Below are 72,089 nucleotides of genomic sequence, written 5' to 3' on the forward strand. Positions count from 1 at the left end.
TGAAGATCCAAGAGAGAGAAGAAGCCATCTCGTTACTAGCTATGGACCCGTAGGTCTATGGTGAACTACTCACGCATCATCGGAGAGGTCATGGTGTTGATGAAGAAGCCCTCCGTGTCCGAATCTCCCCTCCGGCAGGGCACCTAGACGTGCCCCAGATGGGATCTTGCGGAGATAGAAGCTTGCGGCGGTGAAAAAGTGATTGCGATGATCTCTTGATTTTTTCTGGAATTTATGGGAATATATAGGCGAAAGACCTAGGGCAAAGGGCGTCCAGGGGGCCCACAAGCCTGGATGGCGCGGCCCCCATGGCCACGGGGTGGAGGCTTGTGGGGCCCCTGGGGCTCCCCTGCCTTGGCTCCCAAGCTCCCCGATCTTCTTCCTTTCCAAAAAAAATCTTTTCGGGGATTTTCTTCCGTTTGGACTCCGTTTCAAAATCTCCTTTGAAAGGGGTCAAAAACATGAAAAAAACAGGAACTGGCACTTGACACTGAGTTAATAAGTTAGTCCCAAACAAATATAAAAGGCATGCAAAACATCCAAAGTTTGACAAGATAATAGCATGAAACCATAAAAAATTATAGATACGTTGGAGACGTATCAGGACCCCGCTGCCACGGGAGGGATGGACAATAGATGTCATGCAAGTTCTTTTCCCTAAGCACATGTGACTACATACGGAATAAATGCCTACATTAGATTGACGAATGGGAGCTAGTTACTTATCTCTCCGTGTTATAGCTGTTACATGATGAATCACATCCGTCATACTCATCCATCACTGATCCACTGCCTACGAGTGTTTTACTACTGGTCCTTGCTACGTTACTTTGTCGCTGCTACTGTTGCTACAACCGTTGCTACTGTTGTCACTACTGCTGTTATTTTGCTGCTACTTGTTGCAAGACTTCTCCGACACCGTTGTCGGGGAAGAATAGTTCCCCGTCCACGTGCTATTTACTGGCGCCATTGATACAACAGTTAAGAATAGTCTGCCGTCAACAGATCTTTTTCTGACACTGTTGCTATCATACCACTTTGCTACTGATACTTTGCTTGCAGACACTAATCTTTCAGGTGTGGTTGAATCTGACAAACTCAGCTGCTAATACTTGAGAATATTCTTTCGCTTCCCCTTGTGTCGAATCAATAAATTTGGGTTGAATACTCTACCCTCGAAAACTGTTGCGATCCCCTACACCTGTGGGGTATCAAAGGGATGAATCCCTTCGTGAGTTGCTCATCTAACTGCTTTTTTAACTCTACTAGCTCTTCGGATCCCATCCTATAGGGCTTCTTATAGATAGGCCTTGATCCGGGCATGAGCTCAATGATGAACTCGATGTCTCGGTCAGGAGGCATCCCAGGCAGCTCATCAGGAAAGACGTCTGGGTATTCACATACTACTGGTACTTGGTCCAACTCTTCTTCCGAAAGGCAATTAACCCGAGGGACTTGGGTGGAGGTAGGTTCAGGGACATACTTGACTTTGACCCCTTGGTCACTTGTCATGGTAATAGCCCTCTTGGCGTAGTCCAGTATGCTTTGGTCCCTGGCCAACCAATCCATACCAAGGATCACTTCCAAGCCTTGCGACTTAAGGACGATAAGATCTCCTATGAAGCTTATCCCATTGATGCTGATCCCAACTCCTCTACATCCCAGGTTGGTCCTTAGCACTGCTCCCGGTGTATGTACTGCCATTTGCCCATTAAGGAGGGTAGGCTTCAAACCACATTTTTTAGCAAACTTTTGGCTGACAAAAGAATGCAAAGCACCACAATCAAATAATACTGTTGTTGGGGTGGAGTTGACGTGGAACCTACCCGGAATGCAGTCCGGGTCCTCCTGGGCTTCTTATGCGGAGATGTGATTCACACGTCCCCTGTTGTGGTACTGCTGGTTGCGGGGAGCCTGGTTCCTGCTTGGGGCTCCATGACCTTGTCCTTGATTAGGCGCATTGGGGCGTGGTGCATCGGGCTTCTTGTTGGGGCATTGCCTAGAGTAGTGCCCAGTCTGTCCACATCCAAGGCAAGTAACCTGTCCTGGAATGTTGGGCTTGACCCCACTTCTGTAGGGCGGATTGATCGTTGGCTTGGGGTTGGCATGCTGCTGGGGCTGATAGTTCTGACGGAACGTAGGTGCCTTGTATTGCTGTTACTGATAGCTAGGTCTTGCCGGGGCGGATTTCCACACACGTGCCTTCTCGTTACTGGAACTTCCATTACCCATCAGACTTACGCTTGCGGGTGTTATCCATCGCACGATGCTTATCATCCAGCATGAGGGCCTTGTTTACCAGATCGCAGAAGGTCCGGCATTCATAGACAACAAGCTAGTACTGAAGCGACTCCTGAAGTCCTTCCATGAAGTGTTCCACCTTTGCGTCTTCAGTGTTGATGTCTTATGGTGCATATCTTGACAAAAGGTTAAACTTCTGCAGGTACTCCTTGACTGTTCCGCTGCCTTGCGTGAGAGCTCGGAATTCCCTCTTCTTAGTGGTCATCATTCTAGGGGGAATATGTGCGGCGTGGAATTCTTCCTTGAAGACAGTCCAAGTGATAGCCTGGCCGTCCCACATAATTTGGAACCCGTCCCACCAAGCCCTGGTCGTGCCTCCGAGACAGTGAGAAGCATAAAGTACTTTCCCCCGGTCGCCAGTGCACTTAACCAGCGCGAGGAGGTATTCAATGGTGCGGATCCAGTCATCGGCATACAAGAGTTCAGTTGTCTCTGTGAATATGGGAGGCGTAGTCCTCATAAACTCAAACAGAGTGGAGCGATCGTTGCCATTTCCATTTTGCGGCGGGTTGTTCACTAAGACTTGAGCCAACTGTTGGATGGCGGCATTGTTGGCTTGATGTTCGTCTTGGAGAGCCTGGAGGAACTGAGCCACGGTCATGCTCTCCAAAGGAGGCAGTGGCGGGGGAATGTCACCCTGTTGCTGCTCGGGGTGATCTCCAACTTGGGCAGACCCACCATTTCCCGGCTGCTGGCTAGAAGTGCCAGTGGTGGGCTTGTCGAAGGTACTCGTGTGAGTAGATATCACCATCCTATTTGGAGCAGACAGGTCAATATTCCGAAGTGGTCGAGGGGAAATCATAAAGGGATGACGCGCCTAGATAAGAGTGTTTTGGTGTAGTGCAAGTGTGTGCGACAAACAAAAAGGTTTGAAGAAGCTCATGCTAATACTAAATTAAAATAGGTGATGCAGTCGCTTACATGCTGCCTAAGGCAGAAATGTGGCTTGCATCGAAACATGAACAAGAAGCACACAACACTCGTGGTTCTCATGAACCGATACATAGACTCGACTTCGCAGGGGAATCTCCTAACTTCCCTAAGACGTCCCTCTAAGCGGCGGACTACTCGGTCTCGTATGTGGGTTCTACAGGGTCTTCTTCTTCGTCCTCGTCGGTGGCTTCTTCCTCCAGAGGTGTGGGGAAAGGAAAAGGTCCATCATGATGACGCTTGGTCGGTGAAGCGGTGAGGAGCTCAGTGTATTCTTCCGCGGTCAGACGACGACTCTGTATAGGAGTGGCCTGGAGTGGTGGTATTCGTCCTCGGATAGCAATGGTAGATTGCCCCCGGGTCCTCCTTCCTTCTTGACCTTGCGTGTCTTCATCTTCTCCAAGCGAAGTAGGTCCTTGACTTGGTGTAGTTCTTGGCGAAGTGTCACTAATTCCTGGATGAGAAGGTGAGTAAGGGTGTCGATCGAGAGGTCGTAGTACGTCTGAAACCTGAGTGGTGTCCCGTCCTCCAGGGATGGGTTGCGTGTCCAGCTCCCGTCAAGCCCGTCCTTAACAAAAGGCAAGTGACGTAGCTGGCTCGTTGGCCATCCCGGGAAGGATGTGACGGAGATGCATGAGCGCCTCCCGTGCTGCTCTCTCCACTGCCAAGACCAGATTTTCCATCTGTGGTCCTTCAAAGAACCAGCTGGCTGGGGAATTGTTTGCCTTCACTATCTTGTCTACATGATAATCCTTTGTGTCGGCGTTGGCCCAGTGCTCGTGGTATAGGAAAATGGGCGTGCGGCGTAATTGACACTTCTCCATGATGTCTCCCAAAAGTAGGGGAAGCCGGTCTCCACAAGCGTCTTAGGTACGACGGCCATCTACAAGGTTTTAGGAGAGGGCTAGAAATTTGTGGATGGTACGAAATGGTAGTAGGGTGTAGAAAATCTCAAGTGTAAGGGCTGAGTGTGCTATTCGTCTCGGCTATTGTCCATGCTACCTTAGGCTTCCTACAGTCAGGATGGCTCTCATACCAGCTCTATGGGGACCCCGACTTACGAGTCGAGATCGCCGAATGATCGTGCTCAGTGATCCCGAAGATCAATGCTCACCGAACACACATATATTGATTATTAAGAGTCTTACATCCAAACATACTATTTGATACAACAAATGACCATCATGGTCAAGTCTCACATAGGTAGGGCCTATAAGGTCAATCACACCATTACATCTACTAGCGGAAATCTTGGTAATAAACGGGAACCCATGTCATCAGCCTTCAGCAATAGGCATTCTGACTTGGAAGCGTCCTAGTTCGTGTGTCTGTCTCCCACGACGAATTCTTGTCCGAACTCCGGTTCCTCCATGTCTGGTCAATAACATAACCAGTGGCAAGCCAATGAGTACTTTGAATGTACTTGCAAACATCCCATGATGTGGATAATGCAGTTGGTATGATAATAAGTAGTATGCAGCCTTTGGGGAAAGTAAGATTCTACTTAAGAGTATGCATGATCAATCACTTCCAAGGATATGCATCATAATCTAGATGATAATCTTAAGAACATGTTACATATATCAACATATCTGCTGAGGGCTAAACACTTCGGGTTCATCTGATATGCCAAGTCATCAAACTTTTCATATCCTCATACTCAGATAACACACACCCTCACACTTGGTTTATGCGAAAATGACAGAACGTAGTTTAAGCAGGATTACCCAACTGTCCATGACCATGGACACGACTATTCGAATAGTTCTACACTCCCAGAGATTGTACGTTGTACCCATGGGATCCAGGAAAATTCCGTGTCATCCACGACTCGGGGCATATAACATACCCGAGGTAAGTACCCGATCATTGTCTTTCCCATGACGATACTAGACAAAGAGTTCATTCGATTGGTACCCAACCCACATGATGTACGTCTTATGAGCACCGACTCTAGACCGTATCATCCATGCGGGGACCAATTGTGTGCCCGGAACATGTAAAAACGGCATAGTCGACCTACCTGGTACGACCCCGTCACGAGAGTGACCGCATATCACTGTCGCCACTAGTAATGTAGCTCTTGCTAGCACCGACCAAACTAATCAACAAAGCCCCGTCCCATAAAGGGGTATCGTGGTTGTACATGTAAGGTTGGGACAGTCGACACATCATAAATCTAATCCCATTTCCGAAACCGCTCACACAAAACATTTCACGGTGCACCACTTCTTCACAAGTGGTCACCCAACTCAACGTTATCATCCTTGGGCATTAGTGGCACCCGACGAGATTTTCGTAAAACCTTTGATATCAACTTTGTGTTACCATCATCATGCACTTGCTCTTTCTATGCGTAGCACTACTGTCTACTTGTCAATACATTATGAGCGTGACCCTCATAGATGATAGGGTCATGCTCAATGCAAGTGCTACAGAGGAGGTGTCGGAAACACCATGCTGGGGGTGCACCGATCATCCTTAACTATATGCATCGGAGTATAGTAACCAATTTGTCATCAATAGAACTATTTCTTAGACATGATTAAAGGGCTGCTTGCCTTGATGAGCTTGGTATCCGGGGTCTTCGGGTCCAAGTCTTTCGCCGAACGTAGAATCTATCATTGTAATAATAGTAATAATAATAAGAAGCACATTCAAAACAGAGCACAAACTCACTTTAAAAATGTTAACCTATTTTGATAAATCTTATCTATAGTTTCAAAAATGTTTGTCTCTGGTTTTGATGCAAAAAGGTATTTTTAAACCTAATTAACATGGGCTAAAATATTTAAACTTGGCATTTTAATCAAAGCTATGTGTAAAAGTTTTTACACAAGTTAGTGTGGCAGCACTAACACTACTAGAATTCAGTTATTTGCCGTCAGCCCCTTCTTTGCCGTCAGCCAGCGGACGGCAAAGACCCTATTTGCTGTCAGTCACCAGAAAACTGACGGCAAAGAGCAAACGGATGGCAAAGATACTCTTTGCCATAAGTCTTGTCTTTGCCGTCTGCTGGCGGACGGCAAAGAGCAGGAGGGCAGACGGTAAAGAGCCCACCGCACACCCCCTGCCACCCCATAAATTCTACACATTTTTAGAAGAATTGTGGTGGAAAAATATTTAAATTTGATTTAATATTTAACTTTACAAAAATAATTTAGAATCAGAATTAAAAGAAAAAGGAAAAAGGGGCTCAACCCTGGCCTGGCTCGGCCAGTGGCTGTGTCGGCCTAACTGGCCAACCGGCCAGCTAGCCAGCCAGCAGCCCAGGTGCGCGCGCCGTAAGGTTTAAACATAACGCGCGGGCCCCTGTGATCAGCAGCAGAGAGAGGAGAGAGGGGGAGAGACTGGCCACTGACAGGTGGGGCATGCCTGTCGGGGTCTGATGACCCACAAGTGTAGGGGATCTGTCATAGTCCTTTCGATAAGTAAGAGTGTCGAACCCAACGAGGAGCAGAAGGATCTGACAAGTGGTTTTTAGCAAGGTATTCTCTGCAAGCACTGAAATTATCGGTAACAGATAGTTGAGTGATAAGATGATTCGCAACAAGTAGCAAGTAACAATAGTAACAACGGTGCAGCAAAGTGGCCCAATCCCTTTTGTAGCAAGGGACAAGCCTCGACAAACTCTTATAGGAGGTAAAGCGCTCCCGAGGACACATGGGAATTTCTGTCAAGCTAGTTTTCATCATGTTCATATGATTCGCGTTCGCTACTTTGATAGTTTGATATGTGGGTGGACCAGTGCTTGGGTGCTGCCCTTAGTTGGACAAACATCCCACTTATGATTAACCCCTCTCGCAAGCATCCGCAACTACGAAAGAAGAATTAAGACAAAGTCTAACCATAGCATTAAACTAGTGGATCCAAATCAGCCCCTTACGAAGCAACGCATAAACTAGGGTTTAAGCTTCTTTCACTCTAGCAACCCATCATCTACTTACTACTTCCTAATGCCTTCCTCTAGGCTCAAATAATCGTGAAGTGTTATGTAGTCTACGTTCACATAACACCACTAGAGGAAAAACAACATACAACGCATCAAAATATTGAACGAATACCAACTTCACATGACTACTTATAGCAAGACTTATCCCATGTCCTCAAGAACAAAAGTAACTACTCACAAAGCATAATCATATTCATGACCAGATAGGTATTGAATAGCATCAAGGATAGGAACATATAATCTTCCACTGAGTAATCCAACTAGCATCAACTACAAAGAGTAATTAACACTACTAGCAACCTTACAAGTACCAATCGGAGTCGCGAGACGGAGATCGGTTACAAGAGATGAACTAGGGTTCGGAGATGAGATGGTGTTGATCAAGATGTTGATGGTGATGAGTCCCCTCCGATGAGAGGAGTGTTGGTGATGACGATGGCGACGATTTCCCCCTCCGGGAGGGAAGTTTCCCCGGCAGGACGGCCCTCCTCGAGCTCTAGATTTGTTCTGCTCAAGTTCCGTCTCGTGGCAGCGGCGATTCCTCACGAAAGCCTCCTTTTAATTTTTTTTGGAACGAAACCCTCCTCATAGAAAAAGAGGGGAGCCAGAGGGCCAACAGGGAGCCCGCAAGCCCCCTAGGCGCGGCTACGGGGTAGGCCGCGCCTAGCAGGCTTGTGGCTTCCTGCTAGCCCCCCTCTGGTACTTCTTCCGCCCACTATTTTTTATAAATTCCAAAATAAATCCTCGTTCATTTTCACGGCTTTTGGAGTTGCGCAGAATAGGTATCTCAAACTTGCTCCTTTTTCAGGCCAGAATTCCAGCTGCCGGCATTCTCCCTCTTCATGTAAACCTTGTAAAATAAGAGAGAAAAGGCATAAGTATTTTACCGTGAAGTGTAATAACAACCCATAAAGCGCTAAATATCAACATGAAAGCATGATGCAAAATGGACGTATCAGGGTCATCTTCCTCCTCTGGACAGAGAGGAGGGGAGGCACGCCGGCGGCGATTCTGACTCCCTCGTGGCCAGGTGATGGCAGGAACGGCACCGTGGCATCGTCGCCTACCTGCTCGTGGTCGAATGAACGACGGGAGGTCCTGGGTCACTGGCGACGACGTGGCCGCGGCAGAGCTGATGCGGGTAGTTATGGAGATGGATGCTACGGGTAGGGAAACGCTCGGGGAAGAGGTGGAGAGGCTTGCTGATCTCACTACGGTCACGAAGGAGGTGAGAGGATTCTTCATCAACTCCTTCTCGAGAAAATCTCCGTTTTTAGCAACAAACACTTTGCCCTCGGATTTGAGATAGAAGGTGTACCCAACTGTCTCTTTTGGGTAACCTATGAAGACGCACTTTTCCGCTTTGGGTTCCAGCTTTTCAGGCTGAAGCTTTTTGACATAAGCATCACATCCCCAAACTTTAAGAAACGACAACTTTGGCCTTTTGCCATACCACAATTCGTATGGTGTCGTCTCAACGGATTTTGATGGTGCCCTATTTAAAGTGAATGCAGCTGTTTCTAATGCATAACCCCAAAACGACAGCGTCAAATCAGTAAGAGATATCATAGATCGCACCATCTCTAATAAAGTACGATTACAACATTCGGACACACCATTACGCTGTGGTGTTCCAGGCGGTGTCAACTGTGAAACAATTCCACATTGTCTTAAGCGAGCACCAAACTCGAAACTCAGATATTCACCCCCACGATCAGACCGTAGGAACTTGATCTTCTTGTTACGATGGTTTTCAACTTCACTCTGAAAGTGCTTGAACTTTTCAAATGTTTCAGACTTGTGCTTCATTAAGTAGACATAACCATATCTACTCAAATCGTCAGTGAAGGTGAGAAAATAACGATATCCGCCGCGTGCTTCTACGCTCATCGGACCACACACATCGGTATGTATGATTTCCAACAAGTCACTTGCACGCTCCATTGTTCCGGAGAACGGAGTTTTAGTCATCTTGCCCATGAGGCATGGTTCGCACGTGTCAAGTGAATCAAAGTCAAGTGACTCCAAAAGTCCATCGGCATGGAGTTTCTTCATGCGCTTTACACCAATATGAACTAAGCGGCAGTGCCACAAAAATATGGCGCTATCATTGTTAACTCTAACTCTTTTGGTCTCAATGTTATGTATGTGTGTATCACTATCAAGATTCAATATGAACAATCCTCTCACATTGGGTGCATGACCATAAAAGATGTTACTCATAGAAATAGAACAACCATTATTCTCTGACTTAAAAGAGTAACCGTCTCGCAATAAACAAGATCCAGATATAATGTTCATGCTCAACGCAGGCACTAAATAACAATGATTTAAGTTCATAACTAATCCTGATGGTAACTGAAGTGAGACTGTGCCAACGGCGATTGCATCAACCTTGGAACCATTTCCCACGCGCATCGTCACTTCATCTTTTGCCAGCCTTCGTCTATTCCGCAGTTCCTGTTTCGAGTTGCAAATATGAGCAACAGAACCGGTATCGAATACCCAGGCACTACTACGAGAGCCGGTTAAGTACACATGAATAACATGTATATCAAATATACCTGATTTTTCTTTGGCCGCCTTCTTATCAGCCAGATACTTGGGGCAATTGCGCTTCAAGTGACCCATACCCTTGCAATAGTAACACTCTGTTTCAGGCTTAGGTCCAACTTTGGGTTTCTTCGTCGGATTGGCAACAGGCTTGCCGCTCTTCTTTGATTTACCCTTCTTGCCTTTGCCGTTTCTCTTGAAACTAGTGGTCTTATTTACCATCAACACTTGATGTTCTTTACGGAGTTCAGACTCTGCGACTTTCAGCATCGCAAACAACTCGCCGGGTGACTTGTTCATCCCTTGCATGTTGTAGTTCAACACAAAGCCTTTATAGCTTGGCGGCAGTGATTGAAGGATTCTGTTAGTGATAGCTTCTTGCGGGAGTTCAATCCCCAGCTCAGCTAGACGGTTTGAGTACCCAGACATTTTGAGCACATGTTCACTGACAGACGAGTTCTCCTCCATCTTGCAAGCATAGAATTTATCAGAGGTCTCATACCTCTCGATCCGGGCGTTCTTCTGAAAGATAAACTTCAATTCCTAGAACATCTCAAATGCTCCATGACGCTCAAAGCGACGTTGAAGTCCCGGTTCTAAGCCATACAAGACTGCACATTGAACTATTGAGTAGTCCTCCTTACGTGCTAACCAAGCGTTCTTAACATCCTGATCAGCCGTAGCGGGTGGTTCATCTCCTAGCGCAGCATTAAGGACATAATCCTTCTTCCCAGCTTGTAAGATTAGCTTAAGATTACGAGCCCAGTCTACAAAGTTGCTTCCATCATCTTTCAACTTAGCTTTCTCTAGGAACGTATTAAAATTCAGGATGACTGTCGCGTGAGCCATGATCTACAGCACAAATATATTCAAAGTGGACTTAGACTATGTTCAAGATAATTAGAGTTTAACTTAATCAAATTATTCGCTAAACTCCCACTCAAAAAGTACATCTCTCTAGTCATTTGAGTGTTTCATGAACCACTTACACTAGCTCAAGTCCGATCATCACGTGAGTTGAGTATAGTTTCAGTGGTAAGCATCCCTATGCTAATCATATCATCTATATGATTCATGATCGACCTTCCGGTCTCATGTGTTCCGAGGCCATGTCTCCACATGCTAGGCTCGTCAAGCTTAACCCGAGTGTTCCGCGTGCGCAACTGTTTTGCGCCCGTTGTATGTGAACTTTGAGTCTATCACACCCGATCATCACGTGGTGTCTCGAAACGACGAACTGTAGCAACGGTGCACAGTCGGGGAGAACACAATTTCGTATTGAAATTTTAGTGAGAGATCACCTCATAATGCTACCGTCGTTCTAAGCAAAATAAGGTGCATAAAAGGATTAACATCACATGCAATTCATAAGTGACATGATATGGCCATCATCACGTGCTTCTTGATCTCCATCACCAAAGCACCGGTACGATCTTCTTGTCACCGGCGCCACACCATGATCTCCATCAACGTGTCGCCATCGGGGTTGTCGTGCTACTCATGCTATTACTACTAAAGCTACATCCTAGGAAAATAGTAAAGGCATCTGCAAGCACAAACGTTAGTTATAAAGACAACCCTATGGCTCCTGCCGGTTGCCGTACCATCGACGTGCAAGTCGATATTATCCATTACAACATGATCATCTCATACATCCAATATATCACATCACATCGTTTGGCCATATCACATCACAAGCATACCCTGCAAAAACAAGTTAGACGTCCTCTAATTTTGTTGTTGCATATTTTACGTGGTGACCATGGGTATCTAGTAGGATCGCATCTTACTTACGCAAACACCACAACGGAGATATATGAGTTGCTATTTAACCTCATCCAAGGACCTCTTCGGTCAAATCCGATTCAACTAAAGTTGGAGAAACTGACACCCGCCAGTCATCTTTGAGCAACGGAGTTACTCGTAGCGATGAAACCAGTCTCTCGTAAGCGTACGAGTAATGTCGGTCCGAGCCGCTTCGATCCAACAATACCGCGGAATCAAGAAAAGACTAAGGAGGGCAGCAAAACGCACATCACCGCCCACAAAAACTTTTGTGTTCTACTCGAGAAGACATCTACGCATGAACCTAGCTCATGATGCCACTGTTGGGGAACGTCGCATGGGAAACAAAATTTTTCCTACGCGCACGAAGACCTATCATGGTGATGTCCATCTACGAGAGGGGATGTGTGATCTACGTACCCTTGTAGACCGTACAGCAGAAGCGTTAATGAACACGGTTGATGTAGTGGAACGTCCTCACGTCCCTCGATCCGCCCTGCGAACTATCCCATGATCAGTCCCACGATCTAGTGCCGAACGGACGGCACTTCCGCGTTCAGCACACGTACAGCTCGACGATGATCTCGGCCTTCTTGATCCAGCAAGAGAGACGGAGAGGTAGAATAGTTCTCCGGCAGCGTGCCGGCGCTCCGGAGGTTGGTGATGATCTCGTCTCAGCAGGGCTGCGCCCAAGCTCCGCATGAACGCGATCTAGAGGTAAAACCGTGGAGATATGTGGTCGGGCTGCCGTGGCAAAGTTGTCTCAAATCAGCCCTAAAACCCCACTATATATAGGAGAGGGAGGGAGAAGCCTTGCCTTGGGGTCCAAGAACCCCCAAGGGGTCGGCCGAGCCAAGGGGGGAAGGATTCCCCTCCCAAACCGAGTCCTACTTGGTTTGGAAGGTGGAGTCCTTCTTCCCTTTCCCACCTCCTCCTTTTTTTTTCCTTTCCTCTTTGATTTTCTTCCCAATGCGCATATGCCTCTCTTGGGCTGTCCCACCAGCCCACTAAGGGCTGGTGCGGCACCCCAAACACCTATGGGCTTCCCCGGGGTGGGTGCCCCCCCCCCCCCGGTGAACTCCCGGAACCCATTCGTCATTCCCGGTTCATTCCCGGTAACTCCGAAAACCTTTCGGTAATCAAATGAGGTCATCCTATATATCAATCTTCGTTTCCGGACCATTTCGGAAACCCTCGTGACGTCCGTGATCTCATCCGGGACTCTGAACAACATTCGGTAAACAACCATATAACTCAAATACGCATAAAACAACGTCGAACCTTAAGTGTGCAGACCCTGCGGGTTCGAGAACTATGCAGACATGACCCAAGAGACTCCTCGGTCAATATCCAATAGCGGGACCTGGATGCCCATATTGGATCCTACATATTCTACGAAGATCTTATCGTTTGAACCTCAGTGCCAAGGATTCATATAATCCTGTATGTCATTCCCTTTGTCCTTCGGTATGTTACTTGCCCGAGATTCGATCGTCGGTATCCGCATACCTATTTCAATCTCGTTTACCGTCAAGTCTCTTTACTCGTTCCGTAATACAAGATCCCGTAACTTACAGTAAGTCACATTGCTTGCAAGGCTTGTGTGTGATGTTGCATTACCGAGTGGGCCCCGAGATACCTGTCTTGATCCATACTAACTCAACTAACACCTTCAGAGATACCTGTAGAGCATCTTTATAGTCACCCGATTACGTTGCGACGTTTGATACACACAAAGCATTCCTCCGGTGTCAGTGAGTTATATGATCTCATGGTCAAAGGAACAAATACTTGACACGCAGAAAATAGTAGCAACAAAATGACACGATCAACATGCTACGTCTATTAGTTTGGGTCTAGTCCATCACGTGATTCTCCTAATGACCTGATCCAGTTATCAAGCAACAACACCTTGTTCATAATCAGAAGACACTGACTATCGTTGATCAACGGGCTAGCCAACTAGAGGCTTGCTAGGGACAGTGTTTTGTCTATGTATCAACACATGTAAATGAGTCTTCATTCAATACAATTATAGCATGGATAATAAACGATTATCTTGATACAAGAATTATAATAATAACTATATTTATTATTGCCTCTAGGGCATAATTCCAACAGTACGGTAATCCTGTCTTGGAGGTCATGTTGTTGGACAACAATGAACCTACGAGCTATGAAGAAGAGATGGTGAGCCCGGATTCCAAAAATGGCTAAAGGCCATGAAATATGAGATAGGATCCATGTATGAAAACAAAGTATGGACTTTGGAAGAATTACCTGATGGTCATAAGGCTATTAAGTACAAATGGATCTTCAAGAGGAAGAGAGACGATGATGGTAAACAACATCATTTGTAAAGCTCGACTTGTCACGAAGAGTTTTTCCACAAGTTCGAGGAGTTGACTACAAGGAGACTTTGTCACCCGTAGCGATGCTAAAGTTGGTTGGAATTATGTTAGCACTTGCTGCATTTTTCAATTATGAATTCTTGCAAATGGATGTCAAAATATCATTTCCTTAACGATTTTCTCGATGAAAGGTTGTATGTGATACAACTAGAAGGTTTTGTCGATCATAAGGATGCTAAAAGGCATGCTAGCTCCAGCGATCCATTTATGGACTGGTGCAAGCATCTCAAAGTCAAAATAAGAGCTTTGATCAGGTGATCCAAGCTTTTGGGTTTATACAAAGTTTATGAAGAAACTTGTATTTAGAAGAAAGTGAGTGGGAGCACTATAGAATTTATGATAAGTATATGTGGATGACATATTATTGACCAGAAATGATGTAGAATTTCTAAAAGATATAAAGGGTTGTTTGAAAGGAGTTTTTCAAAGAAAACCCGGATAATGCTACTTAAATATTGGGCATCCAGATCTATAGAGATAGATCAAGACGCTTGATAAAACTTTCAATGAATACATACCTTGACAAGATTTTGAAGGAGTTCAAAATAGATCAGACAAAGAAGGAGTTCTTGCTTGTATTGTAAGGTGTGAATTTGAGTAAGACTCAAAGCTCGACCACGACAGAAGAAAGAGAAAGGACGAAGGTCGTTCCCTTTGCCTTAGTCGTGGGCTCTATAGCATGCCATGCTGTGTACCGCACGTGATGTGTGGGTTGCCATGAGTGTGTTAAGGGATACAAGAGTGATCCAGGAGTGCATCACTGGACATCGGTCAAAATTATCCTTAGTAACTAGAGGACTAAGGAAACGTTCATCGATTATGGAGGTGATAAAAGAGTTTGTTGTAAAGGGTTACGTCAATGCAAGATTTGACACCAATCCGGATGACTCTAAGTAGGAAACCGGATTTGTATAGTGGAGTAGTCATTTGGAATATTTCCCAGTGGAGCGTAGTAGAAGCATCTACAATATGACTTAGAGATTTGTAAAGCACACACAGATTTGAATGTTGTCGACCCGTTGACTCAAACCTTTCTCACAAGCAAAACATGATCAAACCCAGAACTTATTGGGTGTTAATCACATGGTGATGTGAACTAGATTATTGACTCTAGTGCAAGTGGGAGACTGTTGGAAATATGCCCTAGAGGCAATAATAATTAGTTATTATCATATTTACTTGTTCATGATAATTGTTTATTATCCATGTTGTAATTGTATTGATTGGAAACTCAGCTACATGTGTGGATACATAGACAACACAGAGTCCCTAGTAAGCCTCTACTAGACTAGCTCGTTGATCAAAGTTGGTTAAGGTTTCCTAACCATAGACATGAGTTGTGATTTGATAATGGGATCAAATCATTAGGAGAATGACGTGATAGATAATACCCAACTCTAAGCATAGCATTTGATCGTATGACTAAGTTTATTGCTATTACTTTTTGCGTGTCAAGTATCTGTTCATAAGGCCATGAGATCATGCAACTCCCTGACGCTGGAGGAATGCCTTTTGTGTATCGAACGTCACAACGTAACTAGATGATTATAAAGATGCTCGATAGGTATCTACGAGGGTGTGTGTTCGGTTGGCATGGATTGAGACTAGGATTTGTCACTCTATATGACGAAGTGGTATCTCTGGGCCCACTTGGTAATATAGAATCACAAGAATATTGCAAGCAATGTGACTAAGGAGTTAGTCACGGGATTCGGTATTATGGAACAGGTAAAGAGACTTGCCGATAACGATATTGAACTAGGTATGGAGATACCGACGATCGAATCTTGGGCAAGTAACATACCGTTGGACAAAGGAAACTGCATACGGGATTGATTGAATCTTTGGCATCGTGGTTTGACCGATAAAGATCTTCGTGGAATACATGGGAACCAATATGGGCATCCTGGTCTTTCTATTGGTTATTGACCAAAGAGGTGTCTCGGTCATGTCCACATGATTCTCGAACCCGTAGGATCCGCACGCTTAACGTTCGATGACGCTAGAGTAGTTTTGGGATATGTACGTTGGTGACCGATTGTTGCTCGGAGTCCCGTATGAGATCCCGGACATCACGAGGAGCTCTGGAATGGTCTGGGGGTAAAGATTTATATATGGGAAGTCATATGTTGGTTACCGAATTTTTTCGGCTTTTGTCGGTATTGTACCGCGAAGCTTCCGAAAGGTTCTAGAGGACTAGAGGATTCCGGAAGGTTCCCTCTAGCACCTAGGGCATGCATGGGATGTAGGGGGCCACATAGCCTTATTGGTCCACGCGCACCAGCCCCCTAAGGCCCATGCACCTAAGGGAAGGGAAACCCTAAGGGGAAGGGCCCTTCACTTGGCTTGGAGGGTACTCCTCCCTCTTTGGATGCCACCCCTCCTTGGAGGAGGGTCTAGGGCCACGCCCCAGCTCTCCAACACCCCTATATATAGTGGGGAGGAGGCGCAAGGGCTGGACACAACAATTCCTACGCCATGCGGCCTCCCCTCTCTCACGTTTTTCCTCGTCCGTACTTTCGGAGGTGCTTGGCGAAGCCCTGCTGGGATTGCTCCATCACGCTTTCATGCTAGTTGAGATCCAATCTACTTCTCCTTCCTCTCTTGCTGGATCAAGAAGAAGGATACGTCATCGAGACGCACGTGTGCTGAATGCGGAGGTGTCGTCCGTTTGGTGCTAGATCGATTCAGATCACGACTGGATCATGAAGAGTACGACTACATTAACCGCGTTATATATGCTTCCGTTTAGCGAACTACAAGAGTATGTAGATGTACTCCCCGTCTCGTAGTTATACATCTCCATGGATAGATCTCGCGTGTGCGCACAATTTTTTTTGTTTCCCATGAAATGTTCCTCAACAAAAAGATAGTAGAGTGTTTATAAACACACGTACATTTGAGATCACAAGCTTCAACTCACATCACGTAGCCAGAGAACATTTTGCTAAAGCATTCAACTATAAGTAAAACTGTGCAAACTTATAGTACTCCACTAAAGTAGTCTCAATTAATATGGACCAGAGGGAGTCCCGTGTGACTGTGGTTCTTTCTTGAGTGATGACTTGGGAGGGTTCGAGTCATCCTACTCGATAGCTACACTTAATTCCATACTAGTTAATGCCAGAACTATAAATAAGGGACCAAGTTTCTTGAAGGGAGGTGCTCTTTTATGATGCTACAGACAATTGTCCGAAGTGCATGCAATGGCGGGCTCAAATTGGCCTTTTTATGGAAACATAGAGCTCTCAAATCCCTAATGTACCGAGCTTCTAGGTCCCTTTTCATGATGCTACAGAAGAGTCCGAAAAGCGGGGCAATAAAAATCACTGAAGTGGGGGGTAGAATGTGTGCCTTATAAGTAGATTTGAGTGAGAATGAACAAGATCAATAAACGTTACTAGGAAGGTGAACACGCTACCAGCTAATGTGAATCATTCGAAAAATCCTAATTGGGTTGGGAAACCGGCATGTGAAATCAGTGTCGGGCTACACTTCCTTCAATTAATTGTGTAGGCTTACTTTGGCGGAGGATTCAATCCAGGGAAAATAAGAATATGCATGCATTGAATTAGAAAAGGGCATCCTCCCTCCTAGAAAGGACAAACTATAGAAATATAAGTTCGAAGAAGACTGGAAAACAACTGGTACAACATAGGTTGACCCAACCCAGTCCTCTCATATTATGGTTGACTCCTCACGGTTGCATTGTTTCAATTTCTGTTTGTATTCTAATTGTTCTCGCTGCAACTCGATCTTGGAAAATGTTTCAAATGAATGTCAAAATGATTTCCTTCATGGTGGTCTACATGAGTTTTTTCTATATGTAACCAACTCTAGGTATTGAAGTCCCTGGTGGTCATGTTTGTCGCCTTCGAAAGACCCTTTATGAGGAAAAAAGCAACCACCTCATGCTTGGTTTGAGCAAATCAGTACAGAGAACCATGTGCCCATCGCCCCTGCAATGGCATCAAAAAAGGACTGACGCTTTGGGGCACTAGCGCATGTATTCTTCTTCTTGAACTTATCCTACTTACGAAACATGTTGGCATAAAGGGCAAACGAGAAAGAATTACACCCGGTCTAAAACAAGGCGACTTTACTTTCCTGTTTCCACATGAACCTGCTTGTAGGCCTTAGAGAAAAGTCTTGTATTATATAACTAGCTTGACAACATGAATTCTCTAACTTGTAGATAACGACCTTGCTGAATGAGGAGATGATCTTAAGATGGGGTAAAAGCTCTATATTCCCCTTCTACCAATAAAAGAGGTGCATGATCATACCTCTTTAAGGCAAACCAAAAATATGAAGTGATAAAAACTCAATTAGCAGAACCTAAGAAACAAAGAACATAAATAGATATTGAATAAAGAATAACAAAGAAGAGAGCCTCATAATTGTCCTAATAGAGATGATACCATGTTCGTCTTCTTCTTTATGCCGATCCAAATCAAGTTTGGAGACATTAGACTAACCTAAGACAACTTCTAGCGACATTCAATCATATCAAGACACAAGATGTTACCAACTGGATACAACACAAGTGGTTTTCTCTTTACTTTGAATCAACCTACGCCATCTCACTTTCAGAACCTCACAATCATCACTGCCTTAAGCCTTATCCACGCCTTGACACACCTATTTTTGTGTTCAGTCTCACAGAGCAGGACATCGTTACAACCGAGTTTTCATTCTTACGAGTATTGAAAATGCATCGAGGAGAACTTACCTTACGAGTCACTAGTCCGACACTGGGCACGCGGGGCTAGAGTGAGCTGAAGGGGGACGACGTAAGTGAGCGAATGTGCGTAAGCGCAGTCAAATATTTCTATTCTAGGGGGAGGAGCATCAACACACGAGTGAAGTTGATGAAAAAAAGTAAACCAATGAATGCAACAATTTTTGTATGCACACATGCATTTGACATCACATGCTTGAACTCCTTGTGTCTCGTCGTCGCTTCCTTCTTCCTTGGAGTCGACGGACTGGAATTCCTTTTTGAGTCAACTTACATTCAGGTGGCCACAATGACCATTCAGAAAAGTAAAAAACATGTGCATTTTGCATCAAGACATTTCTCCTGTTTCACCAAAAAAGAACTATTTTTACATTTCAATCTACTTAAATACAGTACAATCGTAATGTCGTTTACATTTGTTTCTCACTACATTGTACATTGTTCTTCTTTCCTCCCTACACTTGAAGCTTGTCCCTCCTACCCAAAAACACCGGGAAAGCCAAGCGGCCGATCCCATCAAACAAGCACATTTTTTCGTCGACCGATTGTGTGCGCCGTACGTGTTCGATCGTTTGTAAAGCTGCTGCATCCATGCTCCTGCCGCAAAGATCAAGACCCACTCCCTCCCTTCGAAGTTTGAATCCAATTTCAAATCAAGATCCATCACTTCTGCCCTTTGATCCCCAGCGGCATCCCGAAGTTCTGGTACACCCTCATCTCCCCGCCCAGGCTCGCGGTGACCACCACCATGCCCCACGCGTTGCAGCCGGCCTCCCGCGACGACGGGCCCCTGCGCAGCATCTCCGCCTGCGAGCCGGGGAACGACATCGGCCCGGACTTGGGACGCGGCGGCAACGGCACCGGCACGTCGTCCGATCTCCTGCCCTCGCCGCCATGGACGCTCGACGACGACGCGCGCTCGTTCCCCGCGCGCGGGAACGGCGGCGGGGGTGACCCGGGCCACGTTACCGCGGCGGACACATCCCTGCAGAAGAAGTACTCGTAGGAGCGGCTGGTGAGCCACGTCTTGGCCTTGACGCCGATGCCTCCTCCTGCACCGGAACCCATGCCGCCCGCGGCGCGCCTCCAGACGTACACGTGCGAGTCCTCGCTGGCGCAGACCACGTAGCGGCCGTCGCCGGAGTAGGACGCCGAGAGCTGGCTGCTGGTGTTCTTGAACCCTGGCAGGCAGAAAAACGGGTTCCCTTTTCGTTCTGGAGTTTGTGGCAATGGAACGGGTGCTGCTGGTAGGTGAGGCAGGGCGTGGCTTTGCCGCCATTGGCGTACCTTTGAACTTCTGGAGGACGGTGATGCCGTTGAACACCCGTATCTGCGAGTCCGCCGACGTCACCAGGATCTCCGACGGGTTCCCCGGCGCAAACTGCGTGAACATCATCCGACGTCAACATCGATCGGTCATCGGTCCGTTTGTCATTGTTGGTCAGGTCAAGAACAAGAAGAGCAGGTACCTGGAATCCGGTGATCTTCTTGGCCTGCGACTTGCGCTTCTTGGATATGCTCATGTCGATCTGCGCCTCCTGGTTCAGCTTGCAATCTGACACCAACACATCGGAATGATCATTGATCATAGACAGCAGTGACAAATTAATCAACACAGATTGCATACGTGTTACTGACATTGAGATTACCTGCCCTCAAAATATTCATGTGTTTCTATGGCTATGTTTGTATAATAAAATATTAACCAGAGTCAATGTTGCTAAAAAGAAACATCTTGATGATTTGACGTGTTTGTTTTGCAATGAGTCAGAATCTATACAACACCTTTCCTTTAAGTGCATTAATGTTGATGTTATTTGAACAACTATATCTGAGTTTTTTCATTGCAATAGAATGCTCTGTTTTCATGATGTAGCTTCCCTTTGGAAACTGGATAAGAAGAAAAATTTGCTCAATATGATTATTGTTGCCTCCTTGTGGAGTGTTTGGACTTTAAGAAATGAATTTTGCTTCCAGGGGCGCACTTGGAGAGGTCTGGGCTGCGTCCTTGTCAAGTTAAGAGGGATTTTACAACAATGGCCGGCTCTCTGCGACGCTAGTCAGGTGGATATGCTAAAGAACTTCATCGTGGTGTTGGACAGGCGCTGGGGAGAGCTTCTGAGGATTGCCCGGAGTAGGGATCGAAGCTAGTTCTTCTCTTCTTTATCTGGCTGTAATATAAATTCGCTGGTCTAAAACTGTAGCTGGGCGTTGAATACTTGTTTCCTTTTTTAAGGTGGTAGAGGGGTGATTTGCAGGTTCAGAGACGTATCATGTTTTGATGCGATGTTGCTGGTTGCTCTGCTTCATTCAATAAAATGGGGCAGGGGGAAACCCCTTTCTTTCAAAAAAAAAAACATTGAGATTACCTCTTGTCTTGTAGAACCGGCAGCACCCCTTGTGTGATCCAACGATCGCAGCCTAGGAAAATTTGCAGTTTGATCAATTGAAGATTTGACATGCATGCTGTGTTTTTAGACGATGAATGGATTAGTTTATACTACTCCAAGAATCAAATTAATGAAGAGAACCTGGCCGTCGGGGGTGTAGCTGGCGGCGGTGACCATGTCGTTGAGGTCGCTCCAATCGACGACTTGCCGCTCCTCGACGCTCCAGATGCGCACCTTGCAGTCCAGCGAGCCGCTGATGAAGTGGCCTTCGTCCGCCGGGTTGAACTGGATGCACGTCACGTAGTCGCTGTGCGCGAACACCTTGAGGCACGCCTTGCTCTCCACGTCCCACAGCCGCACCGTCTTGTCCATGGACGACGACAGCAGCCTCGACGACTGCTTGGACCACGACAGGTCCAGCACGTCGTCCTCGTGGCCCTTGAAGACGCACACCGGCTGCTCCGCCAGCGCGAACACGGTTTCCGGCAGCACCACGTGCTCCGGGAGCACGTGCTTGCTGCTCTTCCCGCGCCGGACCTTCTTCGACAGCTGCGCTGCCAGCCCCGGTGCCGCCGCCAAGGACCCACCATCAGCGGGAGCCAGTGGGGGAAGAAGCTTGCCGGTCGAGAGATCCGGTGCCAGGATGGAAGAGGAAGAGGCGTCCACGACCTGCCAGACGCGCACCACGCGGTCCTCCCCGCCGCTTGCGAGGAACTGGGCGTCGGCGCTGAACTTGATGCTCCAGATCGACCCCTCGTGCGCGCGCACCTCCTGCCGCATGTACAGCCCCGTCAGGTCCTTGCTCGACTTGCCGGAGTGGTGCACCTTGAGCCGCTCGGTGGACGACGACGACGACGTTGAGGCGCTGTCCCCCGCCGTCGAGGCTCGGTCTAACTTGGGCCTGGACATAGTCATCGCGGACGGCAGCGCCGACGACCTGTCCCTGTCCTTATCCTTCTCATGGATAAGGCCGGCGACTGTGGCGACCAGCTTCATGTTCTTCAGCCACCGTGGTTTCTTCTTCGTCGGCTTCCCGCCGTCCTTGTTCCCCGCCCCCGCCGGCACAGTCTGGCTCTGGCTTCGCCGCATGAGCTGTTTCACCAGCGGGGTGTACCCGGCGAAGCCCTGGGCACCGCGGGCCGCGCCCCGCGCGCCGTCCGTGGACTGACTGCCGTTCACGACGAACCCTTTGCCGTCATCCAGGTTGCAGTCTCTATTTTCTCCTCCTCCGTCCTTGGACGGCACCGATGGCAACGGACAGCGAGCGTCTGATCGGAGAGCCCTGTGCACGGGCGAGCCTTGCAGAGAGTGCGGTGCCGAATGCACGCGGCGTAACGCCGCCAGCTTCCTCGCGGCGCCTGCTCGGGCGGCGAGGCGGCTATCCGAGCGGCAACGTTTAAGGAAGGAGCTGGGCAGCCGTCTCATGATCTCGGGAGGCGTGGCAGCCGCAGACGGCGCGGAGCTCGGCGCGAACCCCCGCCGCGGCGGGCGCCTGGAAGCATTCCTCGTCCTGGCGTTGCGGCTGCGGAAGAGGTCTCTGCTGCTGTTGAGGCCCATCCCGTGGAGCAGTCGGCGGCGACGCTCCTTGATGGGCACGGGCTCGTCCGCCTCCATCCACATGCCGTAGTCGTACGCCGACATGTCCTCCTCCTCGTCCTCCTCATACTCGTCCAGCTCCGCCTGCTCCTCGCGGAGCCGGTCACCGACGGCGGTGGCAAAGGAGGCACGGGCAGTGTCGCTGAGGCCATCCTCCTCGCCGTCGTCGGAGGGGAAGTCCGGGTAGGCACCGCCGGAGGGCTCCACGCAGTCGATGCATTGAAAGAAGGACTCCTGATCGGTGCCACCATCCTCGTCGTCCGTCGCCGGCTCCCGGAATCCGTTGCCATGGCTCTCAATGAGGACACCCACCTCGTCGTCGTCCGTCGCCGGCTCCCGGAATCCGTTGCCATGGCTCTCAATGAGGACACCCACCTCGTCGTCGTCCTTGTGGCTCATGGTGTACGGTTCTTGCCTGGCGGTGGCAAAACGAATGGCCTGCCGGCGCGTGCCTGGGAGAGAGACCCTTGCTCTCCAAATTGCTAAATTTAGGTGCAAGTTTTGTAAGGCTGTAATGTTTTTTTACAATGGCGCCTGCTCCACTAAGGCATTGGAAGAGGGGCAGTGATCTGCACCGACGGACCGGCGTAACTGTTCGCAAGTCACGTCCATACCGCTCGATGGAGTTAACCACGTTCATGGCATCTACACACGACCCCACTCATGTCCTTGAAGCAAACCGTTGCAGCAAACCAGTGCTATCTTCGTTGCAACCTCACCCATCCAACCACGAAGGCGGACCTCCTGCCCCTGCGTCGGCCCGTCCCCAATCCGTGGCGGCGGCGGTAGGATCCACCGGGTTTTAGTTGCCGGCGACAAAGAAGAGCTCTCGTAGGGTCTTTCCCATCTATCACGGGACCTGGGATTTGCTTTAGCCATGTCATACATCCGAGATCAACTACTTGTTGCCATGGATTTGGGCTCGAGCTCTGGGATGAGCTCCGCTGCCGTTCATAGCCGAATCCCTGTGAGGCGACAAGACGCTGGCTGTAGTGTGCAGGTGATGCAACAGTACGTCAACCCGAATGTCGTCTTCGAGGATGCAGCACGCCATGGCCGTTATGAATTTTATCTCGTATGAACCCTAGATCGTTTCTCTCACAAAAAAGGAAAATGTTGCAACCATAGTGTGAATTTGCTTCAAACAAAGGATTTCATGCTACATGCTACATACATAGTGTGCTAGTCCTTTGAATTTCCTCGATTCTTACTCTTAACTTCTATTATGATGTTTGATATGTCCATTTTGCATCATGCTTTCATGTTGATATTTATCGCTTTATGGGTTGTTATATTACTTTGTGGTACCATATTTATGCATTTTCTCTTTTATTTTGCAAGGTTTATTTGAAGAGGGAGAATTCAGGCAGCTAGAATTCTGGACTGGAAAAGGAGCAAATCTGAGTCCTCTATTCTGCACAACTCCAAATGCCCTGAAAGTTTACGTGGAATTTTTTGGGAATATATAAAAAATACTGGGCGAAAGAAGTACCAGAGGGGAGCTACCAGGGCACCACAAGCCTGGTAGCCGCCACCCCCCTGGTGGCGGCCACAGGGCTTGTGGGCTCCCTCACGGCCCACTGCCCCCCACTTTTGCTATATGAAGGGTTTCGTTCCAGAAAAAATCAATCGGAAGCTTTTTCGTGGTTTCGCCGCCGCCACAAGGCGGAACTTGAGCAGATCCAATCTAGAGCTCCGGCAGGACGATCCTGCTGGAGAAACTTCCCTCCCGGAGGGGGAAATCGTCACCATCGTCATCACCAACACTCCTCTCGTCGGAGGGGAGGCATCTTCATCAACATCTTCATCAACACCATCTCCTCTCCAATCCCTAGTTCATCTCTTGTAACCAATCTCCGTCTCGCGACTCCGATTGGTACTTGTAAGGTTGCTAGTAGTGTTGATTACTCTTTGTAGTTGATGCTAGTTGGATTACTTGGTGGAAGAGTTTATGTTTAGATCCTTGATGCTATTCATTACACCTCTGATCATGATTATGATTATGCTTTGTGAGTAGTTACTTTTGTTCCCGAGGACATGTGATAAGTCATGCTAATAATAGTCATGTGAATTTGGTATTCGTTCGGTATTTTGATATGCTGTATGTTGTCTTTTCCTCTAGTGGTGTTATGTGAACGTCGACTACATAACACTTCACCATATTTGGGCCTAGAGGAAGGCATTGGGTAGTAGTAAGTAGATGATGGGTTGCTGGAGTGACAGAAGCTTAAACCCCAGTCTATGCGTTGCTTCGTAAGGGGCTGATTTGGATCCACTAGTTTAATGCTATGGTTAGACGTTGTCTTAATTCTTCTTGTCGAAGTTGCGGATGCTTGCGAGAGGGGTTAATCGTAAGTGGGATGCTTGTCCAAGTAAGGGCAGTACCCAAGCGCCGGTCCACCCACATATCAAACTATCAAAGTAACGAACGCGAATCACATGAACATGATGAAACTAGCATGACAGAAATTCCCGTGTGTCCTCGGGAGCGTTTTTCCTCCTAAAAGGCTTTGTTCAGGCTTGTCCCTTGCTACAAAAGGGATTGGGCCACTTGCTGCACCATTGCTACTACTGGTTACTTGTTACTTTTCGCTTGCTACGTTTCACCTCACTACATCATCACTTGTTACCGCTACTTTCAGTGCTTGCAGTTATTACCTTGCTGAAAACTGTTTACCACAGCCTTCTGCTCCTCGTTGGGTTCGACACTCTTACTTATCGAAAGGACTACGATTGATCCCCTATACTTGTGGGTCATCAATGTTCCATCCATAGTGTGAGTTTGCTACATGCATAGTACCGATTACTACATGCTACATAATAATTGATGCATGCTACAAACGTTCATGCTACAAGGAGGAATGGGTTCAAGTATGAATGAAAACACGAAAATATGTTGCATACTTCCATGCTCCAATACGTTTGAACCCCTGTTTTACAAGTTTTGTTGGAGAAATAACATGAAAAATAGGTATGCTATACTTGTTTTGGATGTAAAAAACATTATGCAGCAACAAAAACTTGTTTTGGATTTGTGTTTCACGTGTTGCATCCATTAATTTTTTATTTATGTTTGGCATATTTTTGCATGGGTTTTGAAGCATCAACTTGAAAATGACTTGGTTACTAATTTTGTTGCAGAATGTTGCTACGGAACCATCGATTTTTATGATGACATGCAAAATGCTGTGGAGCAAGAAAAACATGACGCCATTGATCTGAATGATCCTCCAAGAATGGATAGTGAGGACACCTTGCAGCAGATCACGGATAGTGCAGCTAACTACAATGAGCAAGTTGGCGGTACTGATGCCAATGGGAATGCTAATACACTTGTTGATGAACCAGATGAAGATATATCATCGCAACCAATTGTTCCCTTTGTTGGAATGGTTTTTGACAATGTTGAAGAAGCACAACGAGTGTACAACGAATATGCAATGAAGATGGGCTTTGGTACTCAAATTGTGACATGGAGACACAGTAGGACAAGAGCCTCGGAGAAGAAGGGCATTCTGATCTATAGAGTCTCTGAGTGCATACTCTCTAGGAAAAATCCATCCAAGAATGCCAGTGGTAGCATTTTTGTTGGTGCTGCAACACATCAGTGTGGTGATGCTGACATGAGCTATGCTGCTAATAAAAAATCAGCAAGCAAACAAGGTGGCATCTCTATGGATGTGAGTGACAAGAGGCAAAGAAACAGATTGGAGCGATTCGATTGCAAGGCGCATATGGGTGTTAACCCGCGAGACAGAACCTGGGTTGTGACCGTTTTTGAGGTTGATCACACTCACCCGCTCATGTTGCAACAGAGTCGTCGGAGATTCTGCCAATCTCACACAAAGATCCCGGAAGCCAACATGCAATACATCACTTCGCTGCACTACCGCAACATATCAACAGAAAATGTGATGGGCTTGCTCGAAGATGCACATTGTTGTGATCCAAGGAGTTTTTCGTATGTTAAGACAGATGTGACGAATGCAAGAGCTAAGTTGCGAAGGGGCATGTCGGAGCATGACTTGGAGCTAACAATCGAGTACTTTAAGAGGAGGCGGGCTCAGAACCCCAAGTTCTTCTTCTCCAAACTAGAGGAAGATGGAGCTGTTAGGGCACTTTTCTAGGTTGACGGGAGAACAAGTGCATTGTACCCAAAGTACAGAGATCGCGTGTTTTTCGACACCACATTTTGTACAAATCGTTACAACCTCCCTTTCATGTCGATTGTTGGGATCAATAACCAAACACACACGGTCTGCTTGGGGTGTGCTTTGCTGCCTGATGAGAAGATTGAAACGTTCAAATGTGTCTTTGAGCAATGGATGTTGGCAATGAATAACGAGCATCTATTATACATCATGACTAATCAAGACCAAGCAATGACTACTACCATCTCCTTGGTGTTTCCAAACTTGACACACACATGTTGCAATTGGCACATCTTTCGGGTTGCGATGACAAAATTGGGGAAGATGATGGGCAAGGATGAGCCTTTTGCCGAAGCATTCTATGGTTGCATCAATGGTTCAGATACCATTGAGGAGTTCGAACAAAGGTGGCAGAAGATGATTCAATTCTTTGGTTTGGCTGACAAGGAACATCTCAAAAACATGTGGAAAACCAGGAAGACATGGGTCCCCATGTACTTTAGTTAGAAGTTCTTCCCATTCACAGGAACAACCAGCAGGTCCGAGGGGCTGAATTTCTACTTCAAGACCTTGAACCACCATGGAGACTCAGTTTGGACGTTCATTCAACAATTTGAGCTTTGCCAAGAGATAATGCTGTTGGGGAACGTCGCATGGGAAACAAAAAATTTCCTACGCGCACGAAGACCTATCATGGTGATGTCCATCTACGAGAGGGGATGAGTGATCTACGTACCCTTGTAGATCGTACAACAGAAGCGTTAGTGAACGCGGTTGATGTAGTGGAACGTCCTCACGTCCCTCGATCCGCCCCGCGAACAATCCCGCGATCAGTCCCACGATCTAGTACCGAACGGACGGCACCTCCGCGTTCAGCACACGTACAGCTCGACGATGATCTCGGCCTTCTTGATCCAGCAAGAGAGACGGAGAGGTAGAAGAGTTCTCCGGCAGCGTGACGGCGCTCCGGAGGTTGGTGATGACCTTGTCTCAGCAGGGCTCCGCCCGAGCTCCGCAGAAACGCGATCTAGAGGAAAAACCATGGAGGTATGTGGTCGGGCTGCCGTGGAAAAGTCGTCTCAAATCAGCCCTAAAACCTCCGTATATATAGGTGGGAGGGAGGGGACCTTGCCTTGGGGCTCAAGGAGCCCCAAGGGTGTCGGCCGAGCCAAGGGGGGAAGGCTCTCCCCCCAAACCGAGTTGGACTTGGTTTGGTGGGTGGGAGTCCTTCCTTCCCTTCCCACCTCCTCCTTTTTTTTTCCTTTTCTCTTTGATTTTCTTTTCTAGGCGCATAGGCCCTTTTGGGCTGTCCCACCAGCCCACTACGGGCTGGTGCGCCACCCTCAAGGCCTATGGGCTTCCCCGGGGTGGGTTGCCCCCCCCGGTGAACTCCCGGAACCCATTCGTCATTCCCGGTACATTCCCGGTAACTCCGAAAACCTTCCGGTAATCAAATGAGGTCATACTATATATCAATCTTCGTTTCCGGACCATTCTGGAAACCCTCGTGACGTCCGTGATCTCATCCGGGACTCCGAACAACATTCGGTAACCAACCATATAACTCAAATACGCATAAAACAACGTCGAACCTTAAGTGTGCAGACCCTGCGGGTTCGAGAACTATGTAGACATGACCCGAGAGACTCCTCGGTCAATATCCAATAGCGGGACCTGGATGCCCATATTGGATCCTACATATTCTATGAAGATCTTATTGTTTGAACCTCAGTGCCAAGGATTCATACAATCCCGTATGTCATTCCCTTTGTCCTTCGGTATGTTCTTTGCCCAAGATTCGATCGTTAGTATCCGCATACCTATTTCAATCTAGTTTACCGGCAAGTCTCTTTACTCGTTCCGTAATACAAGATCCCGTAACTTACACTAAGCTACATTGCTTGCAAGGCTTGTGTATGATGTTGTATTACCGAGTGGGCCCCGAGATACCTCTCCGTCACACGGAGTGACAAATCCCAGTCTTGATCCATACTAACACAACTAACACCTTCGGAGATACCTGTAGACCATCTTTATAGTCACCCAGTTATGTTGCGACGTTTGATACACACAAAGCATTCCTCCGGTGTCAGTGAGTTATATGATCTCATGGTCATAGGAATAAATACTTGACACGCAGAAAACAGTAGCAACAAAATGACACGATCAACATGCTACGTCTATAAGTTTGGGTCTAGTCCATCACGTGATTCTCCTAATGACGTGATCCAGTTATCAAGCAACAACACCTTGTTCATAATCAGAAGACACTGACTATCTTTGATCAACTGGCTAGCCAACTAGAGGCTTGCTAGGGACGGTGTTTTGTCTATGTATCCACACATGTAAATGAGTCTTCATTGAATACAATTATAGCATGGATAATAAACGATTATCTTGATACAGGAATTATAATAATAACTATATTTATTATTGCCTCTAGGGCATAATTCCAACAGTCTCCCACTTGCACTAGAGTCAATAATCTAGCCCTCACATCATCATGCGAATTACATTGTAATAAATCTAACACCCATACAGTTCTGGTGTTGATCATGCTTTGTCCGTGGAAGAGGTTTAGTCAGCGGGTCTGCTACATTCAGATCCGTGTGCACTTTGCATATATTTACCTCCTCTCCCTCGACGTAGTCGCGGATGAGGTTGAAGCGTCGTTTGATGTGTCTGGTCTTCTTGTGAAACCGTGGTTCCTTTGCTAAGGCAATGGCACCCGTGTTGTCACAGAACAAGGTTATTGGATTCAGTGCGCTTGGCACCACTCCAAGATCCGTCATGAACTGCTTCATCGAGACACCCTCCTTAGCCGCCTCCGAGGCAGCCATGTACTCCGCTTCACATGTAGAATCTGCTACGACGCTTTGCTTGGAACTACACCAGCTTACCGCACCCCCATTAAGAATAAATACGTATCCGGTTTGCGACTTAGAGTCGTCCGGATCTGTGTCAAAGCTTGCATCGACGTAACCTTTTACGGCGAGCTCTTCGTTACCTCCATACACGAGAAACATCTCCTTAGTCCTTTTCAGGTACTTCAGGATATTCTTGACCGCTGTCCAGTGATCCACTCCTGGATTACTCTGGAACCTACCTGCCATACTTATGGCCGGGCTAACATCCGGTCTAGTGCACAGCATTGCATACATGATAGAACCTATGGCTGAAGCATAGGGGCGGAGCGCATATGCTCTCTATCTTCATCAGTTGCTGGGCACTGAGTCTTACTCAATCTCGTACCTTGTAAAACTGGCAAGAACCCTTTCTTGGACTGTTCCATTTTGAACCTCTTCAAAACTTTATCAAGGTATGTACTTTGTGAAAGTCCTATCAGGCGTTTTGATCTATCCCTATAGATCTTAATGCCTAGAAGGTAAGCAGCTTCTCCTAGGTCCTTCCTAGAGAAACTTTTATTCAAGTAATCCTTTATGCTCTCCAAAAACTCTATGTTGTTTCCAATCAGCAATATGTCATCCGCATATAATATTAGAAATGCCATAGAGCTCCCACTCACTTTCTTGTAAATACAAGATTCTCCAACCACTTGTATAAACCCAAATGCTTTGATCACCTCATCAAAGCGCTTGTTCCAACTCCGAGATGCTTGCACCAGTCCATAAATGGATCGCTGGAGCTTGCACACCTTGTTAGCATTCTTAGGATCGACAAAACCTTCGGGTTGCATCATATACAATTCTTCCTTAAGGAAACCGTTAAGGAACGCCGTTTTGACATCCATCTGCCAGATTTCATAATCGAAAAAATGCAGCTATTGCTAACATGATTCTAACGGACTTAAGCATCGCTACGGGTGAGAATGTCTCATCGTAGTCAACTCCTTGAACTTGCGAAAAACCCTTTGCCACAAGTCGAGCTTTATAAATGGTCACATTGCCGTCAGCGTCCGTCTTCCTCTTAAAGATCCATTTGTTCTGAATAGCCTTGCGGCCCTCAGGCAGTACCTCCAAAGTCCACACTTTGTTCTCATACATGGATCCTATCTCGGACTTCATGGCTTCTAGCCATTTGTTGGAATCCGGGCCCACCATTGCTTCTTCATAATTTGCAGGTTCATTGTTGTCCAACAACATGACTGACAAGATGGGATTACCGTACCACTCTGGAGCAGCACGTGGTCTCGTCGACCTGCGTGGTTCGACAGAAACTTGAACCGGAGTTTCATGATCATGATCATTAACTTCCTCCTCAACCGGCGTCGCAACGACACAGGTTTCCCCTTGTCCTGCGCCACCATCCAGAGGGATGAGAGGTTCGACAACCTCGTCAAGTTCTATCTTCCTCCCACTCAATTCTCTCGAGAGAAACTCCTTCTCGAGAAAAGCTCCGTTTTTAGCAACAAACACTTTGCCCTCGGATTTGAGATAGAAGGTGTACCCAACGGTCTCTTTTGGGTAACCTACGAAGACACACTTTTCCGCTTTGGGTTCCAGCTTTTCAGGCTGAAGCTTTTTGACATAAGCATCACATCCCCAAACTTTAAGAAATGACAACTTTGGCCTTTTGCCATACCACAGTTCGTATGGTGTCGTCTCAACGGATTTTGATGGTGCCCTATTTAAAGTGAATGCAGTTGTTTCTAATGCATAACCCCAAAACGATAACGGCAAATCGGTAAGAGACATCATAGATCGCACCATCTCTAATAATGTATGATTACGATGTTCGGACACACCATTACGCTGTGGTGTTCCAGGCGGTGTTAACTGTGAAACAATTCCACATTGTCTTAAGTGAGCACCAAACTCGAAACTCGGATATTCACCCCCACGATCAGACCGTAGGAATTTGATCTTCTTGTTACGATGATTTTCAACTTCACTCTAAAATTGCTTGAACTTTTCAAATGTTTCAGACTTGTGCTTCATCAAGTAGACATAACCATATCTACTCAAATCGTCAGTGAAGGTGAGAAAATAACGATATCCGCCGTGTGCCTCCACGCTCATCGGACCACACACATCGGTATGTATGATTTCCAACAAGTCACTTGCACGCTCCATTGTTCCGGAGAACGGAGTGTTAGACATCTTGCCCATGAGGCATGGTTCGCACGTGTCAAGTGAATCAAAGTCAAGTGACTCCAAAAGTCCATCAGCATGGAGTTTCTTCATGCGCTTTACACCAATATGACCTAAGCGGCAGTGCCACAAAAATATGGCGCTATCATTGTTAACTCTAACTCTTTTGGTCTCAATGTTATGTATGTGTGTATTGCTATCAAGATTCAATATGAACAATCCTCTCACATTGGGTGCATGACCATAAAAGATGTTACTCATAGAAATAGAACAACCATTATTCTCAGACTTAAAAGAGTAACCGTCTCGCAATAAACAAGATCCAGATATAATGTTCATGCTCAACGCAGGCACTAAATAACAATGTTTTAAGTTCATCACTAATCCTGATGGTAACTGAAGTGAAACTATGCCGACGGCGATTGCATCAACCTTGGAACCATTTCCTACGCACATCGTCACTTCATCTTTCACCAGCCTTCGTCTATTCCGCAGTTCCTGTTTCGAGTTGCAAATATGAGCAACAGAACCGGTATCGAATACCCAGGCACTACTACAAGAGCTGGTTAAGTACACATCAATAACTTGTATATCAAATATACCTGATTTTTCTTTGGCCGCCTTCTTATCTGCCAGATACTTGGGGCAATTGCGCTTCCATTGACCCATACCCTTGCAATAGTAACACTCCGTTTCAGGCTTAGGTCCAGCTTTGGGTTTCTTCGTCGGATTGGCAACAGGCTTGCCGCTCTTCTTTGAATTACCCTTCTTGCCTTTGCCGTTTCTCTTGAAACTAGTGGTCTTATTTACCACCAACACTTGATGCTCTTTACGGAGTTCAGACTCTGCGACTTTCAGCATCGCAAACAACTCGCCGGGAGACTTGTTCATCCCTTGCATGTTGTAGTTCAACACAAAGCCTTTATAGCTTAGCGGCAGTGATTGAAGGATTCTGTCAGTGATATCCTCTTGCGGGAGTTCAATCCCCAGCTCAGCTAGACGGTTTGAGTACCCAGACATTTTGAGCACATGTTCACTGACAGACGAGTTTTCCTCCATCTTGCAAGCATAGAATTTATCGGAGGTCTCATACCTCTCGATACGGGCGTTCTTCTGAAAGATAAACTTCAACTCCTGGAACATCTCAAATGCTCCATGACGCTCAAAGCGACGTTGAAGTCCCGATTCTAAGCCATACAAGACTGCACATTGAACTACTGAGTAGTCCTCCTTACGTGCTAACCAAGCGTTCTTAACATCCTGATCGGCCGTAGCGGGTGGTTCATCTCCTAGCGCAGCATTAAGGACATAATCCTTCTTCCCAGCTTGTAAGATTAGCTTAAGATTATGAGCCCAGTCTACAAAGTTGCTTCCATCATCTTTCAACTTAGCTTTCTCTAGGAACGTATTAAAATTCAGGGTGACTGTCGCGTGAGCCATGATCTACAACGCAAATATATTCAAAGTGGACTTAGTCTATGTTCAAGATAATTAGAGTTTAACTCTAATCAAAATTATACGCTAAACTCCCACTCAAAAAGTACATCTCTCTTAGTCATTTGAGTGGTTCATGATCCACTTTACACTAGCTCAAGTCCGATCATCACGTGAGTTGAGTATAGTTTCAGTGGTAAGCATCCCTATGCTAATCATATCATCTATATGATTCATGATCGACCTTTTGGTCTCATGTGTTCCGAGGCCATGTCTCCACATGCTAGGCTCGTCAAGCTTAACCCGAGTGTTCCGCGGGCGCAACTGTTTTGCACCCGTTGTATGTGAACGTTGAGTATATCACACCCGATCATCACGTGGTGTCTCGAAACGACGAACTGTAGCAACGGTGCACAGTCGGGGAGAACACAATTTCGTCTTGAAATTTTAGTGAGAGATCACCTCATAATGCTACCGTCGTTCTAAGCAAAATAAGGTGCATAAAAGGATTAACATCACATGCAATTCATAAGTGACATGATATGGCCATCATCACGTGCTTCTTGATCTCCATCACCAAAGCACCGGCACGATCTTCTTGTCACCGGCGCCACGCCATGATCTCCATCAACGTGTTGCCATCCTACTAACACCATCCTACTTTAGGTTGTCGTGCTACTCATGCTATTACTACTAAAGCTACATCCTAGCAAAATAGTAAACGCATCTGCAAGCACAAACATTAGTATAAAGACAACCCTATGGCTCCTGCCGGTTGCCGTACCATCGACGTGCAAGTCGATATTATCTATTACAACATGATTATCTCATACATCCAATATATCACATCACATCGTTGGCCATATCACATCACAAGCATACCCTGCAAAAACAAGTTAGACGTCCTCTAATTTTGTTGTTGCATGTTTTACGTGGTGACCACAGGTATCTAGTAGGATCGCATCTTACTTACGCAAACACCACAACGGAGATATATGAGTTGCTATTTAACCTCATCCAAGGACCTCCTCGGTCAAATCCGATTCAATTAAAGTTGGAGAAACTGACACTTGCCAGTCATCTTTGAGCAACGGGGTTACTCGTAGCGATGAAACCAGTCTCTCGTAAGCGTACGAGTAATGTCGGTCCAAGCCGCTTCAATCCAACAATACCGCGGAATCAAGAAAAGACTAAGGAGGGCAGCAAAACGCACATCACCGCCCACAAAAACTTTTGTGTTCTACTCGAGAAGACATCTACGCATGAACCTAGCTCATGATGCCACTGTTGGGGAACGTCGCAAGGGAAACAAAAATTTTCCTACGCGCACGAAGACCTATCATGGTGATGTCCATCTACGAGAGGAGATGAGTGATCTACGTACCCTTGTAGACCGTACAACAGAAGCGTTAGTGAACACGGTTGATGTAGTGGAACGTTCTCACGTCCCTCGATCCGCCCCGCGAACAATCCCGCGATCAGTCCCACGATCTAGTACCGAACGGACGGCACCTCCGCGTTCAGCACACGTACAGCTCGACGATGATCTCGGCCTTCTTTATCCAGCAAGAGAGATGGAGAGGTAGAAGAGTTCTCCGGTAGGGTGACGGCGCTCTGGAGGTTGGTGATGACCTTGTCTCAGCAGGGCTCTGCCCGAGCTCCGCAGAAACGCGATCTAGAGGAAAAACCGTGGAGGTATGTGGTCGGGCTGCCGTGGAAAAGTTGTCTCAAATCAGCCCTAAAACCTCCGTATATATAGGTGGGAGGGAGGGGACCTTGCCTTGGGGCTCAAGGAGCCCCAAGGGGGTCGGCCGAGCCAAGGGGGGAAGGCTCCCCCCCAAACCGAGTTGGACTTGGTTTGGTGGGTGGGAGTCCTTCCTTCCCTTCCCACCTCCTCCTTTTTTTCCTTTTCTCTTTGATTTTCTTTTCTAGGCGCATAGGGCCCTTTTGGGCTGTCCCACCAGCCCACTACGGGCTGGTGCGCCACCCTCAAGGCCTATGGGCTTCCCCGGGGTGGGTTGCCCCCCCCCCCCCGGTGAACTCCCGGAACCCATTCGTCATTCCCGGTACATTCCCAGTAACTCCGAAAACCTTCCGGTAATCAAATGAGGTCATCCTATATATCAATCTTCGTTTCCGGACCATTCTGGAAACCCTCGTGACGTCCGTGATCTCATCCGGTACTCCGAACAACATTCGGTAACCAACCATATAACTGAAATACGCATAAAACAACGTCGAACCTTAAGTGTGCAGACCCTGCGGGTTCGAGAACTATGTAGACATGACCCGAGAGACTCCTCGGTCAATATCCAATAGCGGGACCTGGATGCCCATATTGGATCCTACATATTCTACGAAGATCTTATCGTTTGAACCTCAGTGCCAAGGATTCATACAATCCCGTATGTCATTCCCTTTGTCCTTCAGTATGTTACTTGCCCGAGATTCGATCGTTAGTATCCGCATACCTATTTCAATCTCGTTTACCGGCAAGTCTCTTTACTCGTTCCGTAATACAAGATCCCGTAACTTACACTAAGCTACATTGCTTGCGAGGCTTGTGTGTGATGTTGTATTACCGAGTGGGCCCCGAGATACCTCTCTGTCACACGGAGTGAAAAATCCCAGTCTTGATCCATACTAACTCAACTAACACCTTCGGAGATACCTGTAGAGCATATTTATAGTCACCCAGTTACGTTGCGACGTTTGATACACACAAAGCACTCCTCCGGTGTCAGTGAGTTATATGATCTCATGGTCATAGGAATAAATACTTGACACGCAGAAAACAGTAGCAACAAAATGACACGATCAACATGCTACGTCTATTAGTTTGGGTCTAGTCCATCACGTGATTCTCCTAATGACGCGATCCAGTTATCAAGCAACAACACCTTGTTCATAATCAGAAGACACTGACTATCTTTGATCAACTGGCTAGCCAACTAGAGGCTTGCTAGGGACGGTGTTTTGTCTATGTATCGACACATGTAAATGAGTCTTCATTCAATACAATTATAGCATGGATAATAAACGATTATCTTGATACAGGAATTATAATAATAACTATATTTATTATTGCCTCTAGGGCATAATTCCAACAAATGCTAGGCTATTAGGACAATACTAGATTCATCAATGAAGTGACAAGGCCACCATTATGTGGGAAGTAAGTACGAAAAACTCATGGTCGAAGCTTTTTAAATGCTTTTGGCAGTACAGTTTGGTTGCGACATTTATTTGAAACATATGTAGCAAACTTTGCTAATGATGGAAGCTTTTTTATTTACAGTTACAACATTGAAAAGCAAGCAACAGATTTCTATACCAGGGAGGTAGTTTCCAAGTTCTAAAAGCTTTTAGCTAAATCAAGAGGCTTTGGGGTGCAAATTCAAGTCCACGGGGATCCCATAATCTTTCATCTTGTTGCAAATTACAGTGTCAATCCTAAAGTTTATGTTGTGCGAGTTGATCTTGAAGATAAGAGGTGCATGTGGAGTTGCAACATGTTTGAGATGTGTGGATTGATCTGCCCACATATCATCCATGTCATGGTGCACCTAGACATGAAAACGATACCTGCAACTTACATGCTTGAAAGATGGTCCATGAGAACAACTGATGTAGCACCTGATCCCGATGGTGGACATAGGGCTATGCACTTTGGTGTCCCAACAACCAACACACTCAAGTTCAACTCTCTCTGCAGGAAGTTGGGCAAGCTCGCTTCTAATGCATGCTTGATGAAGCTTATAATTTCGTCTCTCGACTTATTGATCAAGGAAATGTTGGGGGTTGGGTCAATGAAAGCTAGAACGAGGGATTGGGTTCTAGGAGCCTGAGAAGCCCATGGCCATAAAGCCACTGAACAAGTGCGGACTTCGACATGTCCACTTATAGGGCAGCAGGAACCAACCCCCGTAGGTTTGCGGAACCCGCCAAAGTCTACGAAGAAAGGGAGGCCAAAGGAAAAAAATAAGAGAAGGAAGCTACTAACTGAGCTACAAGAAGATGAGATGAGGAAGAAATCAAAGAAAGACGAAGTGAAAATGAAGAAATCTCCAAAGCCAAGGGGTAAGAAGATCACAACACCAAGAGTCGCGAACTGCTTGTTGCTATGCTTGCTACGAGTGAGGCTAGAAAAGTTCTAGATGTTGAAACGGTCCTTACCCTTTAGGATGTTCCATGTTTCAATGAGGGAGAAATGATGTATTGCTTTGTAACCTTGCTGAATTATATTTGTGTGATAGAATGCCACATATTACTACATGTGTGAATTTAAAAAGATTTCTTAATTCATAAGTTTGCGAAGCTGTGTTTTTTGTTGAATGATGAATACTAAGTTTGTTGCAATGGTTGCATGTTTTTTACAGTAAAAATAATTATGAAAAAATCAGCCTTGCTTGTAACAAATGTAGTTACTAATTGTAGCAAAAATAGATAGTAGTTGAAGTTTTTTGTTTAAATGATGCGACCGTACATGATTCCTGCTGTGTCAGGCGACTAAATCTTGCGGGCGTGCTCGCCGCCGCTCATCCCCGGTGTGCAATTTGCAAAAAAAATTGAGCACCGAGGGAGATGGCCAGTGCTACAACCGATGACCAAAAAAGCTACAACTAGCGATAGGAAAAGCTACAACCTTCTATGAAAAAGCTTCAACCTCATACAAAAAAGCTACACCTGATGTTGCTGCTCCGCCAAGCTTCGAGGCTTTGGCTGTGGAACAAAATTTTGGTGTGTATGTGTAATGGTTGTAGACATGGATGAATCTTTTTTTTGTCAGCTTGAAGCTAATAATTTCCGTGAAAGTAGCACTACAGTTATTACGTGAAAAAGATGTTTACAGAAAAATATGTTGTAAGAAATTTGTACTGTTGAAGCTTTTATAGATTATGCTTCCAGCAAATATGTTAAAATATATACTAAAAGGTTCAGCAATGGACAAGTGTCGTATTCATCGTGCAAACATGTTGGCACCAAAATGCTTCATCCAAATTCAGCCTTTCAAAACCGAAACAGGCACCATTGGTTCACACATGGCGCAAACAAAACAAAAGTTCAATGGAGTTATCATTCTTTATATAAGTACCATTGGTCCTATCAAGAGGCTACCATTGGAGACATTATCTAGACCTAATGAAAAAGCCCTTTTGCCTTGAACCATCCTGAAATCAGTCTGCCAACTCTTCCCTGAATGCTAGCTCCATTGAGGCTATGTTGAGTGGGTGATGGACGAGGTTGTATGCCCATTCCATGCGGTACCATGCAATATCTTCTTGTAAACATGAAAGGTTGAGTAGCAGTTTGTTACTAGCTATTCTTTTGCTGCATAGGTTTGAACAAGCAAAAAACTAGATTGAACAAAAATAGAGAATACAACAAAGATAAAAATGGATACATGCTCAAACCCTTTCATTGCCTTTCCATCAAAGTTCCCCACATATTTGACACCGAAGGAACCACAATCACACCTGTGAGTTGAATGAAAAATATGACAATCTTGTGTACAGTGAAAACAACCAACTTGTTTCAAAGCAACACATGGTTGAAGCATAGGAAAAACTAACATGTTATTTTGCTTTGGGTAGTATTCTAAATCAGCCCAGGTGAAGGATGAAACATTTACACTAAATGCATCACACTCTTGTGTGAGGGTTGTAAAGTTTGTGATCTACCACCAGAAACACATGCAAAAGTTTGTAAGAACATATGAAACAATTAAAAGATGACACCAGGAAATTTAAGTAGACAGAGCGAGGGCAGACGCAACTATAAAAGAGAGAAAGAGATGACTAGGTTGTTGGCCTGCTTCTTCAAGCTGGATGGTTTTCCTATTGCATTAAGTGAGTCAAATGCATTCCATTGCTTGTGAAGCAAGTGTCGTGGGTATAAGTCTGACAGTAGAAAGGGGGTAGGATAACGGAGCATGATCTATCAAGATGCACATGGGTGACACGGTGATTTTAGCGAGTTCGGGCCTCTCACAGTGGAGATAACAACCCTACGTCTCGTGCTCCGGAGAGGCTTTGTTTTATCTGTCATGGACATGAGTTACATGGTGTAGAGAGAGCCAGAGCTCGAGGGAAAGAATGAGCCCGCCGAGGAGAAGAAAAACTCGCCCCTAGCTATGTGGAGGGGGGTGGCTTATATAGAGTGCGCCACCTCATCACCTCTTATGTTACAAGATGGGGCATTGATGCCATAATGTCAGCCCACTACAGATGTCTTGCCGACTGTTGGTACTTGCATGACCGAGTGAGTCATACGGCCGAGTGGTTGACTGTCATCCGAGTGGATGGAATGTACTTGTCTGAGTGGATCCGTACCGAGTGGATTAGACGTTGTCACGATCCAGTAGGAATTTCCCATGTAGTCCTTAAACTAATAATGAGGTGCCCCTGGGTAGGACGTATTGGTCAGACCTACGACCCTACCCTAGGGCTATATCCCCGTCATTAGCCCCCGAATGGATCAGGGTCCGAGTGGTGAAGGTGTCGATGTAAATCTTGTAGCAGCAGACCGAACTTGAACGTGCTTCAGGGCCTTGCAAAATTATGCGTTGATTGAAGTCTTCATCATTCGCCCTGATCGATTCCGCTGAGTAGTACGTCCCAGTGAACTTAAGAATAGAAGTAGATCCGAGTGACCAACAGGATCTTGAGACTCTGACTAACTGCTGGTAGTTGGTTGGAATCTATTGAATTTGTTGAACTTGGATGTTGTTGGTGGACCTGACCAAGCAGAATGTTTCTTTTTTGTATGTACCTTCCAGTGGGGGCACGTTCAGTGCACCCACTGGGTGTAGTCCCCGAGCCTCTGTCGGACTAGATGAGTCCAACAGAGGGTTTAAGTCTTCCAGTGCTCATCATGTTGAATGTTTGTTGAATCTGCATTATATGATTTCTGGATCAAAGTCAAGTCTTCGAGTGTATTTTTAACTTAGGTGATACGGGGTCGCAACTAAGTTTCCGAGTGTGGAGCGTCTGTACTCGGAGTAGTTTTTATCTTAGGCGATACGGAGTCGCAGCTAAGCCCCCGAGTATGGAGCATATCCGCACTCAGAGTTGTTTTTACTTATGCGATACGGAGTCTCAGCTAAGCCCCCGAGTGTGGAGCGTGTCCATACTCGGAGTTGTTTTTACTTAGGCGATACGGAGTCGCAGCTAAGTCTCCGAGTGTGGAGCGTGTCCGTACTCAGAGTAGTTTTAACTTAGGCGATACAGAGTCGCATCTAAGCCCCCGAGTGTGGAGCGTGTCCATACTCGGAGTAGTTTTTAACTTAGACGATACGGAGTCGCAGCTAAGTCCCCGAGTGTGGAGCATGTCCGCACTCGGAGTTGTTTTTACTTAGGCGATACGGAGTCGCAGCTAAGCCCCCGAGTGTGGAGCGTGTCCGTACTCGGAGTTGTTTTTTACTTAGGCGATACGGAGTCGCAGCTAAGCCCCCGAGTGTGGAGCATGTCTGCACTCAGAGTTGTATTTACTTAGGGGATACAGAGTCGCAGCTAAGCCCCAGAGTGTGGAGCGTGTCCGTACTCGGAGTTGTTTTTACTTAGGCGATACAGAGTCGCAGCTAAGCCCCCGAGTGTGGAGCGTGTCCGTACTCGGAGTAGTTTTTTACTTAGGCGATACGGAGTCGCAGCTAAGCCCCCGAGTGTGGAGCGTGTCCGTACTCGGAGTAGTTTTAACTTAGGCGATACGGAGTCGCAGCTAAGTCCCCGAGTGTGGAGCATGTCCGCACTCGGAGTTGTTTTTTACTTAGGCGATACGGAGTCGCAGCTAAGCCCCCGAGTGTGGAGCGTGTCTGTACTCGGAGTTGTTTTTACTTAGGCGATACGGAGTCGTAGCTAAGCCCCCGAGTGTGGAGCGTGTCCGTACTCGAAGTTGTTTTTACTTAGGCCATACAGAGTCGCAGCTAAGCCCCTTCGATGACATAGTGGACACAGCCGCCACACGTGCCGTCAATGGGTCGGACGCCTCCTCGACATACATCACTTGGCCGCCCCGCGCATTGCCATTCAGCCGGACTCGTCTACCTCACTAAACGCCTAAGTACTAACTTTATCCGAGTGTGCACTAAACGTCGCACTCGGGGACTTAGCTGCGATCAAGAATCGCCTAAGTAATAACTTTCTCCGAGCATGCACTACTCGTCACACTCGAAGACTTAACTGCGGTCAAGAATCGCTGAAATGGGAAAGCTTCCCGTGACTGTATCCTACAGATACACTGGGGGACTCAGCAGACCCTCATTGAGGCTCATGTGGATGTCAAGACCACTGACAATTACATGAGTAGCAGACCCTCATTGAGGCTCATGTGGATGTCAAGACAACAGACAATTACATGAGTAACAACTCGCTCCGAGTGCAGCATGTCCGTTGCACTCGAAGACTTAGCCGCGATCATGAATCGCCTAAGTACTCTATTACCTTCGAGTGTATCCTACAGATCCACTCGGGGACTCAGCAGACCCTCATTGAGGCTCATGTGGATGTCAAGACCACTGACAATTACATGAGTAACAACTCGCTTCGAGTGCGGCATGATCGTCGCACTCGAAGACTTAGCCGTGATCATGAATCTCCTAAGTACGCTATTACCTCCGAGTGTATCCTACAGATCCACTCGGCGACTTGGCAGACCCTCAGAGAGGCTCACACAGATGTCAAGGAAACTGACAATTACATGCTCCGCATGTTTGCCATTGGCTTCAACAAAAAAAGCCAAACAAAAACTCGAGCCAAAATGGTGTCAACAACTCTTTGGCAACAGAAGAGCAAAAGATTTGATTTAAATTCGAAGTTCACCTAAGAATAGTTGACTCGGTGCGGATCAAGCTTACCCGCACAGAACCAAGAATGTGACGGCCAACAAAAGTGGCCAAGGTTTCTTACAACCAACACTCGGCATACCGATGTAAAAGTTTTCTTAAGCGTCGTCCGGATTGGCGCCAGGACTGGAGGGCTCCGCGAATGTGTCCAGGTCGATCCCGTCGGCGATGCGGGTGGCACTCTCAAGGAAGGTTTCCATGAAGTCTTCGAATCGAAGTTTCTTCGTGTTGGCGACCTTCAACACTTTCAGCTTCTCTTCGCGCACCTCCTTGCAATGCACTCGGACCAGGGACAGCGCAACGTCTGCACCACAGCGAGCCGGAGATTTCTTCCATGACTGCACTCGGTTTGGGACCTCCTCCAGCCGAGTCATCAAGCCTTCCATCTCATACCGAGACTCGTCTTCACGCCAAAGCTCCTTGTCGATCCAGCCGACGACTTCTCTCAGTCGACCGATGAAAGGCCCAACTTTGCCCAGGCGAATGTGCACTCGGAGCAGATCTCGATTGGCGTCCTCGCCGAGTGGAATGTTCTTGCGAATCGACCGCTCCACGTCAGCTGCTTCAGCCTGAGCGTCCATGCAAAAATCTGCAAACACAGGACAAGCAAACAATAAGCGCCGAGTGTAACGCACATACCACAGGCACTCGGAAAAACATGACTTACCACCCAGACGCGTTATCATCTGTCGGGCCCAATCACTGACGTATTTTTCCTGCGCTATACACCGCTTGTTCAGCACATTCATTTGCCCCATCAGCTCAGCCCTATGCGCCTTCATCTTCTCAACTTCAGCAGTCAGTGCCTTGTTTGCTTCACAGGCCTGCTCCAACGACATCTCTCGTTCCACCAGAACATCCTTCATGCCAGCCGTTGCAACCAGTGCCGCATCCAGCTCACCAGCAAACTGAACCTTTTCAGCCCTAAGAGTCTCGTACGCTGTCCCCATCTCACAAGTTTTCTGCCAGCCAGCGCCAAGAGACGATCAGAGAAATCCGACAATAAAAAGCCTAAGTTCTTCAGACCCCTGCCGACGCAAGCAGTCGACAGCGGTCTCGGGGACTACACCCAGTGGGTTCACTGAGAGTGACCCCACTGGCTTGAAACTCAAACAGGTCCGCCCTATTGAGCTACATGACAACACCTACGCCTACGAGGCTAATACTACCCGACCTGAGTAAAATTACTCTCAGGGACTCTTACAGTAGGTGCACTCCGAGTGCACCAATTGTTAGCATTCGACCAGATTAATTATGGATCTGATCACGTCAAAGACAATGTATATAAAGACAACTGCCGGTGCAAGCACTCGACAGAAGTCTCGGGGACTACACCCACTGGGTTCACTAAGAGTGAACCCATTGCAAAAATCATACGGTATCCGAGCACACCCAGTGGGTTACAAGAGAAAAGTAAATACTTACTAGCCCACTTACTCGGATATCGTCCCGCAGCTCCAAGCTCCGCTGGTACAGGGATGCGATGGAGTCGTACGCCTTCTTGGATTCTCCCACCATCAGCTCCGCCTGCACCATGGCCCCCTTGGCCGCTCCCAACTCATCCTCTGGGAGGCGCTGGACGTTATACTCGACATTCGACGGGCTTGGCATCGTTGGAGGCTCCTTGGGCATCACAAGGCTTGCTCCAGTCGGTTCAGCAGCAACCAGCGCCGCTTCAGTCGACGACATCGCTTCAGTCGGCGGCACGTCCACAGCGAGAGCAGTAACTGGCGGAACAGCCTCAAGGACAGGCACCGCAGCTTGCTCAGATCTCCCCTGGTCACCCTCATCCACATAAATCACCCCTGACGGAAGCCAGACCAAACGGCGTGAGATCTCAGAAAAAGAAAGGGGCAAGACCGAAGACAGAATTCGTGATGCGATGATGTAAACTCTCGGAATCGCTACGACGCACCTGGCTGGGACGAGACGACGTTGTCCATGTCCATGGGGTCATCCCCCTGGCGTGCCGGAGAGGTGGCAGAGGTAGCAACCCTGTCGGGTAAAATTCATTCGACCAATAAATAGGAGTCCAATCGAATATCAGAAGAAGTTAGAAGAACAATATACTTACGTCGAGGTGACGGGAACAGTGACCCTCATCCGCGACAAAGCCTTCTGAGGTTTAGATCCGCTCGGTTTGGCCACCTTGGAAGGCTGACCCGCAAGTTCAGTAGCAGCGTCCCTGGTCCTCTTGGTGCTCCGGGCACACGGACCCCCGGGAACAGTTGACGGGGCACTCGGAACCGTAGGAGCAGTTGGCGGAGCACTCGAGGATGCTGGAAGGGCCGAGAGAGCTGCAGGTTCATGTCGGCGCAAGGTTCGATGCTCTGGCAGCGGGGGTGGCGAGTCCTGCTCTTCGTCTTCCCCCTCCTCTTCACTAGACTCTTCCTCCGTTTCCCCACTGTTGGAGACATACTCGACGCTCTCCATGCTGCCCTCCAGGCTGCCCTCCTCCTCCTCCTCGGCCGGGTTCCCGTTCAAGACAGGGGTAAACCAGTTGGTCCACTTTTGCATAAAATACAGTCGGCGACATCAGGCGTCAGACAGAGATTCAAGAAAGCGATAAAACTAAGACAGTTACGTGCACTCGGCAAGTGGTACTCACCTCGTTCAGAGGAGGGTTGTCCGCGCAGAAAGCCCTCACTCGCCGGGACCCTCTGGGGTTCTCGCAGGCGCCTGTGATCTGGAGCACCCACGACGCCACCTTCTCCTCGGTCACGCCGAAGACGTTGGTCCGAGTGGAGTCTTCGGGCCCCGTGTAGTGCCACATGGCATGGTCGCGAGCCTGTAGTGGTTGGATGCGCCGACCGAGGAAAACCTCCAGCAAATCTATGCCGGTGACTCCCCTCCTGACGTCATCTACGAGTGCGTCGACCAGAGGCTGGATGTCGATCTTCTCCGCCTTCGTGAGCGCAAGCTGCTTAGGCGGAGCGGGTCGATCTAAGCTAAAAGGAGGCAACCCTGTCGTGGCATTCGGGCAAGAAACGTCCTGGCAGTAGAACCATGTCGATTGCCAGTTCCTAACCGACTCACTCAGCTGAAGAGCAGGATAACTAATTCTACTCTTCTTCTGGAAACCTAAGCCTCCGCAGATCTGGAGAAGGTGTGTCTTATCATCTGACTGGTGAAGTCGTTTGATAGTTTGGGATCTAGCAGAGAAAGTATGTTTGAAAAGCCCCCAATGGGGGGGACAGCCGATGAAGCACTCGCACAAGACTATGAAAGCAGAGAGATGAGCTATAGCATTCGGGGGAAAGTGGTGAAGCTGCGCCCAGAAGTGGTTCATTATGCCTTTGAAGAAAGGATGCGGGGGCAGGGAGAAACCTCGGTATACATGGCTGAGCAGTAGGACGCGCTCCCACTCCCGGGGCGCCAGCTCGATCTCATTCTCCGCCGGCAACCTCCACGACTTGTGCACGATCATCTCGTGCTCCACCAGCTCCAGCAGATCCCCCTCCGTCACCGTGGAGGGGAGGAAGTCCCCCTGGATCCACCCCGCCGGCAACGCTCGCTGCCGCCGTTGAGCAGGAGCCACCGCCTTCCCCTTCTTCTTCATCGCCTCCAGCTTGCTAGTCTGTCCCTTGGTCATGGCGGAAGCTGCGGGTCCGCGGAGGAGAAGGAAAAGGAAGGAGCTTGGGTGCGCAGGAGGAGGCGAGAGGAGCGGAGCAATCAAAGGCAAGAGATCCGGCGAGCGTAACGAGAAAACCCTCGCCGCTGAGGTTTAAGTAAGGTTTCGACTTCGTCACTGGCAGGTGGCCCCGAAACCTTATCCCCCGACCAACCGCGGCGATATCAGTGGAGAAGATGAAGGCGCGGGAATCGAGGCGTCAGGCGCTACTCGAGCGCGATGTCGTCATCCCCGCTGAGCGCGCGGTAACCGAAATTTGAGGATCCCGGAAAATCCGCCGCTGTCAGTTGACTGGTCACGTCAGGAGATACCCTGGAAGCACTCGGTTTCCGACAGTTTGTTCCACCAATACTTCCACTCGGATCGTTGGTCAGAAAAGATAAAATGGATCGAGGCAAGCAACGCCAAAGTCACATCCGTTCCAGTCGGATCCAAACTTCAAGCATCGCTTCGTCGTTCCAACCCCAATCCATTCGGGGACTAATGATGGGGTTATAGTCCTAGGATAGGGTCATAGGCCTGCCCTGAAGGTCCAACCAAAGGACTACCCCTCATAAGGGACAAGGCCCTTAGTCAGTTCCGACTGAACTAAGGAGTTCCCTTCATCCAGTCGGTAATAGATCCTCGACCGTCCAGTCGGAGATTAGCATTCGGAGTTTATCAAACTAACCGACTGGATTCCACTGTGTGCATCGTAACCCCCGTGGAGGGAAACGGTCATACGTTTCTATGTGCCTTTATTAGCATTTAAGACGTACATTAGCTATAACGTAGGCATTTATTCGCCACTACTCCACCCCTGTGCACCGAACCGTTGTGAAGGGCAGCGCACTCTATATAAGCCACCCTCTCCCACTGGCGCAGGGGTTAGCAATTCACTGTATTCTATATTCCACTAGACAACAAGCTCCCTGAGCACTAAGACGTAGGGCTATTACCTCCACCGCAGAGGGGCCTGAACTCATACAACCTCGCCGTAGCTAAGGCTCTGCCCATCCTTTCGTACCCTACACATCTACTGTCAGGCTTATACCCACGATAGTTTGGGGCTTCCGAACACGTGAAAACGCACGAATGATCGTTGCGGCGACTGAGCCGGAGTAGTGACGAAGATGGCGCATAGATGCGTCGAGTGATCGCGTAACCTGTGTATGAAAAATAGCACAAGCCAGCATAAAAATTTATCAAAGTAATATGATCTTTTCTGAAATAGTTCGTGTAAATTGCACCCATAGACACCCACTGGGTGTGCCACGTCATTGCTGGTTTGGAACCAGCAAGAGTCTAAAAGAGTGAAGGATCCGGCTCAACTCGTTTGAGTACTGGACCCAAACGAAGCGGAAGTGAAGTGTTCCCACATAAAAATAAACAACCAAGTGCAGAGGTACACTTAGTGGCGTGGCCTCCGAGTGAACGTCATGTGCGACTTCCTCGACACTTGGTAATGTAGAAACGATTATTTAATAGAATGCAGTCTGTGAAAAAATGAGTTAGCTGCCTGACGACACGCCGGGCGGTCGAGCGAAGTAGACACGTCCGGCTGAGTGGCGACGTGCCGCGCGGTCAAGCGATGAAGACACGTCTAGTTGAGTGGCGACACGCGGGGCGGCCGAGTGACGACGTGTAGAGCAACCAGGTGACGAAGGAGCCTCCAGCCGAGTGACGACACGCGAAGCTGCCGAGTGACGAAGGAGTCTCCAGTCGAGTGAGGATGGCTTGTCTTGCTGACTGGCGATGCGCGAAGCTAACGAGTGATGACGACGCGTCCAGTAGAGTGATGGTGCTCGGGGAGGCCGAGTGTCGATGGAGCGTTCAACAGAGTGGCGATGCGTGGAGCTGCCGAGTGATGATGATGCGTCCAGTAGAGTGACAGCGCGCGGGGCGGTCGAGTGACAAAGGCGCGTCTCGCCGAGTGGCGGCGCGCTGGGCGGTCGACTGATGAAGGCACCTATAACCGAGTGACGAAGATGTGTCTCGCCGAGTGGCGGCGCGCGGGAGGACCGACTGATTACGATGCATCCGACTGAGCGACGACACGCAGGTTGGCCGAGTCACTGCATGTTGGTCATCTGTATGCAAAATTCATCTGAAATAATTTATGTGTGTCATCGTGTTAGTAGCTCGAATGAACAGTCCGTCCGTATAAACTGTTGTTCGGAGACGATGACGGACGAGTGACCCTGCAAGTTAGTAGCAAGCGTAGCTACAAATATTTTTGGGTGAACTAAAATGTCCTGTACTAATGCTAGGATAGTTATACATGCATGCATGAAAAATTAAGGGGTGGATGAAATATTCACTTCATGAGGCGCTTAACGAGGCAATTACCTCAGTGAGCAATTACCTCAGTGAAACGGCTAGCTAGCCCCACTTTGGTGCATGCAGTTGATCCTCCAGCTAATTAACTTAGCACTGAAGGCCACCACGCCCTTCCGTTTTATGTGCTTGAATGCATATACGTGCATGCACTTAAATTAGGAGGAGGTGGCCCACCACACCATCTGCCGTGAGAGGAGATTGTTTCGGTGGTTACCGAACCGGACAGCCGGCGTCGATGGATGGAGCCCCTGTGCATTGCCGGCCTCTGCAACGCACCAGGTCTGCACCAACACAGAGGACGCCGGCGCCAAACTAAGGCAGTCAGGCATGGCCTCCGCAGTGGCACCGGTGCCACCAGCCTGTGTTGGTGTCATCGTCGAGCTACTGGCGTACTGTGCTGAGCAGCCGATGGCGGATGGCGCCGCCACTGCCTGTACACTGTCAAGCAGTCGATGGGGAAGTAGAGACTACCGCGCGTCCGCGCTGGCTCGCGTCTGTGTCGGTGCGCCGCCACTACCTGCACAGCATTGAACAGTCGACGGGGAAGTAGAGACTGTCGCGCGTCCGCCCCGGCTCGCGTCCGTGTCGATGCGCCGCATTGAGAAATCGATGGTGGAAGGAGATCTCAGAAGGCGGATCCTCCGTGTGTCCATGCTCCCGCCGTGCAGCTGAGGCCTCGCCGCTCTGGAGACCGATCCGTTTCGCACGACGCTGTTACAGCAGGCCGCGATGAGCTGCCGTGGAGTCATCGTCTGTGTGAGGTGACTAGCTACATGAACCGGTGTCTGTAGCTCTTTAGATTCTTGTACACAATTGCACTAATCAGCATGGATGCATGAATGGGTGGACATGCAAAAGAGACAAAAACAAATTAGCAGATCATTGATTGATCGTTAGATCAGAAGCAGATAGTATTCAGAAGAGAGAAAACTCCTGATCCTTCTGTTTGTGTCTCGTCTGGTGAAGATCTATATTTTCCCTTTCTTTTGCTCATGATTCAGCTACATGAATGTGGAGACAATGAATATGAACTATATGAACACGAAATTGAACATAGATGAATGAAAAAACCATCTGCATCATGGTTCGATAGACGCCATGCCCCACGGTGGGCGCCAACTGTCGTGGGTATAAGTCTGACAGTAGAAAGGGGGTAGGATAACGGAGCATGATCTATCAAGATGCACATGGGTGACACAGTGGTTTTAGCGAGTTCGGGCCTCTCACAGTGGAGATAACAACCCTACGTCTCGTGCTCCGGAGAGGCTTTGTTTTATCTGTCATGGACATGAGTTACATGGTGTAGAGAGAGCCAGAGCTCGAGGGAAAGAATGAGCCCGCCGAGGAGAAGAAAAACTCGCCCCTAGCTATGTGGAGGGGGGTGGCTTATATAGAGTGCGCCACCTCCTCACCTCTTATGTTACAAGATGGGGCATTGATGCCATAATGTCAGCCCACTACAGATGTCTTGCCGACTGTTGGTATTTGCATGACCGAGTGAGTCATACGGCCGAGTGGTTGACTGTCATCCGAGTGGATGGAATGTACTTGTCTGAGTGGATCCGTACCGAGTGGATTAGACGTTGTCACGATCCAGTAGGAATTTCCCTTGTAGTCCTTAAACTAATAATGAGGTGCCCTTGGGTAGGACGTATTGGTCAGACCTATGACCCTACCCTAGGGCTATATCCCCGTCAGCAAGTTTACGCAAACAACTATCCAATGATGTTCATGAACAATGGCGAACTAGAGCTCAAATGCAAAAAGAAGGCAAAGGTACTCACATCATAAACAAAAAATGTTACATGCGTCACATCGCTGGACACAAATTTGAAAGTATTCGTGCTATGAAAACAGAAATGGCTCACGGGACTTACAAGGTCGTATTTTTGAACCTTGAACTTAGTCACATGCCTTTCAAGCTCAGCTATGAAAGCATTTGGTTGGAAAATTGATGGGTCTTGCTTGAGTAGAGACTGCTTGAAAATATTAACAAAAAGGATTAGTGTGTGATGCATGCAAAGTGAAAAAAGCATGAAGCATTTCTTTGTTTTTACAAAACTTACCGCCCCATGGACTAAGAAGAAGTATTTTTTACAACCCTATTGTTTGTTTCATAAGATGCAATACTAAGTTGCTCAATATAGAGCGACATGACCTCATCATTCATGTCCCCGCGGGCTTCAAGCATGCAAGAAACTTCTTGTACCCAACATAAAACCCACCTATTTTGATGAAAGGTGTCCTAGTATTATAGGTGCACGCGAATAAATAATTTGTTTCAACAACATCAAATTAAGATGCTAGACAGGAGGGTACGAAGCTCACGGTAGTTCATTGGGTTTTGACCTCCTTTGTGGTTTCCCATGCATAATATACTTTTCATAAAGTGCTTTGACTTTACCTTCTTTAACTTCGACCTTCTGCTTCTTTCCATTGGGTTTGACAGCTGTAACTTTAGCCATCCTCTTCTTCCTAGTGTTCTTGTCATGTGTGCTAGGGCCACTACCGACATCAATGGGTTGCTCGTCCGCAGTGACCATCATATGAGCTGCAACAAAAAGACATGTAAGTATGGGGAGAATGGTAAGCTAGGAGGGATTTTATTGGAATTTGCTGAAATCACACAAACACAATAATAACCTGGACACAAAAAAGATGGAAACATGAAAGAAGGTGCTCAAAAAGAGAAATCATGATGGAGGAAGGAAACATACCTGGGATAGTAGGGCAGCCATCATCATCTGAGACAAGGAACACATGGATGTTGGTGTAGAGAGGGATGCATGTTTTGTTCCTCTTTGTAGGCTCGTCCATGCCATGTATCAACTCATAGTCTTCGGAACACTTTGGGAACAATTCACATGAAGGCTCACCATCCCAAACACCAGCTGTTGTACTCCTAGGTGCATCATGGAATAAAGGGGGCTCCAAGGTGGCACGTCTCCTTCCACCTCCATACTCACTCTTTGTTGCTCACGAGTGTGACCAACATCTTCTTCAACTTCTTGGTTTTTTCCCGCTCCCCAACAACTCGATCTTTGTTCATCACGATGTCGGGAGCCGCACCTTCCGCTTGATCACCAATGCATGTAGTTGCAGCTTGAGCATCCTTCTCTTTCTCACGAGCTTCGTCAAAGGTAGGTGTTTCATCTTGAGCATCAACTTGAGCATCCTTCTCTTTCTCAAATGCTTTGTCCATGGTAGGTGTTGCAGCTTGAGCTTCAGCTAGACCATCCTTCTCTTTCTCAAGAGCTTCGTCCAAGGTAGGTTTTGCAGCTTGAGCTTCAGCTTGAGCATCCTTCTCTTTCTGACAAGCTTCATCCATGGTAGGTGTTGCAGCTTTATCTTCATCTTGAGCATCCTTCTCTTTCTCACGAGCTCCATCCATCATATTTGCGATGGCATCTCCTATGTCGTGAAGCATAGCGGCCATCTGGTTGGATTGCAATCCCTTTAAACTCTGCCCAAACTTGCATATTGCATCATCAACCTCCGTTGAGAAAATTTCCTTGTGCTTGTCATACAATGTTTGGAACTGAGCTAGTACCTACAAAAAGGCATGTGTTCGAAAAATTAGTCATTTAACATGTATCTTGAAAAAAAATAATGCATGCATCTTTTGTAGAAAAAGTACCTTAAGATCATACATTCTAGGTAACGGTTGTTGGAGCCAATCATCGCATGATGAGGATAAATTTGGTTGAACCTCAACATTTGCTTGAGCTTCACATACTTCATTTTGGCTTCCTTGGCTATTAGCTGCTTCAGCACCAGCCCCCCTACCCGGTGGCTGCTTCAGGACCAACTCCTGGACCAATAAGTCGTGTGGCATACGGCGTGTTACACAGAGTCTGAAACTAGGAACAAAAAGAAACAAAAAAATCATGAGGAACAATAAATTGGTTGCCATGCTGAAAGGGAAGCAAATCTGTGATGCATCCAAACAGTAGCTAGAAAACACATATATGCATCAAAACAATAGCTAGCACCAAAAAATTCTGAAACTGACAATCTTGCTAGTAAAATGTTTCTTGCTATTATCTGCTAATATGATGTTACATCCATAGTTTGCATTTGATACAACCAGTATACTAGTTTGCTACATGCTGCATCCTAATTGCTGCATCCATAGTGTGCATTTGCTACAACCAACATACTGATTTGTTACATGCCGCATCCTAATTGATGCATCCATAGTGTGCATCTTCTATAACCAGCATACTAATTTACTACATGGTGCATCCATAGTGTGCATTTGCTACAACCAGCATACTAATTTCGTACATGTTGCATCCTAATTGCTTCATCCATAGGCTGAATTATTATGACATGCTCATTAACAAACAAAACGTATGACATGAAGGAACATAAATGGGTTCAAGAAAAATACTTGTGTTTGCTTCCCATAGAAAGGCTAGACAAGAAAAAGCTTGTTCTTGTGAACTTTATCCACCCATTCGAAATCCTTTTGACAAAAAAACGTATCCTTGGCACATAATAATCTATGACATGCTCATTTGGGAGGCCGGGGGGGATATCGAGATGATCCATGTATATAATATTTATAACAATAGACAACAAAAAATCATGACTGTAAGGTATATATATATATATATATATATATATATATATATATATATATATATATATATATATATATGCATGAATGAAAAGGAAAGGAGGTGTTTCGTCATGAAAACATTGCATACTGCTAACATGGGCACACATGAGCGGATCTGAAATTCTTTTGGATTTTCAATTGTTGCTTGCCCCCGCTTCTTCTCTTGAAAGACGACAACCTCCTCCATAGCTCGTGCCAATAAGTGCTCATCCCAAGCAAGGTTGTGCACCAAATCCATGTTTTCAAGGGAAGCTAAATACTCAAGGTTGATCATGTTGCCGGTGCGTGGGCAAACAACTATTGCCAACACAACTAGTGCCCATGTCCTCTTTCTCATAGCCTCGTCTGTATCACTGCAATCTTTGAGCAACTTGAAAACATGGGCAATTAACGCTATATACCCATCCTTGTAAATGCTGCGAAGGTTATGTTCATCACTCTTCTTCAGAAGCTTCACGGGACTATCACCCAATGGCACATTGAAAATCCTTTTCACCATGTTTTTGGTGAACTTGATTGATTTATTCTTGTATTTGAACTCTCGAAGTGCATGGTTTGTGTGCATCACCACAAACTCGATAAGTGCATGCGGTACCTTGAAGGGCTTGATGTCCAACAAATCTCCAAAGGGTCCATTCCGTATGATAACCTGTTTCGCCAGTGATAACTGCTCCGCAAGATCACCTACCATTTTAATTAAACCTCATCTTGAATCCGAATAGATTTTCTTTCTTCTTGTTCTTGTTCTTCTTAACCTTGTCACTCCCCTCGTTCTCAGCAAAGGTGTGTGCAAGAACCGCACAAAAGAGAAAAAAGAACTCAATCATGACCTATGATGCGTCATAACAGTAGCTAGAAAACACATATATGCACACCCTAAAAAAACTGAAAACATGTGCAACATACAAACAGTAGGTAGCAACAAAAAAGGGTCATGAATTTAAATCGCATTGCCACATACACAAGAAGATAGTAATTTGCTAATCCTGAGATGCTAATAAGTCCTGGAACCAACAACAATATGCATGTTCAGTTCAGTTTAGTTCCCCTGTACTAAAATGTTTCACTATTAAATTGCTAGCCTATGATGCTCTAGTTCAGTTCCCTTGTACAATGGCGTGGTGTATTGAGCTGTGCACCCTGTCCTATCAGTTTCACTAGTATGAAACCAAGAATGATGAGCTATGCATCAGGACTAGGATGCAACATTTTCAGGCAGCACACAACGCGCGTTGTAAATTAGATCCGAAAGCCTATGATGTGGTACCTGCTCTCGGAAGAGCAGGAGGGGTGGTGGGGGTAGTGGTCACCGTGTCCCCGCTGCAGGCCGCCCTCCCCACGCACACGGTCGCCAACTCGCGAGCACGGGCGCGGAAGAAGGTGTGCCCGCGGGGGAAGAAGGCCGCGCCCACCACTGCGCCCCCTCCGAGCCCTCCCCGCTCCTCTGCAGCCCCATCAACGACACATCGCCCTCGTGAAACCCTAGCTAGAATGAGGGAGAGAGGGGGAAAATTGGGGAGAATGAAGAACGTCGTTGCCGCTGTCGCACGTGTCGTCAGAGCCGCAACCGCCCCTGTCGCCCTCCAGTCGCCGCCGCCCCTGTCGCCCAAAATGGAGTAACCGATGAGCAGTTGAAGCAAATGAAACCCCAATTTAGCAAATGAATCCGGTGGGCAGGTGAAAAAAACTGCGAACATGTCCACGTGGCACTACGGGGGTCCTTGGATCGCGCTAGATCCAACACGCCTTGCGCGTCTGGCGGGACGTTCTAGCCGGCGCTCCGGCTGGAAACCATTCCCTTGGAAGAGGGGGGACGAGTTCTTCGAGATCAAAATTTGATCACCTTGGAGAAGAGTCACACTTGTTATTTTTATCACATCACAAGGGTATGAACTTTTGTGCAGTCATCCGGTTCAAGCGAGGGTGACCATTTGATCAAAGCGCAAGGGATCCGACATGCCCAGCAACGGGTCAACATGCTGCCTTCAGCATCAAGGAAGCAATGATGCTTCACCACTGATGCGGCGCCAATGCCGGCGACCACACATCAGCGGGATGATTCGACCCTCAACCAGTATAGCTCCAGCAAGGCACAGCCCTGACCTCCCCAAGTGACACTCATGCTGCATTGCAGCGGCAGCACCAACGAGAGTTGCATCGTAGAACTGGCAGTTTCTGAAGGACGGAGTGTTGCGTCGCAGCACCGGCGACCACCAACGAGTGCCGCATCGCTTCGCCGGTAGCAACGACGATCATCGCATCATATCTCTAGCAGCATTGGCAAGCACTGCATAGCAGCACTAGCATGTCGATCTTGATAGTAGCGTTGAGCGTGTCCACGGGCCACGTCGGAGATACCTCTTTGCAACGATGTGAGTGTTGGATTGTAACATCAGCACCATCGACGAGCCGACGAGCGCTAGCAGCCGTGGACGAGTGCTGCGTCGGGCGCACGCCATGGTCGAGGGATCCCTCGTTGTACAACATCAACGGAGTTGTTGCGGCCCCATCGACCCCTGTCATGGTCGCCATCACAGCCGTCACCGAAGCTTCAACGCAGCACCCGCAACCCTCGCCGGTGCTTCCATTGGAGGGTCCATCGCAGCAGCGCCGATGCTGCGAACCGCCGACACCCTCCCTCATGGGCGGCCTCGTATGCAGTGCGGCCCATGGCCATTGCAGAAGCATGCTTCTCCCCTCGGCATTGCAATGGTGCATCAGCGCAACAGCTGTACCGCTTCAGCGACTTGAAGCAGCACGTCCACGTACGCCCGCGACAGCGTCCGCGACGCCCCCCTGGAACACCGGTGGCTGACCCTCCCCCACCTCCTTCTGCAGGTAGTACTCGGGCTTGCAGCGCCGGTGGCCAGGATAGGCAGCAGCCGTACTCCATCCCTCGTAGCACTGGGGGTGCCTCGTCTTGCAGCATCGTCCGAACCGGACAGCGCCTACAGAATGAGCATGGTTGGGTGGCCCGCTTCCAGCAATGGTGTGGTCAAGGCTTGATCCCAATGGCGGTGTCCCCTATAGGAGCGGCTCACGGAGTCACGGCTCACCATTGTTGTGTTGGTGGAAAGAACGGGGATAAGGAAGAGAGGGAGAGAGAGAGAGACAACATGGGTGAGAAACAAAAGAGAGAATAAGATGGGGCGAAAGAGTTAAGCTGCAAAGGTGGGCACGTGATGTGTTGTGGTTTCGCATGATCATGGGAAATCCGATGGCGTGGGACGCGGTTGATTATGGAGTGTAATCAGTCTGTTGCAAACAAAAGTTTTCCATGAAGTATTTGAACGTTGCCCATAAAAAGAACTATCTGGTAGTAATTGCTAACTATCCATCGACATTTTCCATTTCTGAAAATCATTTAACATTTTCCTGCATCTGTTCTCCTAGAAAAGAATTTTCTAATGTTTCTATCTTTGAAAATTGAAGCATTTATCGGGATTCTGAAAGGTAGGAATTGCTTTCGTACCTTAAAAGCATTTGTCGACCCGGTGTGCGGAAAAATGGACGAAGAATACTAGAGGTGATGTGTTTGGATGCAATGAGCGGTCAACGGACACGCCGGCACATCATGCTTTCGGGCCATCATGGTTCATGAAGGCTGTCACATGAGACATTGCATCTCTAGCTTCATGTTTGGGCAAGCACAATTTCAGACCCAACGATTCTACAAGAACAAACTTAAGCCTTTAACAGGTTACAAACTTAGGAGCAAAGGGGTTCGTATTTGCCAACATACGAATGGACCCCATGTGTGTCACGTACCCTCCTTAAGCTCGGGAGAAACCCTATTGTTCCCACCCCCTCTCTTGCCATGACGCAAACAGAGGCACCCACCTCGAAGCTCGTGCGTACTCCAGGGAAGCTAGCGATTGGACGCCTGGTTGATTGCTCAGGCGATGTCGTGAAGAAAGTGCCCTTGATCCGGGGAGCTCTAGCGACTGCTGATGGGGGCTCCTGGCGGTTTGGACGAAGGCCATGTGTCGGGTGGTACGAGTAGCGTTCCCGACCACCACGGACTTCCGTTTCCTCTCACAACCACTATCATAGCCATTGTGGCGATGGATCGCTGATCTTCTATGAGGGTGGGGTCTATTCTGTCGTCTGCTCGAGCCACATGATGCGATGTGTCAGGCGGACTAAGGCAATGGTGAGTGATGTTAAGAATTGAAGACATTGTTTTGAGACTGGCCGACGAGGATGTCATCAAGGCCCATACCAAAGGAGAGTTTTGCACCGAAGGCTGCAATTCCATGATCTGGATGTTTGCGGGTGACAACCATTTGTGCTCCATGAGATGGTCATCTGCTCAAGGATGTGGGGTAGCATCGTGGCCCTGCACAATTGGTGAGGTGATGGAGCAAGAGCCCGCGTGTGGTGGAATCATATTGTAACGTCGAAGATGTGGTACTATCCTATTTAGTGTCGAAGCCTTAATAGGGATAGAAGCGCATCTCAGTGTTTTGCAAGTATAGACATCATTGCGGATACATTAAAATGAGGAGATGAGTATATGAGTTGGCTTACACTCGCCACATGCTAAATTACAAATCTATACAATCATCCTTTCAAACATTCATAAGATCAGGGTCCGACTATAGACAAACTCAAACGATAAAACAATGAAGTCTATATCGTTATGCCCAGGAGACGACCAAGAATCCCTCGACTTGTTCGGATAGGATACACCGGCTCTCCTCATCATACTCCCACTAGAGCTGTGGAGCATCAACTACATCAACATCTGCAGTAATTGGACCTATGTTGTTGTACTAGTTTGTGAGACACGAAGACTCATCAATCTCATTGACCAAGATATTGAGACTAATCAAGTTATTAGGTGGGGCATTATTAACTGGTGAGGTTGCAATGACACTAAGCATCTATTTGATGGATAACTTACGAGTACAAGAGTAAAATGAGAATATATGCAATTTGGTAGATTGCTAATTATGATCAAGAAGTGATCCTGAATGCCTACTTATGTCAAACATAACCTCACCGTGTTCTCCTTCCGAACTCCCTCGAAAAGAGACGGTCATAGTTACTCACACGGTTGGTGTATTTTAATTGAGTTAACTTTGAGTTTACTATAATTAGGTGTTAAGCAATTTCCATGTTGCCAAATAACCACGGGCATGGCTTTCCGAAAGACTTAACCCTTCAGGGGTGCTCCAACTCATCCACCACAAACCAACCACAAGCTTGTGTGGAAAACCTCAACCTCGAGATAGCCCAAGGTATCCTCGAAATCCTAGTGCACAAGACATTCAAGAAGGGTAAAACTAATCCAGCAAGACCGCCCGACGTGTCTACAAACCCGATAAGAGCCACATATTTCGTTCTCAAGACACGACCAAATGAGCGCAGTGTACGGTGGCCTGATAGGAATCTCCCTAGTTGCCCGGGGTTGGCCCCGCTGATGACGAGATGATGTATATACTTCTCGCACCCCGTTGGTTACCCCAAGTGGAAGGTTGAGATGTAGTTAGCAGCAAGTTTTCCCTCACACGGGAACTGTAAGGTTTATCGCACCAGGAGTACTCCTAGGATCAACAAGTAGGTGTCTTCCACCCTGGCGCTAGCAGAATACGTGGACCTGCACACACAAAAGATAACTTTGCTCCCAACGAGTACAGAGAGGTTGTCAATCTCTCCGGCCTTGTAGTTTGCAAAGGATCAAAACACAAGCAGGAAGGTAATAGTGATTGCAACGGAAAAGTAAATGAAAGCGGTAAATGATGGAGGTGTAAACAATGATGGTGATATGGACCGGAGTCACATGATGTTCAATAGTGATGTCTCTCTCCCAAAAGACGATAAAAAACTATTCTTGGGTAAACAAATCAGAGTTGGGCAATTGAAAAAATTATGAACGCACCGCAATGCTAATTATGCTACTTGATAGTTAGAGGTTCAATAGTAATGGGCAGTACGCCAAGACAAGTGGACCGTTTATTCATCAGCATCTACTTACTAATCATCCACCTTGAGATATCTATCTAGAACATCTCGCTGGTATTAAGTTGCGAGCCCCACCCAAAGCGTAAACTGAAAGCAACGGACAACTGCATTGACGAACTATGCATAAGGTAAACAATCCTTGCAACCGTGGTCACAAGCACCGTTGTTTTCTCCCCGGTGGCAACAAGAGCATCCCCTAGTCTCATGTTTCTGTCACTCAAACTAGACATCGAGGGGCATGAACCCACAATCATGCATAACGCTCCCTCTTGGAGTTACAATCTACTACTCGGCCAAAGCAATAAATAGTAACGGAGAACATGCATGAATCACTAAGGAACATAATATAAAAGGATAATCAAATATATAATTCATAACAATCTGAACAAAATCTCATAATCCATTGGATCCCAACAAACCGAGCATAGCAATAGGAAGAGAATTACATAAATGCCTTGATCATGTAGGGCAGCTCACAAGGACTAACCATTGAAGCACAAGATTGGAGAGAAGACATCACATAGCTACTGGTCATGGACTCATGGTCCAAGGAGGACTACTCACAATACGTCCGGGAGGCGTCCATGGTGGTGAAGAAGCTCCCGGAGGTCAATGCTCCCTCCGGCAGGGTGCCGGGATGAGGTCTCGTGACGCTCCCGATCTCGGAAGCGTTGCGGCGGTCGAACGATGGAGAAATTCGAGATTCTGGAAGTTGTGGAAGGGTTTCCTCTCAGGACTCTAAATATAGGCCAAAGGAGGGCACCGGAGGAGGTGGGGCCCACCCAGGTAGCCTCCTGGCGTGGCCTAGGGACTGGCCGTGCGAGCAGGTCATGTGGGCAGCCCCTGGCCCCCCTCTGGCCCATCTTCGGTGATCCGGAACCTTCTGTTTCATTGATTTTTTATGTATCTTTTCTGGAATTTTTGGGGCTTCGGAAAATTGGGTTTAAGCCCCTGCAAAATAGACATCAGCACACATAAACTGGCACTGGGTGCACTGACTTAGTAGGTTAGTCCAAATATGTGTAAAATGATATAAAAGTGTAGCAAAACATATAAGAATGTCACCCAAAAGATCATGGAACAAGCAGAAATTATAGATACGTTTGGGACGTATCACCCGCACACGACTCCAGTTTGGACCAACACTCATGAGGATCACTGGCCCGAGGGTTGATTAATTATCCACGGGGTAGCTATGCCCTATGCATTTTATTAAGTTCTTTAGAAAACGGATTGCCAATGTTGGGCCTTGTCGGAAGAGTTTTATTCCAAAACGAATTATTGATACATCATTTTTGCATCATGCTTTTATATTGATATTTATCGCATTATGGGCTGTTATTAAACATTATGGGACAATACTTATGCCTTTTCTCTCTTATTTTATAAGGTTTACATGAAGAGGGAGAATGTCGGCAGCTGGAATTCTGGGCTGGAAAATGAGCAAGTTTGAGATACTTATTCTGCACAACTCCAAAAACCGTGAAAATCAGCGAGGAGTTATTTTGGAATATTTAAAAAATACTGGGTGGAAGAAATACTGGAGGGGAGCCACCAGGAGGTCATGAGCCTGCGAGGCGCGCCCCACCCCCTTGGGCGCGCCTGGGGGGCTCGTGGGCCCCCTGCTACCCCTCCGGCTCCCATCTTCTGCAATATGGAGGGTTTCGTCCTAGAAAAAATCAAGAGAGATCTTTCGGGAACAAACAACACCACCACGAGGCAGAACTTGAGCAGGACCAATCTAGAGCTCCGGCAGGGCCGTCCTGCCGGGGAAACTTCCCTCCCGGAGGGGGAAATCGTCACCATCGTCATCACCAACACTCCTCTCATCGGAGGGGACTCATGTCCATCAACATCTTCATCAGCACCATCTCATCTCCAAACCCTAGTTCATCTCTTGTACCCAATCTCCGTCTCGTGACTCCGATTGATACTTGTAAGGTTGCCAGTAGTGTTAATTACTCCTTGTAGTTGATGCTAGTTGGATTACTTAGTGGAAGATCATATGTTCAGATCCTTAATGCTATTAAATACCTCTCTTATCATGAACATAATTATGCTTTGTGAGTACTTACGTCTGTTCCTGAGGACATGGGATAAGTCTTGCTATAAGTAGTCATGTGAATTTGGTATTCGTTCGATATTTTGATGCATTGTATGTTGTCTTTCCTCTAGTGGTGTTATGTGAACGTCGACTACATGACACTTCACCATTATTTGGGCATAGAGGAAGGCATTGGGAAGTAATAAGTAGATGATGAGTTGCTAGAGTGACAGAAGCTTAAACCCTAGTTTATGCGTTGCTTCGCAAGGAGCTGATTTGGATCCACTAGTTTAATGCTATGGTTAGACTTTGTCTTAATTCTTCTTTAGTAGTTGCGGATGCTTGCAAGAGGGGTTAATCATAAGTGGGATGTTTTTACAAGTAAGTACAGCACCCAAGCACCGGTCCACCCACATATCAAACTATCAAAGTAGCGAACACGTGTCATATGAACATGATGAAAACTAGCTTGACAAAAATTCCATGTGTCCTCGGGAGCGCTTTACCTTATATAAGAGTTCGTCCAGGCTTGTCCGTTGCTACAAAAGGGATTGGGCCATCTTGCTGCACCTTTGTTACTATTGTTACTTGTTACCCGTTACGAATTATCTTATCCCGCAATTATCTATTACCGATAATTTCAGTGCTTGCACAGAATACCTTGTTGAAAACAACTTGTCATTTCCTTCTGCTCCTCGTTGGGTTCGACATTCTTACTTATAGAAAGGACTACGATAGATCCCCTATACTTGTGGGTCATCAAGGCTCTTTTCTTGCGCCGTTGCCGGGGAGTGAAGCGCCTTTGGTGAGTGGAATTTGGTAAGGAAACATTTATATAGTGTGCTGAAATTTATTGTCACTTGTCACTATGGAAACTAATCCTTTAAGGGGCTTGTTCGGGGTATCTTCACCTCGACCGGCAGCACAAAGAGTTGCTCCTCAACCTACTGCACCTACTGAATATATTTATTATAAAATTCCTTCAGGTATGCTAGAGAAACTGTTGGCTAATCCTTTTACAGGAGATGGAACATCACATTCCGACTTGCAACTAATCTATGTAGATGAAGTTTGTGGTTTATTTAAGCTTGCAGGTTTGCCTGAGGATGAGGTCAAGAAGAAGGTATTTCCCTTATCTTTGAGGGATAAAGCATTGACATGGTATAGGCTATGTGATGATACTGGATCATGGAACTACAAGCGATTGAAATTGGAATTTCATCAAAAGTTTTATCCTATGCATTTGGTACATCATGATTAGAATTATATCTATAGTTTTTGGCCTCGTGATAGAGAAAGTATAGCTCAATATTGGGGGAGGCTTAAGTCAATGTTATATTCATCCCCCAACCATGAGCTCCCTAGATAAATTATTATTATGAACTTTTATGCTCGGCTTTCTCATGACAATCGCACCATGCTTGACACTTCTTGTACCGGTTCTTTTATGAAGAGAGATATTGATTTCAAATGGGATTTATTGGAAAGAATTAAACGCGACTCTAAAGATTGGGAGTTTGATGAAGGTAAGGAGTCAGGTATGAATCTTAAGTTCGATTGCGTTAAATTCTTCGTTGCAACAAATACTTTTCATGATTTTAGTGCTAAACATGGACTTGACTCTGAGATAGTAGCTTCTTTATGTGAATCATTTGTTGCCCATATTAATCTCCCTAAGGAGAAGTGGTTTAAATATCATCCTCCCATAGAAGTTAATTTAGTAAAACCCAATCTAGTTGAAGATAAAGTTATTTCTTATAATGATTCTATTGTTCCTAGTGCTTACATTGAGAAACCACCTTTCCCTGTTAGAATAAAGGATCATGCTAAAGCTTTAACTGTGATACGTAAGGGCTACATTAGAACACCCACACCCCCTAAGAAAATTAAAGTTGAACCTAGTATTGCTATTATTAAAGATCTCTTGGCCGACAATGTTGATGGGCATGCTATTCAATTCTGTGAAGCTGCTGCTAGAATTGCTAAACCTCACGCTAGAGACAAACATAAACCTGTTGTTGGCATGCCTGTTATTTATGTTAAGATAGGAGATCATTGTTATCATGGTTTATGTGACATGGGTGCTAGTGTTAGTACAATACCTCAATATTTATATAATGAAATTAAATATGAGATTGCACCTGTCGAGATGGAATTTATTGATGTTACTATTAAACTTGCTAATAGAGATACTATCTGCCCTGTGGGAATTGTTAGAGATGTTGAAGTCTTGTGTGGTAAAACTAAGTATCCTACTGATTTTCTCGTTCTTGCTACCACACAAGATAGCTTTTGTCCCGTCATATTTGGTAGACCTTTCCTCAATACTGTTAATGCTCAAAATGATTGTGAGAAACAAACTATTACTATTGACTTTGGAGGTGTGTCACATGAATTTAATTTTTCTAAGTTTGGTAGACAGCCTCGTGAAAAGGAATTGTCTAGTAAGGATGAAATTATTGCTCTTGCTTCTATTGTTGTGCCTCCTACTGATCCTTTAGAGCAATACTTGCTTGAACATGAAAATGATATGCATATAGATGAAAGGAATGAGATAGATAGAGTTATCTTTGAACAACGTCCTATCCTTAAGAATAATTTTCCTGTTGAATTACTTGGAGATCCACCTCCACCAAAGGGTGATCCTGTGTTTGAGCTTAAACAATTACCTGGTACTCTTAAGTATGCTTATCTTGATGAAAAAGAGATATATCCTATTATTATTAGTGCTAACCTTTTAGAGCATGAAGAAAAGAAATTATTGAAAAACCTGAGGAAGCACCGTGCTGCTATTGGATATACTCTTGATGATCTTAAGGGCATTAGTCCCACTCTATGCGAGCATAAAATTGAAACTGATCCTGATTCCAAACCAGTTGCCGATCACCAACGAAGATTAAACCCTAAGATGAAAGAGGTGGTAAGAAAATAAATACTAAATCTCCTGGAAGCAGGTATTATTTATCCTGTTGCTCATAGTGATTGGGTAAGTTCGGTGCATTTTGTCCCTAAGAAGGGAGGTATTACCGTTGTCCCTAATGATAAAGATGAATTGATCCCACAAAGAATTGTTACTGGCTATAGGATGGTAATTGATTTTAGGAAATTAAATAAAGCTACTAAGAAATATCATTACCCTTTACCTTTTATTGATCAAATGCTAGAAAGATTGTCTAAACATACATACTTTTGCTTTCTAGATGGTTATTTTGGTTCCTCCCAAATACTTGTTGCACAATTTGATCAGGAGAAAACCACTTTTACTTGCCCTTTCGGTACCTTTGCTTATAGACGTATGCCTTTTGTTTTACGTAATGCACCTCCTACCTTTCAAAGATGTATGATGGCTATATTCTCTGACTTTTGTGAAAAGATTGTTGAGGTTTTCATGGATGATTTCTCCGCTTACGGATCTTCTTTTGATGATTGCTTGAGCAACTTGATCGAGTTTTGCAGAGATGTAAAGATACTAACCTTGTCTTGAATTGGGAGAAGTGCCACTTTATGGTTAATGAAGGCATTGTCTTGGGACATAATTTTTTAAAGAGGTATTGAAGTCGATAAGGCTAAAGTTGATGCGATTGAGAAAATGCCATGCCCTACAGACATTAAAGGTATAAGAAGTTTCCTTGGTCATGCTGGTTTCTATAGAAGGTTTATTAAAGACTTCTCTAAGATTTCTAGGCCTCTCACCAATCTCTTGAAAAAAAGATATTCCATTTGTTTTTTATGATGATTGTGAAGAAGCATTTGAAATACTTAAGAAGGCCTTGATAACTGCACCTATTGTTCAACCACCTGACTGGAACCTACCTTTTGAAATTATGTGTGATGCTAGTGATTATGCTGTTGGTGCTCTTCTAGGACAAAGAGTTGATAAGAAATTAAATGTTATTCATTATGCTAGTAAAACTCTAGACAGTGCCCAAAGAAACTATGCTACTACTGAAAGAGAATTTTTAGCAGGTTTGTTTGCATGTGATAAAATGAGATCTTATATTGTTGATTCCAAAGTTACTATTCACACTGATCATGCTGCTATTAAATATCTCATGGAAAAGAAAGATGCTAAACCTAGACTTATTAGATGGGTTCTCTTGCTACAAGAATTTGATTTGCATATTGTTGATAGGAAGGGTGCTGAGAACCCCGTAGAAGATTACTTGTCTAGGTTAGAGAATATTCTTGATGACCCACAACCTATTGATGATAGCTTTCCTGATGAACAATTGAATGTCATCAATGCTTCACGCAGTACACCATGGTATGCTGATTATGCTAATTATATTGTTGCTAAATATATACCACCTAGTTTCACATACCAACAAAAGAAAAAGTTCTTTTATGATTTGAGACATTACTTTTGGGATGATCCTCACCTTTATAAAGAAGGAGTAGATGGTGTTATTAGACGTTGTGTACCTGAGCATGAACAGGGACATATCCTACAAAAGTGTCACTCTGAGGCTTACAAAGGACACCATATGGGATATAGAACTGCACACAAGGTGTTGCAATCAAGTTTCTATTGGCCTACTCTCTTCAAGGATGCTCGTAAGTTTGTCTTGTCTTGTGATGAATGTCAAAGAATAGGCAATATCAGTAAACGTCAGGAAATGCCTATGAATTATTCACTTGTTATTGAACCATTTGATGTTTGGGGTTTTGATTATATGGGACCTTTTCCAAAGTCCAACGGGTATACTCATATTCTAGTTGCTGTTGATTACGTTACTAAGTGGGTAGAAGCTATTCGAACTAGTAGTGCTGATCATAGCACCTTGCTACGGCAATAGAAATCCTTCTATCGTCTCTTGAGCTTGCGTTGGTTTTTCCCTTGAAGAGGAAAGGGCGATGCAGCACAAGTGCAGTAAGTATTTCCCTCAGTTTGAGAACCAAGGTATCAATCCAGTAGGAGAATCGCGTCAAGTCCAGAGTACCTGCGCAAACACAAAAGAGCTTGCACCCAACGCTATAAAGGGGTTGTCAATCCCTTCAAGATTGATTGCAAAGTGAGATCTGAAGGCGTAAAGTGCAACGAAGAAAAAGAGTAAGGCTGAAAATATGGTGTGGAGTAGACCCAGGGGCCATAGTGTTCACTAGAGACTTCTCTCAAAATAGCAAATATTACGGTGGGTGAACAAATTACTATCGAGCAATTAATAGAACCGTACAAAGTCATGATGATATCTAAGGCAATGATCATACATATAGGCATCACGTCCGAGACAAGTAGACCGATACTTTCTGCATCTACTACTATTACTCCACACATCGACCGCTATTCAGCATGCATCTAGTGTATTGAGTTCATGACAAACAGAGTAACGCCTTAAGCAAGATGACATGATGTAGAGGGATAAACTCAAACCAATGATGAAAACCCCATCTTTTTACCCTTGATGGCAACAACACGATACGTGCCTCGCTACCCCTTCTGTCACTGGGTGAGGTCACAGCACGGTATGAACCCAAAACCAAGCACTTCTCCCATTGCAAGAATCATAGATCTAGTTGGCCAAACAAAACCCATAACTCGAAGAGAATTACAAGGATATGAAATCATGCATAAGCGAGATTAGAAGAAACTCAAATAAGATTCATAGATAATCTGATCATAAATCCACAATTCATCGGATCTCGACAAACACACCGCAAAAGAAGATTACATCGGATAGATCTCCCTAAAGATCATGGAGAACTTTGTATTGAAGATCCAAGAGAGAGAAGAAGCCATCTAGCTACTAGCTGTAGACCCGTAGGTCTATGGTGAACTACTCACGCATCATCAGAGAGGTTATGGTGTTGATGAAGAAGCCCTCCGTATCTGAATCCCCCTTCCGGCAGGGCACCAGAACGTGCCCCAGATGGGATCTTATGGAGACAGAAGCTTGCGGCGGCGGAAAAGTATTTTCGATGATCACTTTATTTTTTCTGGGATTTTAGGGAATTTATAGGCGAAAGACCTAGGGCAGAGGTGGCCCAGGGAGCCCACAAGCCTGGGAGGCACGGGCCCCCCTAGCCGCGGCTAGGGGGCTTGTGGGGTCCCTGGTGGCCCCCTGCCCTGATTCTCAGGTTTCCCGATCTTCTTGTGTTTCGGAAAAAATCTTTTTGGCAGTTTCGTTCCATTTGGACTCTGTTTAAAATCCTTCTCTGAAAGGGGTCAAAAACACGGAAAAAACAGGAACTGGCACTTGGCACTGAGTTAATAAGTTAGTCCCAAAAAAGATATAAAAGGCATACAAAACATCCAAAGTTTGACAAGATAATAACAAGGAACCATAAAAAATTATAGATACGTTGGAGAAGCATCACAGCTCTATTAAGATGCCTAAAGAAGTTATTTTTCCTAGATTTGGAGTCCCTAGATATTTAATGACTGATGGTGGTTCACATTTTATTCTTGGTGCTTTCCGTAAAATGCTTGCTAAGTACGATGTCAACCATAGAATTGCATCTCCTTATCATCCTCAGTCTAGTGGTCAAGTAGAGTTAAGTAATAGAGAAATTAAATTAATTTTGCAAAAGACTGTTAATAGGTCTAGAAAGAATTGGTCTAAGAAACTTGATGATGCAGTGTGGGCTTATAGAACTGCTTATAAGAATCCCATGGGCATGTCTCCGTATAAAATGGTTTACGGTAAAACATGTCATTTACCTCTTGAGCTAGAGCATAAGGCTTATTGGGCAATCAAAGAGCTCAACTTCGATTTCAAACTTGCTGGTGAGAAGAGGTTATTTGATATTAGCTCACTTGATGAATGGAGAACTCAGGCATATGAAAATGCCAAGTTGTTTAAAGAAAAAGTTAAGAGGTGGCATGATAAAAGGATACAAAAATGTGAGTTCAATGTAAGTGATTATGTCTTTCTATACAATTCTCGTTTAAGATTTTTTGCAGGCAAACTTCTCTCTAAATGGGAAGTACCTTACATTGTTGAGGAAGTATATCGTTCCGGTGCCATAAAAATGAACAACACAGAAGATAATTTTCCGAGAGTTGTAAATGGGCAAAGAATCAAGCATTATATCTAAGGTACTCCCATAAATGTTGAAAGCAATATTATTAATACCATAACTCCGGAGGAGTACATAAGGGATATCTACCAGCTTGTTTCAGACTCCAAAAACGAAGAGGTTTGTGACACGGTAAGTAAACCGACTCCAAAACTTTTCCAATAGCAATTTTTCTCCGTTTTGGAATATTTAGAAAAATATAAAAAATTAAAGTAGTCCGGAAAGCGCACGAGGAGGTGACAAGCTTGTGAGGCGCGCTCCACCCCCCTGGACGCGCCTGGGGGCTCGTGAGCACCTCGTGTGTCTCCCGGACTCCGTTTTCTTGTGGAATACTCCTTATGTTTGGTAAAAATTCATTATATAATCTCCCGAAAGGTCTGACCCTCGTATCACGCAAATATCCTCCGTTTTCATTTCAAGCTGCTATGTAGACAGATCCAGATCGCTATGGCGTCCCCAAAAGTTCTGAAGGACAAGTTCTTCGAGAAGGTCATCAATCCCTACCTCGCGGAGGTGCTGCAACACCCTCAATCTATCGAGATGCATGAGGGGGTGTTGCACATCCGAGATGTTGAGGGGCTCAAGAGAACCGGAAGCGTAGAGGCGAGGCTCGAAGTAATGGAGCAGCAAGTCTTCAAGTGCCAAGGGATGGTGGAACGGGGACTCAACACCAACCACATGATGATCACAGAGTTCACCAACAAGCACAAGATCGATGCCAAGGACATCGGGGAGCAGCTCTTCAAGCTCTATGAAAGAATCGATCATCTCCAAGCCCAGATCTACGACGTGCAGAACCAAAACTGTGAGTATGAGTATAGATTTAAAGCAATGCGGTTGGCTGCAGATTTGAGGATTCCGGAGACTCGATCATCTTTCCATGATGGAGAACCTATGCCTTGGAATACGGAGAATCAACCCCAGACTCCAACAACTCCACCACCATCACCTCTGAAGGAAGACAATTAAACACATAGGTATGGGCACTCCCCTTGGCTTGTGCCAAGCTTGGGGGAGTTGCCCCGGTATCATATCACCAACACATCTTTTGCCTTTACCTTTATCTTTATCTAGTAGAATAAGGTTCTTAGTATGATCTAGGCTTGAGTTTTGCTTTGTGTTACCCCCAATGTAATCAAGTTCGTGAGTTATATAATAAATAGTGTTTTAGTTAAGGTCTTTGCTTCATGCCATTATCTAAAGAAAAGAATAATAATAGAACAAAATCATGAAAGATCATGTGATGATCCTATGGGAAGTGGTGGCTTCACATATAAATAGAATATTGATTGAAACTTGTTGTGGGTGGACAAACGTAGACCATGGTCATTGTTGCAATTAATATGAAGTAATAAAGAAAGAGAGGTTCACATATAAATATATCATCTTTTACACCGTCTATGATTGTGAACACTCATTAAAATATTGCATGCTACGAAGTAGATGTTGGACAAGGAAGACAACATAATGAATTATGTTTCCTTGGTTCCGAACAATGTTATATGACTAGAGATCCCTTAGCATGTGACCCTTGCTTCCACATCATATCAGCCAAAACTTCTGCACTAAGTAGAGATACTACTTGTGCATTGCTACGGCAACAAAAGTCCTTCCCCAACAACGCTAGGAATTCTTCTTGCTACTTCTCTTGTTTGCGTCGGTTTTTCCCTTGAAGAGGAAAGGGTGATGCAGCACATGACCAGTAAGTATTTCCCTTAGTTTGAGAACCAAGGTATCAATCCAGTAGGAGAATCTCGTCAAGTCCAGAGTACCTGCACAAACACAAAAGAGATTGCACCCAACGCTATAAAGGGGTTGTCAATCCCTTCAAGATTGATTGCAAAGTGAGATCTGAAGCCGGAAAGTGCAACAAAGTAAAAAGTATAAGGCTGAAAATATGGTGGGGAATAGACCCGGGGGCCATACTGTTCACTAGAGGCTTCTCTCAAAATAGCAAATACCACGGTGGGTGAACAAATTACTGTCGAGCAATTCATAGAACCGCGCAAAGTCTTGACGATATCTAAGGCAATGATCATACATATAGGCATCACGTCAGAGACAAGTAGACCGATACTTTCTGCATCTACTACTATTACTCCACACATCGACCGATATCCAGCATGCATCTAGTGTATTGAGTTCATGATGAACAGAGTAACGCCTTAAGCAAGATGACATGATGTAGAGGGATAAACTCAAACCAATGATGAAAACCCCATCTTTTTACCCTTGATGGCAACAACATGATGCGTGCCTCGCTACCCCTTCTGTCACTGGGTGAGGTCACCGCACAGCATGAACCCAAAACCAAGCACTTCTCCCATTGCAAGAATGATAGATCTAGTTGGCCAAACAAAACCCACAACTCGAAGAGAATTACAAGGATATGAAATCATGCATAAGAGAGATCAGAAGAAACTCAAATAAGATTCATAGATTATCTGATCATAAATCCACAATTCATCGGATCTCGACAGACACACCGCAAAAGAAGATTACATCGGATAGATCTCCGTGAAGATCATGGAGAACTTTGTATTGAAGATCCAAGAGAGAGAAGAAGCCATCTAGTTACTAGCTATGGACCCGTAGGTCTATGGTGAACTACTCACGCATCATCGGAGAGGTCATGGTGTTGATGAAGAAGCCCTCCGTATCTAAATCCCCCCTCCGGTAGGGCACTAGAACGTGCCCCAGAAAGGATCTTGCGGAGACAGAAGCTTGAGGCGGTGGAAAAGTACTTTCGATGATCTCCTGATTTTTTATGGGATTTTAGGGAATATATAGGCGCAAAACCTAGGGCAAAGGAGCCTCAGGGAGCCCACAAGCCAGGGGGCGCGGGCCCCCCTGGCCGCGCCATGAGGGCTTGTGGGGTCCCTGGTGGCCTCCTGCCCTCATTCTCCGGCTTCCCGATCTTTTTCTGTTCAGGAAAAAATATTTTTGGCAGTTTCATTCCGTTTGGACTCCGTTCAAAATCCTCCTCTGAAAGGGGTCAAAAACATGGAAAAAACTAGAACTGACACTTGGCGCTGAGTTAATATGTTAGTCCCAAAAATATATAAAAGGCATGCAAAACATCCAAAGTTTGACAAGATAATAGCATGAAACCATCAAAAAATATAGATACGTTGGGATGTATCAAGCATCCCCAAGCTTAACTCCTGCTCGTCCACGAGTAGGGAAGTGATAAAGAATGAATTTTTGATGTGGAATGCTAACTAGCATAGTTGTCCTTTGCAACTTCTTTCACGTGACATGAATGTTCAGATCCATAAGATTCGAAACAATAGTTTGCTATTGACATGAAAACAATAATACTTCAAGCAAACTAGCAAGGTGATAATGAACTTTCAAAATAACAAGGCCAAAGAAAGTTATCCTTACAAAATCATATAGTCTGGCTATGCTCCATCATCCTCACATAACTAATGTAAATCATGCACAACCCCGGTATTGGCCAAGTAATTGTTTTCGCACTCTTACTTTCTCAAACTTTTTATAACTATCACGCAATACATGAGCGTGAGCCATGGATATATCACTATAGGTAGAATAGAGTGTGGTGGTGGTTGTGAGACAAAAAGGAGGAGATGGTCACATTGACTCGGCGTATCAAAGGGCTATGGAGATGCCCATTAATAGATATCAATGTGAATGAGTAGGGATTGCCATACAAGGGATGCACTAGAGCAATAAGTATGTGAAAGCTCAAAAGGAAAACTAGTGGGTGTGCATCCAACTTGCTTGCTCACGAAGACCTAGGGCAATTTTGAGGAAGCCCATCATTGGAATATACAAGCCAAGTTATAAAATGAAGATTCCCACTAGCATATGGTAGTGACAAAGCAAGAAGCTCTCAATCATGAAGAACATGGTGCTATTATGAAGCACAAGTGTGGAAAAAGATAGTAGCATTGTCCCTTCTCTCTTTTTCTCTTTTTTCATTTGGGCTCTTAGGCCTCTTTTTTCCATTTTTTATTTTTATTTTTGGGCTCTTTGGCCTCTTTTTTTCCTCACATGGGACAATGCTCTAATAACGATGGTCATCACACTTTTATTTACTCACAGCTCAAAGCTTAGAACGATGATGACTCTATAGGAAATGCCTTCGATAGTGTACCGGGATGTGCAATGATCTAGCTTGGCGTATGACGTTGAAACATCTCGCTAGCTATCTTACGATCATGCAATGGCAATATGAGAGTGACAGCACAAGTCATGAGACGGAACGGTGGGAGTTGCATGGCAATATATCTCGGAATGGCTATGAAAATGCCATAGTAGGTAGGTATGGTGGCTGTTTTGAGGAAGGCATATAGTGGGTTTGTGTATCGGAGAAAGTTGTGCTGC

At 46.2% G+C, this 72,089-nt stretch overlaps 1 protein-coding gene across 1 annotated transcript; it reads right to left on the reverse strand.

The window, feature by feature from the left end:
* Positions 1 to 19,030: 19,030 nt before the first annotated feature.
* On the reverse strand, positions 19,031 to 23,058 carry LOC123450287. The gene is made up of 4 exons (XM_045127619.1): positions 21,205 to 23,058; positions 20,143 to 20,208; positions 19,961 to 20,054; positions 19,031 to 19,854 (listed from the first exon to the last, which is right to left on the reverse strand). The coding sequence occupies exons 1-4, from the start codon at positions 23,056 to 23,058 to the stop codon at positions 19,337 to 19,339; spliced, it is 2,532 nt and encodes an 843-aa protein (XP_044983554.1). The 3' UTR covers positions 19,031 to 19,336.
* Between the last annotated feature and the right edge of the window lie 49,031 nt (positions 23,059 to 72,089).

This window comes from Hordeum vulgare, chromosome 4H (assembly GCF_904849725.1).
Source record: "Hordeum vulgare subsp. vulgare chromosome 4H, MorexV3_pseudomolecules_assembly, whole genome shotgun sequence".
In the NCBI taxonomy this organism is placed as follows: Eukaryota; Viridiplantae; Streptophyta; class Magnoliopsida; order Poales; family Poaceae; genus Hordeum; species Hordeum vulgare.

Excerpts from the sequence above, each read along its gene's own strand:
- LOC123450287 (XM_045127619.1), bottom strand. The coding sequence starts at position 23,058 with ATGAGCCACAAGGACGACGACGAGGTGGGTGTCCTCATTGAGAGCCAT. Across the intron at positions 20,055-20,142 it reads AGAAGATCACCGGATTCCAG|TTTGCGCCGGGGAACCCGTC; the intron begins GTACCTGCTCTT and ends ATGTTCACGCAG. Across the intron at positions 19,855-19,960 it reads CGTCCTCCAGAAGTTCAAAG|GGTTCAAGAACACCAGCAGC; the intron begins GTACGCCAATGG and ends TCTGCCTGCCAG.